Source organism: Myotis myotis, unplaced genomic scaffold (assembly GCF_014108235.1).
Source record: "Myotis myotis isolate mMyoMyo1 unplaced genomic scaffold, mMyoMyo1.p scaffold_m19_p_9, whole genome shotgun sequence".
Classification (NCBI taxonomy): domain Eukaryota; kingdom Metazoa; phylum Chordata; class Mammalia; order Chiroptera; family Vespertilionidae; genus Myotis; species Myotis myotis.
In genome coordinates this window covers 70,677,081-70,749,169 of record NW_023416401.1, presented here as the reverse complement: position 1 = coordinate 70,749,169, position 72,089 = coordinate 70,677,081, and the positions used below count along the sequence as shown (strand labels likewise).

General features: G+C 40.9%; 1 protein-coding gene across 1 annotated transcript; it reads right to left on the bottom strand.

The window, feature by feature from the left end:
- Positions 1–28,509: 28,509 nt before the first annotated feature.
- Positions 28,510–28,943, bottom strand: LOC118663684 (keratin, type I cytoskeletal 23-like). Its single transcript, XM_036323530.1, has 2 exons — positions 28,747–28,943; positions 28,510–28,662 (listed from the first exon to the last, which is right to left on the bottom strand). The coding sequence occupies exons 1-2, from the start codon at positions 28,903–28,905 to the stop codon at positions 28,525–28,527; spliced, it is 297 nt and encodes a 98-aa protein (XP_036179423.1). The 5' UTR covers positions 28,906–28,943; the 3' UTR covers positions 28,510–28,524.
- Positions 28,944–72,089: the final 43,146 nt, after the last annotated feature.

The window sequence follows — 72,089 nt, the reverse complement described above, 5'->3', positions numbered from 1 at the left end:
AGCCAAACTGGCTAGGGCAGGATATGACATTTCTTAGCCCTCCAGCAGCGGACTTTCATTTTTCTCGCCAGGAGTGTGGTGAAAAACCCTAGATCACCTTTTTGGATTCTTATTACACAAGTTACTAAGAATATTCCCAGTGGCATACAAGGAGCTTAGCCAATGAGGGGTCAGAAAAGGTGTTTCCTCTGTAGTTCACACCGATCACCTGCTCGGACCCCTGCCCAGGCCTGACGCCTCAGCCAGAGGCTTCGACGCCCATCACCCTCCAATTGCTGGCTCCGCCCCCGCCAAGGCCTGATGCCTCAGCCAGAGGCATCGACCCCCATCACCCTCCGATCACCCGATTGGCCCCTTGCCCAGGCCTGACACCTCTGGCCCAGGCGTCAGGCCTGGGCAGGGGACCCTCAGACCTTTCTGATTGCCATCTCCGCCCCCCGCCCAGGCCTGACACCTCTGGCCCAGGCATCAGGCCTGGGCAGGGGACCCCCATCTCCCCACGATTGCCGGCTCCACCCCCCCGCAGCTCTGATGGTCGGCTCCGCCCCTGCCCAGGAGCCCCTGGCTCAGGCCCTTCCTATGCTGCTCAGGGCCCACATGGGGCCTACCTTGGAGTGACCTGGGTGCTGATGATGTTCCTAGGACCCAGGCCGCTGGGCACCTATATATGCAAATTAACTACCATCTTTGTTGGGTTAATTTGCATACTCATCCGATTGGCTGGTGAGTGTAGCTGAGTGACACCAATTTGCATGTTTCTCTTTTATTAGTGTATATAGTTAACATTTATTTAATACTTCTGTTGTGTCAGGAGCTATTCTAAGCACATTACATGTATTGCATCATTTAATTGACATAATTTTATGAAGTTGGTACATTTATTTGCCACAATTTACAGACTTAAAAAGTCACAATAAATGCCAAAAGAGAATCACAGTGAGGCCAGGGTGTAAACAGAGTCAATCTCTTATCAGAGCCCAAGTTCTTAAGGACTAATTGTAATTTCACATATACATTAAAATATTAATACCAGTGACAATATTTTCCTTTTTTATGCCTGAATGTTTTAAAAACTATATAGTAAATGTTACTTTTATTCTCATAAAAATGTACAATTAAAAGGTGACTTCATCCTGGTGACTTCTTGAATGAATAATTCAGATTAGCCAACCAAATCTGTACCATTTGATTTCATCAGCTCTCTAGCCAAAATCAATGCTATCTTTTTTCCATAGTGACTACTAGAGAGGCTGTTGCTGTTGATTGTCACCATCATCATTATGTTTGAATTGCAAAAATGGTCCCTCTCTGGCAAATGCTTCACATAAATTATGTTAAGTACTTTTTAAATTATTCCCATTTTACAGAAAACGAACTGAAACTTGGAGTGATGATGATCTTGCCCAGGGTGAGGCAGCCCATACCTGAAATAGACAACATCATATCCAGGTTTTCTCTGTTCTACAGCCTCTACCCCTTCTATTCTGCAACACTATCTCATAGAAGTTTCTATTTAGGCCAAATGAAAGCCCCTGAGGATAAAACTAGTATTTTGATACCTCATTGGTGGTCATTAAATTTGGATGTACATGCAATTACTTTGTTCAAGTACATAAAAAAATTAAGGATGACTCACTTATGTGAAAATTCAGTCTCTAGTTGGAGAAGCCTACATTGAACTACCTGCCTCTGCACTGAACTGCCTGCCTGTATTGTTTTCCTGTCATCTGAGCCAGCCCTTATAAAGGAGTTTCTGGAGTCCTATTTCAGCCAATAGGATTCAAGATTTTCCAATTCAATTGAAGCTGTGCAGCTATATCCCTGTCAACATCTTCACTGATGATTAAGAGCAGCTCATTTTTGACCAATCACAACAGTGCCTTTACACCAATCAAACTTTGAAGTGTGGAGTCTTGATTTGCATGAGGATGGATCAATCAGGTACCAGGGGTGGGGAAAATTCTGTCTATATAATGCAGCTTCTCTCTGGCTCTGGCTCAGAGAACATACTTTTCCTTTCTACCAAAGACTGAAGACTGTGTTTTCCTGGCTGAACTGAAAATCCGAAGATATCTCACCAGAGCAGACCAATGAAGGCCAGAGCAGACTGGCACAGAACAGAGCAGATCAGTGAGGAGCAGAGCAGAGCGGTTTAGCCTGAGAGGGACCTGGCCGTAGGGTTGCCTCACAGATGTGCTGGACCACAATTGAGCTTTTTCGAACTGAGTGCAGTTTTCTTCTTCTCTGCACCCCAAATTGGGGATTCCTGTTGGTGTTGAAATGGTACCAATAACCATCTAGTTGACAATCTTAAAAGTCTTGATCAAATTGTTGTAGGAGGTAATTGAGAGGATGTGAGCACCCACTGACCCAGGCAATAGGAGCCTGATAACTCCCTGCCCTGTTCTTGGAATGTAGGTTCTGTTCACCATTTCCACAACGGGCGTGTTTTCAGTGACACAGCCTTGAGAGAGCAATGTGTTGTTGAGACAGTCTGGCTGGTATACTTTGACTGAACCCTGTATAAACTTTTAAGATTCTGGCATGAGGGTGTGGAAATCTACTCATCTTGCATCCATCCCAGACAAGCCTCCCTGGCTTATTAAACCTACCTACCACTTGTCAATCTGGAGAGGTCTGCCTCTTCAGTCTCTCCTTGACCTCTGTGTAAGGGGGCAAATTTTGTTAATCTTCCCCTGAGGATGTTTTTCCATTGCTTTCAAGAGAGAATGGAAGGGAGTGACACACACACACACACAGATGTGAGAGTGACACATTGATTGGTTGCCTACTGGTTGCCTCCCACATGTGTGTCAACTGGAGCAAGGAGTGAATCAGTACCTCAAGTATGTGCCCTTGACTGGGAATCTAACCCATGACTCCTCATTGCCCCAGTAGACATTCTAATTACTGACCAACACCAGCCTGGACAACAATACTTTAACCAATGAAACTTATTTAATATCTATCATGTGTTAGATATTGTGTGAGGCATGAGGAATACAATCATGCTACAAAAAGTAAAGTCTCTAACATCTATGGCTTAACACAAAGAGAAGACCATTGTGGACATTCTGCTTTGGATATTTCTCCTGTTTGTGACTCAGGTTCTTGACATCTTCAGTTCATGGCTTGTAAGATCTTTCTCTGTCCAATTCAGTTTAAGGAAAAAGTACAGAGCATTGCACTATAATTTTATATTGGTCTGCTCTTGAAATGGTCCATATTTATTTTGCCCACATTCCTTTGGCCAGAATTCAGTCATATGGCTACACACAACAAGCTCGGATATGTAGCCTAGCTATGTGCCCAAATAATTAATAAAACATACTTTCTTCCTGCTCATTTGGTCCTTGCAATATAGTTGGGGAGATGGACATTAATTAGGTAACATATCAAACCAATGGTCAGTTCCGACTGTGACAGTTCTATTTAAGGGGAGGAATATTCCTTACAGCTGATTGACCTAATTAGAGAGGCCAGGAAGTCTTCTCTGAAGGAGTGAGACTTGGGTCTCAAAAATGAGTCCGTAAAAGAAAGAAGGGAAGAGTGCAAAGATGCTGGGAAGGTGGGACAAGGAAACACAATGCTAGAGAAAAAGCAGTATGAGGCTGCAGGGGTCCTAACCTGTGGAGCCTGTAGACCACTTAGGATTCTAAATCCTACCCCATGGGCAATGCAAAACAATTGAAGAGTTTTGGGTAGTGAGCTATCTGATCAGATTTACATCTTGAAAATAAATAACTCTGGCTGCATTGTAAACATGGGTTGGGGTTGGGGGAAAATAAATGTGGGGAAACCTTTGGGAGACTGTGTAGGGAGACTTAGATGTGGCTGGTGGAGGTGGAGGTGGGAAGAAGTAGAAGTAGAGAGACATTTAGGAGGTGTATTCAACAGACTTTGTGATAAACTAGACTTCTTTATTTATCTGTCTAGCCTTTTTGCTGGATGGTTTGCATCTTATCTGCATAGCTTTTGTGTTTATTGATGAATTTTAAAACTGGGCAATGTTGCTGGGGAGCAGAACCTTTAGATAGCCTTGGAGCAGACTTAAGCAGAACTGACACAGAGCTATAATTGCTATTGACCCGGTATCCTTTCTTATCATCGTTCTCTGTCAAAACCATCATCTTCTCCCTTTGATTCCACTGGTTCCTCTTGATGTCAGTGGTAGAGAAAGAAGGTCTGTAAAGTTCATTTGTTCTATGATGTACTGTGTTTCCCTATGGGCATTTACATTTGAAAAGAAGTATTGAATACCCATTTAAAGAAAAATAAAGCAGTGGTGCTTTAATATTTGGGGGAAGGTGGTCTTCAAATCATTTAACACAGATACCATTTTCAGTTCTTTTAATAAGCCATTAATTCTGGTTCTACTTGTGATATCCTAACTCTGGTGGGAGAATTTCCTTCAGGCAGCCAAGACCTCGAGTTTCCCAGCATAACTAAGACCTGTTGTTTCTTCTGGGTGGAAATAAGATCTGTAGCTTCAGTCTTCTACAACTTGACACAACTGGGCAGAATTTGAAAGCCAGAGTGATATTCTATTTTTTGCTGAAAAGATACATATGCTAGAATTATAAAATATTTTTGTATGTACACAAAAATTAAGAAAACAAAAATATGCACTTTATTTGTGTGTATGTATACTTACAGAAGCCACAAACCACTCTCAAAAGCTTTATTTACCAATGGCTCTTCCACTGTGGTTAAGAATTCGCTGCTTTATTTGAAAGCAGATTATAGAAAACCATGCTCCTTTTCTCTTACTCTTCTCTCCTGCAGCTAAAAATATGGAAGCAGGACTGAGGTCCTGTGAGGTGACACTTGATTTATCCATACATGTCTCTGTGTGTGTGTATGTGTGTGGGTGGGTACCTATGTGAGTCAGTCTTTTCAATCAGCCATCACGCCAGATCAGCCCCCAAGACATACACACTTGCTTTTGAGCTGACATCAAGGTTCAAAAAATAAGGTCCCTCTAGCAGGAACAGGGATGCAAAACAAAATAAGGTCCCTCTAGCAGGAACAGGGATGCAAAACAAAATTTTGTTGCTTGCAAATGTATCCCAGTATCAGAAAAACTCCATGTGCACCTGTTTGAATGGATCTCAGGTAATTTTTAGTTTCCCAGCATTCGGCTGGCATAAAGAATGTAGTGTGATTCTTCATTTATTTTACAATTCAGTGAGCACCAAATTAACTTTAATAGCTGTGATCAACATACACATGCACACATACCTTTCCATCCCCAATTTAAAAAATAAAGATTTATCACATTTGGCTAATAATAAACACTTGATTTCAGCTCTTCTTTTTTTAACACCATGAAACTATTTTATGCCATTTAATTATTTAATCATAGGATTTGTAATTTTTTTTTTCAAGGAACGTTGTGATACTCCATCTGTAGCCTGTAAGTGTTGCTGATATTTGTATTTAGGAGATATGTAGAGTTGGGACAGGGATGGCGCAAATGCCACACATCCTGTGGTCCTCAACCTTGGCTGCACATTAGAATCACCTGGGAATCTTTTTAAAATCCTGATTTCTGGGCCTCATCCTCCGGAAATTCTGTTTCTTTGTTATGGGGTGGGGCCACAACATTAGTAACAAAGAAACAGAATTTCCGGAGGATGAGGCCCAGAAATCAGGATTTTAAAAAGATTCCCAGGTGATTCTAATGTGCAGCCAAGGTTGAGGACCATTTCGTGTAGAGTAAATTACAGCAGGACAGTAAGAGGTTGATGTTTGGATTCTTGTGATGTGTTTTAAGAGACTCTGGCCATACATTCTACCCCCCTGCCCCACCTGAATATTCTCAGAACCACCAACTATTGACAGCCACCTTTGAACCTTATGCTAAAGCTGGAACAAAGCTGATTTTAATTATGATTTTGACCATTGCTACCAGTATACTCAGTGAGTGATAGGAGTGAGTTCTCCCATCCAGCCCTTATGATCATAGCTGGAAAACATCTCCTCCATCCCAAGTCCCCTTTGACTCTGTGATATGTCTGAAAGAGGGTTTAGAACACTAGCACACAAATCATGGGGGAAAGAAGAAAGACCATTGGTTTGTGTTCTAATGGGAAGGACAGATGGAAAAATGAAATTTAGTTCCTTTATTTGAATATCCCAACCATTATTAAGTACAAAGTATTTAATGAAAATGTAGATTGACAGGTTAAGAGGTTTGTGGTGTGGAAGAGTGATACATCAGAATCAACTGGGTTAAAAAAAGTTTTCAAATTTTTTTTTTAATCAGTAGAACTTTCTTTTTTATCAGCATTATGCCAAGAATTTCATATATAGGTTGTATAAAAACAAAGTTCCACTGGTAGACCTGATGGTCTCAAGGCTCATATACTCAGCTTAATATCTTTATGGGACCTTAGTGCACTGTGGAACCCAATTTGAGAAACAACTCATTAACTTGAACCCTTTGCTTAAAAAGATACTAATGGCCAGGAAGCAGCAGAGGGCAGCAGAAATGCGGAAGTTGACGCAGAGAGGGCAGAGGAAGTGTGCCTACATGCAGTGTGGCCATTCACTGCTTCTATGGCAGGAGGTTGGTATACTTTCATGCTACATTGGGCTTATTTGTATATTTGGTCATTATCAGACAAAGGATATTTCTCAGGGCACAGGACCGTAGCTATTCATCACTGTTGACTATACAGAATGCTTGTTGGGCTGTGTGTATAGTGATAGTGGTGTATTTTGTGTGGGGGAGGGGGAGGTACTAATAGCTGATAGAAAACTCCTAGGGTAGAATCTAGAAAATTATAAGGAAACTATTACAATATGACATAGCTATTTTCACAATACTGGTTGGCCCATTTCACTATGTGTTTTATTTTTTATTATTTATTGATAATTTGAGAGAGAGAGAAAGAGAGAGAGAAAGATTTGGTCCACTTATTTTATGCATTCATTGGTTGATCTTGTATGTGCCCTGACTGAGGATCACACCCACAACCTTGGTGTCTCAGGATGATGCTCTAACCACGTGAGCACCCAGCCAGGGCTCACTAAGTATTCTAATTATCTATATACATGCCTGCCCTATACACCTATCTGGAAATTTTTCAGTAAATTCAATGTAGGAAGAGTATTGCCCCCATTCAAAGACTAGGAATAAGGCAAAGGTCTCCAACATAGAAAGTAGGCAGAGCCCTACCTGGTTTTGCTCAGTGGATAGAGCTTTGGCCTGTGGACCACGGGTCCCTGGTTCGATTTCGGTCAAGGCCATATGCCCAGGTTGCAGGCTCGATCCCCAGTAGGGGGGCATGCAGGAGGCAGCAATCAACGATCCTCTCTTATCATTGATGTTTCTATCTCTCTCTCTCCCTCTTCCTTTCTCTCTGAAATAAATAAAAATACACTTAAAAAAAAGTAGGCAGAGAGTCATTTCATATTTACTGAGCAAATATTTGCACATAGGCAATGTGCCACATTCTGTTCTGAGCACTGGGGATAGAATCTGAAGCAAGCAGAGAAATCCTGACAACCTCCAAAAAGGTGAAATGAAGGTCATGAAGATCATGTGCAAAGGGCAGGTGAAGAATGCTCATGGAAAACTTACTGTGTGAATTACTCTCTATTCATTCATAGAAATTACAGAGCATAAGGAATCTCATATAAGAGAAGAACAAATGACAGATAATAGGACCAAAGAAGGACCTAGTAAGTAAGCAGGTAGCACTCAAACCTGAAAACAAAAATAACACCATAGATTTCCATGAGTATTTCCAAAAGTGATAAGCAGAGTAGAGGCTTATCTTTTTTTTTTTTTTTAATATATTTTATTGATTTTTTACAGAGAGGAAGGGAGAGGGATAGAGAGTTAGAAACATCGATGAGAGAGAAACATCGATCAGCTGCCTCCTGCACACCTCCCACTGGGGATGTGCCTGCAACCAAGGTACATGCCCCTGACCGGAATCGAACCTGGGACCCTTCAGTCCGCAGGCTGACGCTCCATCCACTGAGCCAAACCGGTCAGGGCGAGGCTTATCTTTTATCTGCCTTCCACAGGCAGTGGAGGCTTGGGATTTCCACAGCCTGGGTGTGGACTGTCCTGGGGAAAGAGCCTTAATGGGGTTGTCACAGGTCCTGGTGAAAGAGTGAGACGTCCCCCACTTAGAGGCTAGAGGTGCACCCCTGGCTTCCCGAGGGCTGCGGAAGGGGCCCTGGCTGTCCATGTGTGTCCATTTGTGAGAATTCATGGAGCTGTGTGTTATGACTTTTGCACTTTTTACTTGGGAATTTTTAACTCAATAACAAGTTTACTAAAAACAATTGAGGTATATAGGTGATGATGAGAAGGGAATGAAATTCTTGAGAGAGAACAATGTGAAAAGTATATTTCAAGGCTGTGCTTGTGTGTGGTGGAGAGACAGACAGAGAAAGAAGGAGCAAGAGGCGAGGGGGAGGAAGAGGGAAATGCAGTTCTTTATTCTTAGAGCATCATGAATAAAATTCATAAGTTACACTTGCACCATAGAAAGGGATAGGCATAGCGCTTCAGAATTTTTTTTTAAGTTGCAGGAAATAGAATGACTATGACAAATGGGAGGTGTCAGGTTGAGTTTCTTCCATAATAAACAACTGGTTAAAACTAATGCAAACTTTCAGGTAACGAGAGGCTTCACCTCTCAAGGGAGCTGAGAAGAGGAAAGAAGAATATTTTGTATCTGGCATTGTCACGGAAAATACCCTAGATGCCTCATGGCAAACAATAATGAATCTCATTTATTAATTCATTTATCCCCGAAATATATACTTGTTGAGTCAGACCCTGTAGTAGATGGCAGACATACATCTGAGAAGATATTGGCAAGACAGAATTGAGAGTAATACAGAACTGATGGTAAGTAGAGGAAAAGGGATAAGACAACGAATCTAAATCTTATGAGTAAAGGCTTTCTGAACAACAAAAATAGAAATATCTATAAAAATGGTAAAGCCTGGCTAAAAGAAAAACATTTTTTTTAAAGGAGCTGGGACTAAGAGAATGACATTTTGAGAGTATCGCCTGTGTAACAAAATACTAAACTCAGCATTTCCTATTATTTTGGAGTGTGACGAAGTTGCTACACCATCTTCATAGGGCAAGCATGACAGCCAGGAGCTGCCCCTCTGGCCCTCACTCTTATCACTTCAGCATAAAAGTGCCAGACTTCACAACCCCCAGCACCTGCCTTTCTTGCCAATGGTTTTCTCTGGCTGCTGGTGCCTCCTCTGCCTGCACATACTCATAGCAAGCCGGAAGTGCCAGAGAATTGCGGAAGAGCATACATCTCCCCCCACCACGTGGGGGAGGTAAGGATGAAGTGAGAAGGCTGTGGAACACACCTTGGAAAACCTCACATGTGCCCATGGCATTTAAAGGTGGGGGACACAGAGGTTAATGTGCGACTCCTAGCTGGACAAGCAAGAAGTTCAGCATTTGAATGGAACTGAGGCTAAGTGGTAGCAAAGACATGGGTGGGTGTTTCCTGTGGACCAGCCCTACACCCACAGGAAGGACACAAGATTTAAGTAGTCAGGGTTACAAAGTGGCCATTATCCTTCCCTTTGTGTATCCACACCTTTGCAGTGTGCCTGCACAGCTTCTCCCATAGAGAATTAGAGTCTGTTTCCCCGTCCGCTCCATCCGGGCAGGCCTTGGGGCTCCCCTCATTCAATAGAATTCAGCGAGAGCGACACCTCACCAGTTCCAAGTCTGTGTCTTAAAGGACTTTGAACACTTTGACTCTCTCAAAAACCCTTCCCAATGGGTCACGTGCATAAGAATGAGTTAGCCTGATGGAAAATTGGAGACTGCATAGACCAGAGTTTAAGTCAGGCTTCTTGCCTCAGCCAAATGCCCAGATATGTGAGAACAGAGATGACCATCAGCTGATGATAGACAAATGAGGGAGCCCAGGGAGAGCAGCAGAACCACTTGACCCAGCCAAACCCAGCCCAAGTTGCTGACCCACAGAACTGTAGGCTAAATAATTAGCTGTTGTTGTAAGCTATTAATTTGGGGATGGTTTGTTACACAGCAAAAGCTTACTGATACAAAAACTGAACATACAATACTGATTATATTGGATTTTTTGTATCACTAAGGTAAGACTATTTTTAATATCTGAGAGTGAGCTGAAAAGAATGTGATTTGCTTAAGCTGGTGTCCAGGTTTGGGGGAAAAGGCACCTCAGAAGTAATCTTTCACCCCTTCATTTATATCCTTACCAGTTATATAAACTGTTATGCAATTTCTAGAATCTTTTTGAGTTACAGCACTTTTACTTGATTGCAAGTCTCTTGAGGCTGAGAATCATGGCTGATCTATCTTCCTGGTGAGATATTATTACAGTACTAGAGTCACAGTGCACAAAAATTTGTGCACTCAGGGGGGTCCCTCAGCCCGACCTGCACCCTCTCGCAGTCCGGGACCCCTCAGGGGATGTCCACCTGCTGGCTTAGGCCTGCTCTATCAGGAAACATGCCTAAGCTGGCAGTCATACATCCCTCTGGCAGCCCAGGATCCCTTGGGGGATGTCTGACTGAGGCTTAGGCCCGCTACCCACGGGGAGCAGGCCTAAGCCTCAGTCAGACATCCTTAGCGCTACTGAGAAGGTGGGAGAGGCTCCTGCCACCACCACTGCGCTCGCTCGCAGCCATCAGCCCAGCTTGTGGCTGAGCGGAACTCCCCCTGTGGGAGTGCACTGACCACCAGGGGGCAGCTCCTGCATTAAATGTCTGCCCCCTGGTAGTCAGTGTGCGTCATAGTGATGGGTTGTTCCCAGTTGTTCTGCTTTTAGGGTCAATTTGCATATTACCCTTTTTTTTATATAGGATTATGTATGTGTATGTGTGAGCAGGTGTGTGTGAAATACATTTCATCTTAGTGGTAAATTTTCCTCATATGCTAGATTTTAAAAAATGCTACTATAAGGAATGTGAAAAAGCTTTGAAGTATTAAAAGAAACAAGAGAACTGCCATGTACGGGTTAAAGAGTTACATGAGACATGCTCCAAGAATGTGAAAGTAAGGTATCAAAGTGAAAGTACGGAATCCACCCTCATTGAATTTGAGCTGGAATATACAAAGTCTCCTCCCAGACACACAATAGGCCCATCAAACTAAAATGACGCTTGATTGAAGGGAAATATGTCCATCAAGGTGGGGAGTTGGGCATGAAAAAGAAGGTCATTGATCAAAATGAGATATAGAAACAGTAGAGTAAAATGGTGAAATAGGGTAGGAATTACGAAAAGTTGGTGAGCTAAAGATATGTATTTTGCTAATTTATTCATTTTCCTCTGTAGCCATTGAGTTGCAAGTGGCATTTTTCATGATGATGTGAATCTCTTTTATATCATGGCTATTTCTTATGCCTAGTCTTTGTTCCATTTACCTTTGCCCTTTGCCTTTACCAGAATCATAAGATATTTTATCTACTTGATCAGTGTTTTCAGAGAAAGAGCTTTTGGAATAATTTGTCCTTTCTTCTAGTTTCCCCCCATTTAAAAATACTTTTAAATTTTCATTTCTTAACTGTGTTTAATTTTGCTTTTCATGAAAAACTGCCAGCTTCCTTTTTTAATAATGAAGGCAATTAAGGTTATAAATTTTCCTCTGAATATAGCTTTTGATGTGTTCTGTAGGTTTTGTTATGAAGTGTTCTTTTTCCTTGCTTTCTAGTCAGGTTTTAATTTTCTTCTTAATCAAAATTATCTAGAAATAAGCTACTTCATTGTCAAGTCATTAAGATATATTTTGTTACCATTTAATTATTTATTTCTAATTGCATTAGCTTCTAATCAGAGACTGTAACTTATAAAAGCTGTCAACTTATACATTTTTCTAGTTTCTTTTTTCTTGGCCACATATATGACCAACCTTTACAAATGTTCATGAGTATTTGAAAAAGTATCATCATCAAAGATAGATGATACATCAATTTGTTTATTAATTGTATTTTTCAGTTTGTGTCCTCTAGGTATTGAATTGGATTTTCAGTTCTGAGAGAAGTATATGGTGTTCCCACCATAATTATATATTTCTAGCAAGTTCTTGCTTTTAAAATAAATTTAAGCGTTGAGCTGCTATGGTGATTAGCTGATACCAGTTATGACTGCTGTCTCTCCTACAATTGTGCCTTTTATTATTACATGATGTCCCTTTTGATCTTATTTGGTTCTTTTACCTTTTAATTATATTTTGCTGATATTAATATTGCTACTTTGGGTTTCTTTCTATTTTTCAATTTTCCTGGTATTTCTTTGCTCACTCCATTTATCTTTATGTTATTTTAAAGTTATTTTAAAAATGTGCCTTATATATAACATCTGGCTGTGTTTTGTATTATAAAGTAACTAGAGGCCTGGTGCACAAAATTCATGCATGGGGGCGGGGTCCCTCAGCCCGGCCTGCACCCTCTCACAATCTAGAATTCCTGCGGGATTGGTCCTAAACCAGCAGTCGGACATCCCTCTCACAATCTGGGACCGCAGGCTCCTAACTGTTCCCCTGCCTGCCTGCCTGATCGCCCCTAAGTGCTCACCATCCTGCCTGATCATCCCTAACCACTCATCTGCCTGCCTGATTGCCCCTAACCACTCGACTGTCTGCCTGATCACCCTTAGCCGCTTGCCTGCCTGTCTGATTGCCCCTAACTGCCTCTGCCTTGCCCCTCCTGCCGCAACTTCATCTGGAAGGTTATCTGAAAGGACGTCCGGAATGATGTATGAAAGGTCGTTCGGCTGTCTGGTATAATTAGCATATTATGCTTTTATTATTATAGATATTTTGGCTCCTATTCTTTTACATTCTACACAGTGACTAATATCCCTGGTGTGTCACATTTATCTTAGTTTATGTTTACAAGTGGCTCTATCATTGTTTCTTCTTCTTTTTGTTTTACTTTTCCTGTTTATTTTCTTTCCCCATTTTCTAATTTGGAAAGTCTTCCTGTCATTTATGGTTAATTTTTATTCTCTTGATCTAACAGACCAGAAGGTGATGTCTACTAATCTGTAAAAAAAGATTCACCCTTCTTCTCAGGAAAACAAACAAAACAAAATACTGGTTTCTTCCTATAAATTCCAATAAATTAAGATTTTTAAAACCTTTCTCCTCCCCTCCTCTTTGTCTTTCCCTAAGGAGATGCTGAAGTCTTTTTGCTGCCTTCCTGGTAGCCACTTTTCCTGGGCTTGACAAATAGTGTAATATTTAAGAACTTTTTAACAATTTAACTTTTCCTCTGTATTTAGTGTCATTCATTTCTAGTATTACACATTGCTATATAACCTATCCTTATTCATTTTTTAATCTTGTTTATGTATCTATTTAGCTTAATAACTGTATATGAACTTGTATATATATCACATACACATATGTATGTATATTCAACATGCATATTATATATAACTAGAGGCCCGATGCATGACCCTCGGTCTGGCGTGCGGGATTGGGCCAAAACCAGCTCTCCAACATCCCCCAAGGGGTCCTGGATTTCAAGAGGGCACAGGCCAGGCCAAGGGACCCCACTGGTACATGAACAGGGCCAGGGAGTGACATGGGAGGTTGGCCAGCTGGAGAGGGACCCAGGAGGGCTCCAAGGTGTGTCTGGCCCCCCTCACTCAGTCCCAATTGGCCAGACCCCAGCAGCAAGCTAGCCTACTGGTTGGAGCATCTGCTCCCTGGTGGTCAGTGCACGTCATAGCGAGGAGTTGAGCGGCCTTAGCATATCATTAGCATATTATGCTTTGATTGATTTAACGGACAACCAGACCACTGGACATTTAGCATATTAGGCTTTTATTATATGGGATCATTTACCCTGCCCCCCAGCCCTGGATCAGAGAACCAACCGGGGCAGCCTTTGCCCGCCCCCAGCTGGTGATTGCAATTGGAAAGCCAGGCCGCAGGCAAGGCGGCACCCCGGGACCCAGGATCCGCCTTGCCTGTGGCCCCTGATCCTGCTCGCGAAAGTCAAGGCATGCCTAAGGATTTTTTGTACATGTCCCACAGTCTAGAATCAGAGTCAGAATCAAGAAGTGGAGTCTTACCTCAGCGCTGGGGTGTTTAAACGTATCTAAAAATAGCAGTTCCATTGTGGAGTGCACCACCACGTTTGCCCTGACGGGAGGCATGCTGAGGACTTCCAGGGCAGCCCTATAACCTCCAGGCGGCGACAGCAGCTCTGGAGAGGGAAAAACTGCAGCACTTCCTGTGTCCGAAGTGCTAGCACCACAAATCTTGGCCTATCTCCAGCACAGCAGAGAAAGGCCAGAGAGGAGAGGTGGGTACGGTGGCTCCAGTGGTCCATATCCTGTCATTGTCTGCATTACCTAGCCTCCGCGCTCTCCAGAGCAGCCTCAGTGCCAGTGCAGAGGAGGCTTTGGAAAGGGTGGTGGTGAGGAGAATGCCTCTGACTCTGGATACCCAGTGAAACTGCTGTCAGGAGCCTTTCTAGGGCTGGCAGGAAAACGCGGCAATGAGTGAAGAATAATGCCTCAAAATGAAGAGGTTTTTTGTGTTTTTTTTTTTTTTTTTTTCTCATCAGCAAAATGTGAATATTACCTAACCCACAGACTTTGCAAGAATTAATTGAAATAAAATTCCAGAAATCGTATAATGGCTGGGCTGAAGTAGATAGGTTGGTTGAGCCTGAGCATGGTCCTGTGCATGGAAAGGTTGCAGGTTCGATTCTAGGTCAGGGCACATACCTGGGTTTCAAGTTGGATCCCTGGTCGAGGCTCCTAAGGAAGGCAACTGCAGGGATGTTTCTTACATTGATGTTTCTCTCTCTCTATCCCTCTCCCTTCCACTCTCTCTAAAAATCAATGGAAAAATGAACTAATGCCATATCTACAAATGTGCATAATCTAAAAAAAATAAAAATAAAGTGGGGTGCCCTAACTGGTTTGGCTCAGTAGATAGATCATCAGCCTGCAGACTGAAGGGTTCCAGGTTCGATTCCGGTCAAGGGCATGTACCTTGGTTGCAGGCACATCCCCAGTTGGGGGTGTGCAGGAGGCAGCTGATTGATGTTTCTCTCTCATTGATGTTCCTAACTCTCTATCCCTCTCCCTTCCTTTCCATTAAAAAAATCGATATATTTAGAAAAAAAAAAAACGGGTAAAAGAGGTTGAATATGTACTGTATAATTTAAAGTATGTAAAAAAAAATATAACTTTTTTAGGGGCATATATGTTATCTATACTAAAAAAAGGGTAATATGCTAATTAGACCAGACATCTTTCGGACATCCATCCAGACATCCTTCTGGACAAAGCCACTGTGGTGGGGGCCAACGCAGAAGCTGTTACAGGTGATCAGGCTGGCAGGGGAGGGCACTTAGGGGCAACCAGGCCACCAGGGGAGGCCAGTTAGGGGTGACCAGGCTGGTAGGGGAGGGCAGTTAGGGGCAATCAGGCTGGCAGGCAGAGGCAGTTAGGTGTGATCAGGCAGGCAAGGGAGCAGTTAGGGGTGATCCAGCTGGCAGGGCAGCAGTTGGGGTGATCAGGCCGGCAGACAGAGAGATTAGGGGCGATCAGGCAGAGGTGGTTAGGGGTGATCAGGCAGGTAAGCAGGTGAGCTGTTAGCAGCCAGCAGTCCCAGATTGCGAGAGGGGTCCCGGATTGGAGATGGTGCAGGCCGGGCTGAGGGACCCCTCCCGTGCATGAATTTCATGCACCGGGCCTCTAGTCTGGTTATAAAGAAACATGAAGAACTCTGTCTCATATACACAGTTGCATGGAAATGAATGAAAAAGTCATAGGGTATTACTTGTTGCTATCAGGCATTTATTATCTCTCCTACACATGCATTTGGTATTTGAGGTCGGGAAAGCACTTGCTGTATTGAAGGAGGACACCCAGGAACACCTATAGGGAGTGAAGGAGGCACATGGGGGAAGGAGCTGAGGAAGGATGTGGTTACAGCTGGAATCTTGCCTCAGCCTGATCTCATAGGGAGCTCTGGAGTGAATAAAACCACAGATTTGAGGCAATGGGGCTGGCCTCTTGTACCCCATGTCAATTCATCATGGGTAATTCTCTCAGACCTTTTCAGGAGAGCAGGCAAATTCTCTGGAGAAGGGGACAGCCCTGAGTTCTTAGCAGCCAGCACTCCCAATAACCTGGAGGTGGGGGCACCTGCTGGTGAGGATGATCCAGCAACAGCTCCTACACCTCAGCTTGGTACATATTGTTGGTTGTACTGTGACTCAGTATTTATATCTGAGAAGTGCAACACAGCCCCACAGTGCATGTCACTTTAACACTGAATTATTTTGCAGATCAAGAAATTAAACCCTCTTTCTTTCTTTGCATACCTCAAAAAAAATGCCTTCTTCATGTACCAGCTACTGCTTGAGAAATCCCCTTTCTCTCAGAGCTCTGATTCTAGTGAAAATGCAAAGTCTCACAAAGAAATACGGCCCTAGACCCCTGTGAGTATACAGTACTTAGCAGAAGGGATATTTATTGATGAGCGGAGAGTTGAGAGCTTGGACTCCAGCTTAGCCTGCATGCATCTCCAGCGAGGTGACCTTGCACAGGGCTTTCACCTTGCTCAACTTCACCTTCTTCATTTATTAAATAAGTGTGTGGGGGGGGGGGGGGGAGGGGGGGCGGGGGGGGACGGTCAGGGTAAATGATTTCCGAGTTTTGAATTCTAAAAACTTGTCAGTGGCTGATTGGATTTCTCCTTTCCTGCAGGGAGGAGGCAGGGATAATTTCTTGTTTACAAGGGACACGTTCTCATCTTGCAGCCTTCACACAGGAGCCAGGGAAGGAGATGTAAAAGCGCCGGCTAACGGCAGCTTTGCTTTGTTTGGATTCAGGGTCTCTGATACGACATATTGGATGTGTCAATGGAATGTGATTTATTTTGCTTCATAACATTTGGGAACAGATATTTGGTATTTCATCCAAGGAAAGCAATTTGCAGAAACCTTTTAGAAGGTGACTGGAGCATCAGTAATTGTTGCCATTTCTTTACTCCAACATTTCCTTAAAGCTGCACAATCTTTCATTTTAATCATCCCTCTCAGCAGGCTCCTGCTAGGAGCAGGGCACTCACCCCTCAGAAATGAGGTTCTATTTTTAAAGTCCACCAGCCCACAAACTCCCTATTAATCCTGTGAAATCTGCTCAGATGGCTGCTCTTCTGGGTTCTCTGTGCACCCCCTGCTCTCAACGCCCCATCTGCACAGCCCTCCCGCGTGAGATATTTTTAGCTCTTAGCTACATCCTTGAGAATTACCAGGAGGATGCTACACTTTTCTCTCAAATAAACATGTTAGAGATTCATGTGTTACTCCTACTATTTGTGGAAAAGATTAAGGATTCTACTCCTAATTACAGGTGCCAAAGAATTAGTCTGGACCCTGAGCCTTTACCTACCTCGGAATCTCTCTTTCTTACTACTGGATACACACATACCCTATTTATTCAAAGGGACTTAGTCTTTTCCTCCTGTGAGTTAGCAGGGACTTTGACCCATTGTTCCCGACAATCTCTCTCCAAAGCAGCCTTGGGAATTATATTGCGTTTGGGGAAGGCTGGGATCTCCCACTGCATATGTTTTCCCTACGGACTCAAATCAGTAAACACAGATGTGTCTTTAAAACCACTGTGTTAGGACATAGCAATTAGGGCTTAAGAGCACAACATGGTACACAGGAAGCTACAATCATTATAATATTTTTAAAGCATCTGTGGGAATTTCAAGGAATAATGTATAATAATAAAAGGGTAATATGCTAATTAGACCGGACATCCTTCCTGACGAAGCCAGGGCTAGAGGGAAGCAGCCTGGGTCCCTGGTGCCTGGGGTTGGCCTGAGGGAAGCCAGCACGGAGGGAAGATGCCAGAGGGAAGCCAGTGCCAACAGCCAGGAGAAGGAAGGCCTACTCTTGCACGAATTTTCATGCATCGGGCCTCTAGTGTATATATAATAAAAAATATGAGAGAGAAACATCCATAGGCTGCCTCCTGTATGTGCTCTGACCCAGGGTCAACCTGAACAGGAATCAAACCTGAAACCTTTTTGGTGTATGGGACAATGTTCCGACCAACCGAGTCACCCAGCTGAGGCAACATAATAAAAATTTGACGTAGCAAGTAAGAATAGCAGTAGTTAACTGTCCACCCTCTACAAAAAGTCATATTGTTTAGCACATTATCACCTGTTTTGGTTGTATTCTTTTAGATGTTTTTGAGGAGGTTGTAAATGCACATGGAAAAATATTCTAGGGAAAGGGTAAATAGTAAAAACAATCTCCTTCCTACACCCCTTTCCCAATCTTCTTCCAAATATACATGTGTGTGTTTATATATATCATATTCCATATATTACATACACATATATGCATTCATATACATGCACATATATAAAAATGAATCTTCATTGTTTTGCTAAAAATATTTTGCATTACTGTTTTGCATCTTCACTTTTTTTCCATTAAACGTTTTATCTTGGAGAGCATTCATATCAAAACATATAATGTCTCCTTTTTCATAAATGGCTGTACATTGTTCTATTACCTGAGTGAACCAGAATATTTAGCCAATTCTGGGAATTGGCTTCTAATTAGCAAGGGAATGAGGGGTTTTTGTTTTGTGCCGAGCATCAGATTAATTACTCATTGGTACTTAAGGGATGATTTTTGAGTTCTGGGAATTCTATTTTTGGTTCCATCACAGCCTCTTCCCATTCCTTTGCCCTTTCCTTTCCCTTTTATCTACAAAACCTTCAGCAAATGCTGGTGATTTCAGCCTGGTAATTTGTAGGGAAAAAAAAGAAAACCCTCTGAAAGGGGAGTTCTGCATAAATAAATAAATTACTGCAAGTGAAAGAGCCCGAGTGTGTACTAGTAGTTAGCTAAGGTGTGCTTCTTTCTCTGGCTTACGTTTCCCGGGGTCTGTATTTGGCTGGTATGGACATCTTCCATTTGTTCTTGCTCAGAGCCTGTGGTGTGTTTTCTCTAGTCTGCACACTGCTTCGTGAACCACGGGAGAGAGGCATCCTCCTAGAAGCCTTGGCATTTGTCAAACAATGAGCAGCCTGAGGTGACAAAACTGGTCACCTCACAGGAATCCAGAAAGTGCAGGGTGGCAGCGGTTGGTTGGCCCTGATGACAAGGGGAGCTCGGGTATCTGTGCTGACTGCCTGTGCCGTCTCCTGTCTAGAGATAAAGTGAAAGGGCTCTTCAATGGAAAAGCATACGGCTGGCTCCAAGTGACATTTTCTAAAGCGCCATGGCATTCGACTGCATTCACCTGCCTCGGTTTCCTAGCTCATTTCCCTTGGCACATTGCAGGTCTTGAGTCTTATGTGAAGTGAAGCCTGCACCGACACATTTCAGGGAAGATCATCGCCAGCCCACCAACAGATGGCTGGCCCACCTGTTTCCCCGAGTCTTGGTTCAAAAAGCAAATCGGCCTTTCACTTGTTCAGGATTTCTGTCAGATTTTGTACCTCTCCTAGAGACTATGCTAAAAGATAAAACAAATGTCAGAAAGCATAAATTACTGTAATTTTTAAATGACATATTTATGTTAGTGTTTATGTTCATTTTAAATGACAACTATCTTAGGTTGGGTCCTTAAAAACAACCCGTGCTAGGGATTTTGGTACACAGGTTGGCTTGACAGAGGGACTCTCAGGAGGAACCTGATTATGAGTGAAGGAAGCAGGATGGACAGGGAAGAAGTCAGGCATGAATACAGGTGCCAATGGAATCTAGCTTTGGCTTGATCTCACTAGAAAGTTCTGGAACATAAAGGGTTTACATAGCTTCTCCCTTTGGGTATCTCAATGGATGACTGGATAAAGAAACTGTGATATATGCAGCAATATGTGAGGATTTTAATTTGTCCACATTCTTGCCAACATTTGCTATTACTTGTCTTTGAATTATAGTTTTCCTAGGTTATACAAAGCGGTACTTCATTGTGCTTTTGATTTGAATTTTATAATGACTAATGATGTGCATTTTTTCTTGGATTTCCTGTCTCAGAAATATTGCGGGTCAGTGTTGGTCCGCCAACGTTGGTCAATGAGCCAACTTAAGTGGTATGTTTTGTGCATGGTCACAGAAACTGTAGGACTGTTGTGAAGAGTACTTGTTTCATTGTCTTTATGTCTGTATTGTTCTTCTTGGATGTTTGTTAATGGAGATATAAAACGTGAGGTCATTTATCCACTTCACACCAGCTCAGTTCACCCTTAGCTGTATGAAATTCTTCTTTCTTTGACTAGAGTTCTCACCTCTTTTTCACAACCTTCTCAGATGCCTGTGAAGTCCTAGTCTTCTCCTCAGGTAGCAATTAGAAGCAGGTGTAGTGATTTCCCTGACAGGATCAGTGAGACTTAAGAGAAACTTCAGGGACATGGACCTCATCAGCTTGTCAACAGAAATTCCAGCATTTGGCCACATTTTAATTTTTGCAGCAATTCACACCTCGGGGAAAACAGGCCCCCCGGTAAGCTCAGTGAAGTGCTAGAAGATTCAAAACCACAGCAATATCCCTGGGGTTTTGACAGAAACTGAATATTGGCTTCTCAACCCACCATAGGACAATTACATTACATTTATACACACACACACACACACACACACACACACACACACACACACACACATACACACACATAAACAGAGTAAGCCCGTGATGTGCAAAGAAAAATGTCAAAAATTTCACACTTTAAAACTTATCTCATCAGGGAAAAAGGTTTTTATAGAAGAAAAATCTGCAACTTTTGGTTAAAAAAATAATCTCTCTCTGTACAAACTGCATCTGTTTAGGCATCTGTCTCCTCCTGTCAGATCTGCTTGAACTGAAGTTTCCAATGTGTCAAAGTCAAATCCAAATTCTTTCAAGGTCTGAGAGTGTGGAATGTACTGAACACCCAACTGCAGTGAATTGAAGTAGAAATGAAAGGAAGTCCATTTTGAAGATTTCCCCCCATTTTTCTCCCCACCCTTTGATGAAAAAAAAAAAAAAAAAGCTCAAATTCCAGGGGTGGTGATAATGAAATGTCTGTTCCAGGCTGATTCCTTATCATATAATCCAACTGTGTCTTAATCCCTTCTACTTTCTTTATGCCCTCTGATGTAAGCCTGCAGCCCTAACTACAGGGCTAACTATAAAGGAAGCCAGCATTAGAAAGGGAAAAGCAAAGCAAAATGTTTCACATCAAAATAAAAACAAAGGGACATAAATGGGAAGTGGGTTTAGAGTTGAAACTATATAAATCTTTTTTAATATACATCTTACTTCAACTATACTCTAAATATCTATCTCACAAATTTTTAGGGGAAAAGAAATAAGGTAAAAAAATAATAATTGTATAAAGTATTAAATATAATTATAAAATATTTGACTATAATATATAATATTTATGTTCAAATTACAAAACGTATTCACATTATAAACTAATACCTTGTCCTTTATATCAATCATATTATAATTGAATTATAAAATATGTTTAAATCTATGAAATTACATTAAATAAAATAACTAAAAGAAGTATTTAGAATCAGCCTCAGAATGATTTATGCTAAAGCTGAATCCTAAGAAATGATCCTGAGTTTATTATTTGAGACCTTTTTTTCACCTCTTCTTTCCCCCCAATTTATACTCCTGATATAATGACATAAGCTATAGTCTTTATGGAGAAAAATAGATGTTTTTAAAGTACAACTTGAAAGTTTAGTTTTAGTCCTTTCCTAAATATTAGCATTAACCAACATTTCTAAGGTTAACATTATCAAGGAAATTGAGGGGGTCAATTTAGAACAAAATAACTTGAAAGTTCTTTGAAAATTATAGAGCTTAAAGTAAACTCAGGCACTTATCATTAAGCATTTTACCACGGATAAAATTATGTGCAAGGCACTGAGAATGAAAGACATGTGATTCCTAGAGCTGCCCTCCAGGGAGCTTACAGTCTAGTTCACCAGAATTTATGATGCCAACTGAGTGGACGACTAATGTTAAAGTCAGTCAGTGGAAGGTGAGGTCCCTATCAACTGGAGTAGCCAAGGAACAGCTTTGTAGTAGACATGGAGTTTGAGAGTGTCAACATATGGCTTAAATGGGTTGAGAGAAAGCATTAGGGGTGGAATTCATGTACATAAGAGGAAAGGCAGAAAGTAATTTTGAAGATGTTAGAAAAGGAATAGGTCTAAATTAAAACTCATTTTGCTAGAGACCAGAATCCAACTCTTTCTTTAGAACCAGGAGGAAATGGAGATGCAAAAGGCCTCATCACCTGCAATTAGTGTCAGAACAGAAGTAGCCCTACTTATAATATAAACTTTGTATTTGAACGAGTTCCTCTACGTTTTAATTCTAACTTCTGTCTTTTGACTGCTTTGCAGCAGGAATGGCAAATAGGTTTTACATCAACCGTTTATTATGTTTGGCTGGTAATAGCAAGTGTCTGTTTAGATCACATCTTAAGAAGGATTCAGAGGCAGCATTTGAGCTTCAGAAAAGCCAGCATGAGATCTATGCTTGATTATCAATGTCTGTTGCGCGCACTGCATTTACTGTGTTGCTTGTGAAATCCTGAGCAAGACACTGATAGCACAGTGAGAATTATAGCTACTGACTGTAGTTCTGAGATATGAAAAAATAGGTCAGTACTTTATTGTCAGAATAGGAGAAAGCAGTGTGATTGGAGCTCTGGGGAAGTAGCCACTTCCTGTTTTCTTACCCATGCCTTGAAGGAGAAAGAGGATGGTATTACTAATAGCATATATGCACATCACTTGACAGTCTACAAAACATATTTATGTTCATTATTTCATTTGCTCCTTATAAGGGGCCAGTTATTAATGCCAGTACACCCATATTTAAAAAAAGGAAGTTTGGGTGTAGATAGACAAAATTATCCATTCACAGCACAGCTACAAAGAGGTCATAAAATAGAATGACTTCTTGAGGCTCTGATCTGCTTATTCATGTTCATTTCCTATTTTTTCATCAAAATGTAAGTGCATGGACTCTGGAGCTTGATTGCTCATCTTCAAATCTTCTTCCCCATTAAGAGACTGTGGTCTTAGGCAAGCTATGTAGTCCTGTGTCACTGTTTCCTCATCTGGAAAGTGGAGATGACAGTCGTTCCAACCACGTGAAAATGTGAGGGTTCCATTGGTCAGTGGCCTGGCATACAGCGAGTGCAACAATCGAGTTAGCTTTTGTTATTATCTTGTTAATTTTGTGTTTGTAGTGATCTATTGTGCTATTCAACAGATAACCTTTCCTTCATTTAAACAAATTTTCTGATTATCAAGAGAATATATATGTATTGGGGAAAGCCGACAAGATGTGGAAAACTGCAGAAAAGAGACTTTTTAAATTCCCTTAATTATCTCACACATACATTTTTACCTAAATGTATGAGGACATTTGGATGGGTTGGATACATACTGGATATCAGTTTTGGTGCAATATTGTGAGTTTTATAAGGAATATATTTTTGATCATCTGAATGAACTAATATACTTCTCATATATACTTGGTCTTCATCTACAATTCCTGGCTCAGGGATCTTAAAACTCTTAGAACTTTCTAAGTGTTGAGAATAAAAGCAATGTCCTCTATTATGTTAGTGAGGTAACTTTGGGGATATACTTCAGGAAGGGGCCAGGAGAACCAACTATGGGATTTAAGGATTGGAACTTTTAGTCCCACCTCTACAATCTCCAGGGTCTGGAGACCAATTATAATGGCCAGTGATTTAATCAGTACTGCCTATGTAATGAAGCCTCCAGAACACCCAAGAGGATGGAGTTCCGGGAGCTTCTGGGTTGGTGAACACATGAAGGTTGGGGAAAGTGGCACACCCAGAGAGGCTAGGAAGCTTTGAGGCTTTTCCCACATTCCTTGTCCTCTGCATCTCTTCCATCTGGCTGTTCCTGAGTTATATATATCCTTTGACAATAAACAAGTGATCTAGCAAGTAGTAAACTGTTTCTCTGAGTTCTGTGAGCTGTTCTAGAAAATTAATTGAACCCAAGGAGGGAGGTATGAGAACTTCTGACTTATAGCCAGTCAGTCAGAAGTATAGGTAACAACCTGGACTTATAATTGGCATTCTGGATTGGAGGGAGTCATTGGAACCTCCAATCTATAGCCAGTCGGTAAGAAGCACAGGTAAGAGCCTGGGCTGGTGACAGCCATCTGAAATGTGTGAGTGTGTGTGGTGGGTGGGGGAGGGGACACTCTTGTAGGACTGAGCACTTAACCTGTAGAATCTGATGCTACCTAGAGTGTCAGAATTAAGTTGAATTCTCAGACATCCTGCTGGTATCTGAGAATTGTTCGTTGGTATCGGGTGAGTCCCCATCTCCACATATTGAAATTGGATTTGGGAACGCTTTTCACCTGGTAACTAGGAAAAATATTTTCAAACAGAGTATATAAGGCATGAACCTGGAGGGTGAAGTTGGAAATGCCAGGTCTCACTCAGTTGATTCCTATGAAATTTCTTTTACTAGATCTATAAGCCTAGAGACTTATCATAATTTTATGCAGCTAAAGCTACTCTTATTTATTTATTTTTTGCAAATCCTCACCTGATGATATTTTTTTCCATTGATTTTTAGAGAGAATGGCAGGGAGGAAGTGGGGAGAGAGAGAAACATCAATGTGAGACAGACACATCGACTGGTGTCCAGACTGAAGTGGGGGATCAAACCTTCAGCCCAGATATGCCCCCTTGACCAGGAAGCAAACCTGTGACCCTTTATTGCATGGGCCTACACTCTAACCACTGAGCAACACCAGCTAGGGTGCTAAGGCTACTTTTTGATAGTAACTCAGTGACACTTATTTTACACAGTGCAGCTAATTTTAAATTTAAACTGATTATTAAAACAGCCAGAAAAGTTTTTTTCCTCCCTTTCACTCAAGTGTTTGATGATGATTTTGAAGAATACCTCTGATGCTTGCTAGCATGGTCATCCTACCCCATGCATATACTCCACCTGGCTGAACCGGGAATTTAATTTACTCAGTGTTCAAAAAGTGAAACCTACTAAATTACTGAGCAGTCATGTCAAAAGGCTTGCCTGTTACACGTTTAGTAATCATGTGCGTGTTACAGGCCAGTGTTTTATATGAGGAAACAACTACTTCTTCTTGTATATCATTGAGTCTAAGACAACATTGGTTGTAAGATTCACACTATTCTATAGGCCATTAGGAAAATGCTGCCAAATAATCTTAAGAGATGAATTTGAAGATACATCTCAATTTCAGAGATGTTAAAATATGAAAAATGAATATCTTAGAACTGATAAAATATGTTTCTCTCTTGTGAAGAAATTCTTTGGAGATAACATTGGATCATTTGAAACTTGTAGAGATCTTTCCTCAGCCTCACACTCTGTGGACAGGCTTTAGTTATGAATTATCTTATTTAAAATGGACACCTGAATGTGGGCACAAAAGAACCTTTATCATTATCCAATTCACAAGTTAGAATTACTGGGCATGATCTCCAAGGCAAAACAGCTAATTGTGCCCAGCATGTGAAAATAGAATTATGTTCTTACTCCCTTTTGTGATTTCAATCATTAGAAGTCACCTGGAGATAAACAAGATGCATGTCACACTCACTCCCCCCCACACAATACACAAAATGAACATAAAATAAACATTATTGAATATATCTAGAGGGATAATCTACTGAGAGTAATTTCTATCTTATAATGAGCTTAACTCCTCTCTCTACTCTCTAGGCCTGAGATGGTTTATGTGTCAACTTCATGGGCTAAGGATGCCCAGATAACTGGTAAAGGTTATTTCTCTGCCTGTGAAGGGGTTTCTGGAAGAGTGAATCCCTCACAATAAATCTCTTTCTATATGTCTCTATATATCTTATGGATGCTATCTCTCTGTAGAATCTGTAGAATTTTGACTAATTCCCTGCCCAATAGCAGACAAGACTTTGTACTGGAGTGAGAGACAGCATCTTTGAGTGTCAGTCAGGAGGTAACCTCTACCTGAAACTTTGTTGGGAAGATTAGGCTTATCCTGGAATTAAGTTAATGTTTCTGAGAGTAGGAGGGTAGTGGTATGTTGAAAAGCATAAACACAATTGTTTACATTTGTATCTATGCCCTTTGCAATATGACTCTGCATCTAATTTCCACCTCTTGAACCTGACCTGGCTGTGTGAGCTGCTTTGATTAATAAAACCTGTGCAGAAGTGATAGTTGGCTAGTGCTGAGCCTAGACCTCAGGAGATGTTACACAATGCCATTTGTTCTGTAGGTGTTCCTGTCACTGTCATAAATAAGCTTGGTATAACTTGTCGAAGGATGAGAGAACACATTTTACATGGAGAAGACATGAATGATTCCGCTTGTCACAGCTGAGAGATAAGATAGAGTTCATTAAACATCAGGAAAGCCTCCTACCTGACCTGCAGCTGACCTCAGACACACAAGGGCACTTCCAACAAGACCAGAATAACCAGAAGAACCACCCAGCTGGTCCCAGACCAACTTGCCAACCCATAGACTTCTATACTAAATGAATAGTTCTTGTTTTAAGACTTTGAAATTGTGTTTGTGTTCTGTTATGTAGCAGTAGCATGGTTGAAGAGAGGGGAAACCTGATGAAGAAAAGATGGTGTCCCTGCATTTGGAAGTAAGGGCAAATAGGAATTGTGGAGGTCTATGACCTGGCAGAATACTTTTTGTGGTGAAGTTCTGATGGGCTGGAAAGAGTATGGCTGGAGGCTATTCTCCACACACAAAAAAAGCATCCTTAGATGAAGCAATGATGCATCCTCATAGCTGACCTGATGGACAAGATGATCAATGGAAACACCTGGCAATTACAGTCTTCTTTATAGACCTACTCTTAGCAACTGGAGATGATTCGCCCAACAGTGGTTGGCAAACTGTGGCTCGGCAAACCACGGCTCGCCAGCCACATATGGCTCTTTGGCCCCTTCAGTGTGGCTCTTCCACAAAATACTGACTTCTGCGCATGGGCTACGAAGTTTCAATCGCACTGTATGTGCGTGCCCGCACGTGGTATTTTGTGGAAGAGCCATACTCAAGGTGCCAAAGAGCCACATGTGGCTCGAGAGCTGTGGTTTGCGGACCATGGGGCAAACTGAGAGGCAGAAGGCCCTGGGAGGCTATGTTCCTGTGCGGAGGAGGGGGGCGGGTTACCAGTAGCCAATGACTAGTAAGTGCGAAAGCCCGGCCCCCTTGTCTCAATGAGAGATAAACACTTGAAGCTCCCTCGCAGATCAGGCAGAGGTTGAGACCTGAAATCACCCTTTCATGGTTTTGTCCCCTTCCCTGCCCTTTCTCACATCTCTTACCAGTTTCTGTTGGACCATGTCCCTCCTAAAGAGCTTACACAGGTCTCGGGGTCTACTTCTGGAGAACTCAACCTAAAACAGGTAATTTGGGGAGAATAAGAGAGGCCAGTGTATAATTAATCTAAAATGCATGGGGCCCTATATACTGGCATCATATTATTCCAGTAAGCCATAAATAATATAATTGTACTTATTACCCAAGTCATGTATTAGCTGATAATAAGAGTAGGTAGGGAAAGCAACTTTATGTACAGTTGGAAAATCACTTCTGTTTATTTTCTAAGCCCATTTAAAACATATATATTTAAAACATAGCCTATACTTTTCACTATTTTTTCAGTTTCTAATTCACACTATTTTTAACTTATTCTCTACTCTAAACTTTACTTACTTTTTTTAAATGTCAAGAGGTATGGGAAGTTGTATAGGAAGATACCAATATCATGATATGAAGATTACAAATATTAGTAACAATATTAAAACTAAAAACATTATTAAACTCCCACAGCCCAAGGTAAAAAAAAAAATACAGAGCAGTAACAATGAACATAAAAATTAGACTGAAAAAGGAAATTGCATTAGTTTTTAGAAGTTGAGAAGAACTGTTACTTAGCAAAATGAGATAGGACCCAACTTCTGCTAGAACCATCCCAATGAACATCCCCATTTAAATACACCCAGCGGCAGAAGGTAGGGGGGTAAGAGATCAACTAAAGGACTTGTATGCATGCATATAAGCATAACCAGTGGACATAAGACATTGGGGGATAGGGGAGGCTAGGGGACTGTCTAGGGCGGGGGGATAAAATGGACACATATGTAATACCCTTTGTAATACTTTAAGCAATAAAAATTAAAAAAAAAAAAATAATGCGTGCTTGCTGAGTAGTTAGAATCCGCTGACCACTCTGCGAGGTGTCTTGGTGGCTGCTGGGAATGCAAAGAGGGGAAGCAGGCTGACTCATAGGTTGGGGACGTGGGCAGCCAGGAGTTGAGCAGTGTCTGGACTCTTGAAGCCCATTTTCTTGGCGTAAAACCTTTGTGTCGGGGGTTCTCTTGGCGGCTCTGCCGCACGTTCGTGGCATTTGTTGCACAAGGTGCCTGCCCTGATCTGTTCCTTACCTCCTTACGCTGACATGACCTGACTCAGGATGGTCCTAGCTCAGACTCACCCTGTTGCACTGCGCCTGCAGGTCAATCTCCAGGGCCTGGAAAGTGCGCTTCAGCTCATGGATGTTGCCCTGGTTGGTCTGCACAGCGGTTGGACCGGCGGTCTCCTGGGCAATGGCTGCTGACTGTGTCCGAGCAAAGAGCAGAGGCGTTGGCATTGGGCCACATGGACATGGAACCTTTGGGGAGTTTGGACACTTTTCTTTTACCTGCTCTTTATACCAAGCATCCAAGTCTCGATGCTTCTTCTTTATCATAAACTCGTATTCTTGCCTCATGTCCTCCAGGATCTTAATCAGATCTTCCCCTGGGGTGGTATTCAGCTTCACGTTGACCTTGAAGTCATTTGGCACAGGCTGTCCCTCCATTTCCTGTTTAATAACAGAGAAAGAAAATGAATGGGCTGTGGGCATCAGAAGGAAGTGTGTTGATTGGCAGCAGTGAATGGATCTTTTAAAAATTTCAGCTCACGTGGTTGCTACTCTTTCACTGGTTTGGTTTGGCATCTCAGTTATTAGTTATCGATGACAAAACATTATATGAATTTTTCCTCTTATACTTTTGTAAAATAAAGAATAGCACCAGACAGGTAAAAAAAATAAATAAATAAATAAATGTGCAAATGTACTTGAAAAAAAAAATGAAAAAAAAAATAAATACACCCAGCAACCTCTTAAGAACATTATACTATAAATAAGATGTTTAAATTAGAGCTCATGAAAAGCGAGACAATGAAGAATTCAAGAAGCAGATTTAATTGCAGCCTCCGTGCCTCTCCTACATTTCTCTTAGTACTTTGTATTTCAAGATATGAACAGGTAACAACAGGATTGAGGTCAAGAGTTTATTTCAGATTTTTAAAAAATTAGCTCCCATGTATGTGAAATCAAATTAAGATAAGGCTCGGCATTTACATGGTGTCACTGTCAAACACTGTCATTATCTTATACCGTTGCTCTTATGTGAGACACAATGCTTGGGTCATTGACTTATTTGGTGCTAGTTTCCTTTTGAGACGATAGAAATGTCATATCTGTCTGCTTCCTTCACTACTGAAAACATGAGGATAATTCCCACTTTATTCTGTGGAAATCTAAGGAATGAATTCAAATATTTCTAATATTATCTTTTGAGGTGGTAGATGAGGAATTCAGGGGAATGTGGCTCTCCCTAGAGTAAAGTCAGCCAGATCAAGTGTAAGAGTTACTGGTATCTGTTACAATACCTTCTGTTTAATTAGAAAACAAATTTGTATTCCTCAGGTCTTACCTTATATTTCAGTCTAGGTGAGATTCTGAAGGAGTACAATTAATAGATACCTGATGGTAGACTATCGGTAGTTTAACAACCGCCACAAAGGGGTAGGATACAGATGCCATCTTCTGTGCACACTTTGATTGGCAGCAGTGGCCTGAAGTGTTGTGTTAAGTAGGATCCAGAGGTGGTATAGGTTATTTCAGTTTGAGGTACACGACTGACTAGTAATATGTGCTGTGGACAGGGAGAAGTGGTGGCTGGTGTGCAAACTGGGGTTGGAAATGGCACTTCATCTGAGCCTTGAAGGATGTGTGGGGTTTAGATGGGAAAAGAAGAGCACTCCAAATAAAGACAGTAACAAGGAGAAAAATGAATTCCTATGTGTGTGGGACAGGAAAGGGACCAATGTGAGCAAAACAGAGTGAGTGAATGAATGAGACAAGTACTAGTTGTAAAGAGAGACTAGATGATGGGGTCTAAACTCAGAAAAAGTTTAGATTTGATACGGTAGGAACTACAGAGCCCTTGAAAACTTCACAAACTTTATACTTTAATACCAAAGTGTTGGAAGGTGTGCCTTGTGATAACATGAAGAATGAACACAAAGGGAAATAGAATAGATTTGGGGGCAGAAAGGACCACCTTGGAGCAATAACCAGGCTCAGGAGGCAAAGGGTGGGCCTGAGAGATTTTGATGGAGATGAGAAGAGACTTAGTAATGTCCTGCCCATAGAGAGTGGAAGAATTGGCTCTTAACAAATATCCAAGTAGCATACAAGAACCCTACATGTAATGAGAAAGCCAGATGTAAAAGCAATCTTCCAGACAGTGGATTGTTTTCTTTCCCTTCTGACAAGGCTCCTTATTCAAGTTTTTATATCGAGAGATGAAAAACAAACCGATGAATTTACCTCCGGATGTGCAGTAGTACAGCAGTTCTCAAATTGTGGTCCCTGGACCAGCAGCACCGGCATCATCTGGAAGTTGATGAGAAATGCAGATCCTCTGGCCCAGCCCCACGCACATGAATCACAAACTCCACAAACTCTGGGAGAGGAGCCTAATGATCGTTGTAACAAGGCTCCAGGTGATTCTGATGCATGCTCACGTTTGAGAACCACTGCTGTAGCAAGGAGTGTCTAAACTTCAGCGGGCATCAGAATCACCTGGAGGGCTGGCTAAGCACACCCTCCTGGGACCACTGCGGAGGTTCTGACTCTGGGGTTCACTGTAGAAATGCATGGCTCTCAAGTTCCCAGGTGATGCTACTGGGGCTGGTGGTCTAGGCTCCACGTTTGGAGGAGTGAGGCTGAAGAGGCCGTAGAAGCCTTCTAATGGCCCTGTAGAAGGAAATTTGCTGAATGACTTCCTTTTTCTGCAAAATAGTGACTTTATTATCTCTTTTGTCTAGGAGGTTCATACAGTAAATTTTGAACATTCGGTGGTGATGGTGACGTAGGGGTTGTGAAGGTAAGAAAAGAAAATAGTCTGCTCTGTATGTAAACCTGTTATCCTTTAGAAATGAGTGTTTTATGGGTAATTGAAGAAAAGGACATATCAAAGTAGGGAAAGCATCGATTGAGGAGATTTATATTCTCAAGGTTTGTCTTCCAAACTTGTAGAGGAAGGGAGCCAGCATGGTGGAGCAGGTGGGGGATATTTGTCAAGCTTTATAAAATGGGGAGATGGGAAGTTATTCTGGATGCCTTTTTTTTTTCCTTTTGCTTGTGGCCTGCAAATGCATCAGAAGGATAACTTTTAATAATATAAAAATTATTAAATTATTATTTATTGGGTATAAATGTGTACTGAATCTAGGGAAGGTGATTTTGCTTTTAACTCAGTTACTCCTTAAGCAGCCACATGGGTGAAGCGGGTACATCCTAATTTAATAGGTTAGGAATCAGCCTTAGAGAAATTTTGTGACTTGTCCAAATTCCAAAATCTAGTAAAGGTACACAGGTAAAGACTCTAGCTACCCCTGCAAAACACAGAACACTTGCTCTTTCTACGACATCACTCTACAGTACAAATGAGGGCCCATGCACGCCAGCCTGAACTCTTCTTAGTCTACTATGATCCTAAGAACATTACTATTTGCCTCATACTCAGAACCCAGGGATCAAAGTGAATTTTGCTAGAAAGTCTTTTTATTCTAGCTCTCACAGGGGTCAGAAGCACAGTGGAGTTACCAAGTTTCAAATACTCAGTGTGAAAAATTAGAGCTCATCTCAAACTCAGTTTCCTCAGCTGCAAAACAGGAAGAATAACAGCTTTCAGGATATTTCTGGGACACAAGAAAAATGTATTAATAGTTGATATTCTTACTTTTATGTTTATTTATTAAGGTATTGAATGGGCTGTTTAGTTGAAAGAACTAGACAGAATATAAGTTTACATATAAGCTTAAGAAATATTATTATATGGCAGTAGGAAAAAAAAAGAATTTGATGAATATAGTAGACTGAATGGCAGCCACCAAAAAGATGTGGCTACCTCCTAATCTCTGAAATTGTAAAGGTTTCCTTGTTTATAACAGGGGTCTTTGCAGATGTAATTATGTTAAGGATCTGGAGTTCATCCCAGATTATGTGGGTGAACCTTAAATCCAGCGTCAGGTGGATTTACCGACACCGAGGAAAAGGCCACTTGAATACAGAGGCAGGAATTAGAGCAATGTGGCCACAAGCCAAGGAAGCTAAGGATTGCCCGCAGCCACAAGAAGCTGGAAGAAATAAGGAAGGATTCTCCGGTGGGGTGCCTAGAGGGAGTGTGGCTTTGTCAACACTTTGATGTTTGAGGTCAAGCCTCTGGAACTATGAGAGAATAAATCTCTGTTGGTACAAGACATCCAGTTTGTGGTAATTTGTTATAGAAGCCACAGGAAACAAATACAGTGAGTGAAAGGAATTGAGAACATTTTGTTTCTTTCACAGAGAATTAGGAGCTGGCACCCAGACAAGTCCTTAAAGTAGGTGCAATTTGTCCTTGGCATATGTCCATCTTCATAGATATAGTGATGGTAATGTTGTTGAAGTTTCATTTCAACTCTCTCCATGCCTATTTTTTTTTCTAGCAGCATCTATATTCCAGACTTCTGTGAACTATACATACATACATACATACATAAATAAATCAGTCTGCCATGTCCCACTCTTTCAAGTAGAAGAAAAGTTCTGAACAGGTCAGCAATAATGTATGCCACACCCACACTCTGATTTGGTTGGTTCGATAGAAGCAAAGCCTGTGATGGGAATTATTGCCTAAGTGATATATTGAGAAAGGAGAGGGGGAAGTAGATAAAGCAGGAGAATATGATAAGCAAAAGATGTGGGTTTATGTGGTCTAACTTCAGAAATCCCATGCAGAACAAATGGCACCAGAGTTTTTGTTTTTTTAATTAATAGACTTTGTGTTTTAGGGTAGTTTCAGGATCACAGCAAAATTGAACAGCAAGTACAGAGTTCAAATATATATATACTAGAGGCCCAGTGCACGGATTCGTGCACCAGTGGGGTCCCTGTGCCTGGCCTGCACCCTTTCATGATCTGGGACTCCTCAGGGGATCATGAGTCAGAGAGTCAGTTTCAGCTCAATCCCCACAGGTCAGGCCGAGGGACCCCAGCGGTGCAGAAATCTGTGCACCAGGCCTCTAGTATGCATGTAAAATCTGTGGTTAATCTCTTCCCACCTTTCCCCCGACTCCTCTTCCCTCTGAGATTCATCAGTCTGTTTCATGTTTCCATACCTGTGGTTTCTGCTCCTGTGTTGAGTGTCTGCCCCCTAGTGGTCAGTGTTCATCATAGCTACCGGCTGGTCGGCTGCGGCCGGTCAGACGGTCAGACAGTTGCTTAGGCTTTTATATATATATATAGATATATTTGTTAATACTCATCCTAAGATCCCGCCCCCCATTGATTTTTAGAGAGAAGGGTAGTGGGGAGGGGGGAGAGGGAGAGAGAGAAAGAGAAACATCAATATGAGAGAGATGCATCTATTGGTTGCCTCCTGCATGTGCCCTGACTGGGACTAGGGATTGAGCCTGCAACCCAGATATATGCCCTTGCCCAGGAACAAATAGTTCCCATATAATCCCTAACCCTAAACACATACAACCTTTCCTACTATTGACATCCTGTATCACAGGGGTATTTTTGTTAAAATCTATGCACCTACATTGACACTTACTGTAACCCAGAGTCCATAGTTTACTTTCAGGTTCTCTCTTGGCGTTGCACATTCTATGGGTTTTGAGAAATGTATACTGACAGGTATCCACCATTGTACTATCATGCAGAATAGTTTCACTCTCTGAGAAATCATCTGTGCTATGCCTATTTATCTCCCATCCCCCCAACTGTTGGCAATCACTAACATTTTTACTATCTCCATACTTTGGCCTTTTCCAGAATGCCATGTAGTTGGAATCATTCACTATTTAGCCTTTCAGATGGACTTCTTTCACTTAGTAATATGCCTTTATGTTTCCTCCATATATTTTCTTGGCTTGATAGCTCTTTTTATTTTTTTTAGTGCTGAATAATATTCCATTGCCTATTTGTGCAGTTTATTTACCCATTCACCTACTGAAGGACATCTTAGTTGCTTTTAGGTTTTGGAAATTATGAATAAAGATGCTATAAACATCCATATGCAGGTTTTTCTGTAAACATAAGTTTTTAACTAATTTGGGTAAATACTAAGGACTGTGATTGCTGGATCATATGGTAAGAGTATGTTTAGATTCGTAAGAAACCACCTAACTGTCTTGCAAAGTGGCTATGCCATTTTCCATTCTCACTAGCAATGAATGAGAGTTTTTGTTGCTCTACATCCTCACCAGTATTTGGTGTATCGGTATTTTAGATCTTTGCCATTCTAACAGTTGTGTAGTCTCACTGTTGTTTTAATTTGCAATTCTCTAATGACATATGATGCTGAACATATTTCCTCCCTCCCTCTCTCCCTCCTTTCTCTCTCTCTCTCTTCTCTCCCTCTTTCCCTTCCTTCCTTCCTTCCTTCCTTCCTTCCTTCCTTCCTTCCTTCCTTCCTTCCTTCTTCCTTCCTTCCTTCCTTTCTTCCTTCCTTCCTTCCCTCCCCTCCCTCCCTCCCTCCCTCCCTCCCTCCCTCCCTCCCTCCTCCCTTCTTTCTTTCTTTCTTTCTTTCTTTCTTTCTTTCTTTCTTTCTTTCTTTCTTTCTTTCTTTCTTTCTTCCTTGTCAATTTGTACCCAAGTATATTTTTTACCAATGATTTTTCAAGAGAGTAGAAGGGAGGGGGAGAGACAAAGAGAGAGAAACATCAATGTGAGAGAGACATCAATTGGTTGCCTCCTGCATGGGTCCCAACCAGTACCAGGATGGTGCCTACAACAAAGATATATGGCCTTGACTAGAATCGAACCTCCGACCCTTCAGTCCATGGGCTGATGCTCTATCTACTGAGCCAAACTGGCTAGGTCTCAACATATTTTTATATGCTTATTTGATATTTGTATATTTTCTTTGGTGAAGTGAATGTTCAGGTCTTTTGCCCATTTTTAAAATCAGATTGTTTACTTTCTTATTATTGACTTTTAAGAGTTATTTGCATATTTTTAATTATAGTCCTTTATCAGATGTGTCATTTGAAAATATTTTTTCTCAGCCTCTGGCTTTTCTTCTCCTTCTCTTGACACTCTAGGGCAGTGGTTCTCAACCTTCCTAATGCCGCAACCCTTTAATATAGTTCCTCATGTTGTGGTGACCCCCAACCACAAAATTATTTTTGTTGCTACTTCATAACTGTAATTTTTGCTACTGTTATGAATTGTAATGCAAATATCTGATATGCAGAATGTATTTTCATTGTTACAAATTGAACATAATTAAATCATAGTGATTAATCACAAAAACAATATGTAATTATATATGTGTTTTCTGATGGTCTTAGGCAACCCCTGTGAAAGGGTCGTTCGACCCCCAAAGGGGTCTTGACCCACAGGTTGAGAACTGCTGATCTAGGATTTTTTGCACTCAGAACTGAGGGGGCTGTGCTGTTATACCAACACCTTTAGTGGGCTATAGGCCATCACTTCTAATAGATAAGGTCGATTCTCTGAAGAGGGGTGTACCTCAGCAGCAAATGCCAAAAGCATCTGGGGGTTGGTGTATGGCCTCCAAACAAATCTTCAAAGAGATCTGAGTGGGCCCCAGAAGCATTTACTGCCATGCTCTGCTGAGAGAAATAATTTCATGTTGTTTTAAGGTCACAGGAAGTCAATCTTATGCCCATATTCTGTACCTCATTCCTTGTTATTTATGGAGACCTCTTGGGAACAGTCCACAGGCTGGGTGATGGCCCGGGCAAAAATCTGTCTAAACATACTAAGTGTTGGCTACCTGGTTCAATTAGATTGTGTCTCAGCAATCAGTTAGCATCTAGAGAAGAACCAGTTAGATCCAAAGTGTCAGGTCTCAGCTGGCACCTGCCTTACATTAATGGATGCCTATGAGAATGCAGTCCCATTGCATATATATATATATATATATATATATATATATATATATATATAATTGATTTTTTTACAGAGAGGAAGGGAGAGGGAAAGAGAGTTAAAAACATCGATGAGAGAGAAACATCGACCAGCTGCCTCCTGCATACCCCCCACTGGGGATGTGCCCACAACCAAGGTACATGCCCTTGACCGGAATTGAACCTGGGACCCTTGAGTCCACAGGCCGACGCTCTATCCACTGAGCCAAACCGGTTAGGGCAGTCCCATTGCCCTTTGCCTCTGAAAGGCAAACACGGTGATCTCACCTCAAATATAGCCCTTTGCTTCTGGTTCCCATTAGGCCTAGTCCTTTTGTAATCTGGTTTGGGGGAAAGTCCTGCAAGTTCTACTTCCTCTGCTTCCATGTTATTCTTACAATCAATTCTCATTACTTGAGTTCACTTGGAAGGGTCTCTGCATCTTATACCTGAAGGGACTGATAACGTAAATTGGCTGGTAAGATAACTGGGAAAAGAAGCATTTGGATACAGTGTGAACCGATGGTGAAAATTAGAACTCCTCAAATAATCTATTTATTTAAATAAAAACACCGCCTGGCTGGCTGGCTCAGTGGTTGACTGTCAACCTATAAACCAGGAGTTCATGGTTCAATTCCCGGTCAGGGCACATGCCAGGGTTGGGGGCTCGATCCCCAGTGTGGAGTGTGCAGGAGGCAGCAATCAATGATTCATTCTCATCATTGATGTTTCTATCTCCCTCTCCTTTCTCCCTTCCTCTCTGAAATCAATAAAAATATATATCTTTAAAAAGCACAAAAATAAATACAAATATTAACATTTTTACTTCAAACACTGATTCATAGTTGAATCTTCAGATAACGCTGAGAGATTTATTTGGTAGTCAAATTCTAAAAATTATCCTTTCCAATGTGTCCATCAATTTATTTATGGCAAAAATGTTAATTGAGCAAATATTTTCCAGGCATTGCCACATACTTAGGTTTCAATAATCAGCAAACCTGGACATATTAGATACTCTCAGATATCCTCTAGTTTAGGTAGGGAGATAAACAATCAGATATTAATCCAACTGAGAGATTAATTACATGCTAAAACGAGAATTCTAAAGCAAAAGGAATTGGTTTGAAATTATGCTCTAAAAGATGGAATTAAGAGAAGCTGTCCCTTAGAAACTGAAACTTGAGTTGATATGAAGGGTAAGTAGGATATTCTAAATTTTGATTTGTATTATGAGAATACCATTCTGTGGTGTAGAGGACAGATGAGGAAGAGCAGAGAAGAGGAGGTTAGCTAGCAGAGTGTGAGATGGCTCTTGGTCTGTAGTGGTGGCATTCATCATTAAAAGAAAGAGAAAAATCTCCCGAGCTTGGTGATGGATTTAGCTTGCAGGACAAGAGGTAGGTGTTTATAATTCCTAGGTTTCTGGTTTGTTTGACAGGAAGGGTGGTGGCACCATTTCTTGGGATAGAAAACTCTGAAGGAAGACTAGCTTTGGTTGGTAGGCATTAGAAGTTAGCATGGAACATGTATCTTCGTCTTTGTCATATTGATTTTGAAGGATTTCTGAGTGAGATTACACATTAGAGAAGTGATCTTGGAGAGATTAAATGTTGTGACACATCTGTGTATATATGTCATTTGAAACTAGGGCCATGGATGGAATTGCATAGGGAGATAATAGTAAGGACAGTGTCTTTAGAAGTACCAATGGTTAAGGGTACTTCTGAGTACCCTTAGAATGAGACAGAAGTGGAAATAAGAGAGTAAGAAGAAGCCCAAGAAATCCTGGTATGGAGTTCAAAGGGATTGAGGTGTCATAAAGAAGGGAATGATTGAGTCCAATGCTGATGACAAGTGAAATAAGGTGAGCCCTTCACTGGATTTGGAGACCTGGAGGTTGACTGAGCGATGGTCAAAGGACACAAATTGAATTAGATTGAGGAATAGGCCAAGCAAATGTAAACGAATAGAGAATTCCTTTGGAACGTTTTAGTGTAAATGAGTTTCAGGTACCATTTAAGTTAATAGCAAATAATTTTGACCACTGGCCTCAATTAAGCATTGTGGAGGGCTTAAAGTATAAGGTAGTAAAATTGTCCTAAAAAAACACAATTTGGTTTTGGACATGAGACTTGTACCCCTGAGAAGGAGATAGAAAGAATTCATGAAGTAATGAAAGACAATATTTATTGTCTTTGCAACATTTCAGGTAATTAGCACATTTGTATGATAAAAGGGATACATATTTAACATAAATAATTTTAGAAAATCTGTGAAAGGAAACAAAGAGATATCACCTTTACAAAGATATAAACATATCCTGATGTATTTCTTTTTTAAATAATGTTCTCAGAGAATTTAAGTGGTTTTCACAGTGCCACTCACCTATAAGTTGAAAAGCCACCGTTTAAGCCTTATTCTGTCTAATTTTAAAATCTCTAACCATATGGCCTGATAGATGCATTCATAAATGTAAGAAAACCTGATAGACAAATTGTATAAATTAGATGTTTCTAAGAGAGAGAAGAATTTTGGATGAGGGGTGTTAAATATGTTTTACACAGCAACTGCCATTTGAGCTGGGTCTTAAAAGACAAATAATATGCAGCTGTAAAAAAAGAAGGATCTCTGACCCTTTGAGACAGCATGGATGGACCTGGAGAGTATTATGCTAAGCAAAATAAGCCAGTCAGAGAAAGACAAGTATCACATGATCTCACTCATATTTGGAAACTAATGAACATAATAAACTGATGAACAAAATAGATCTGGAGACATAGTAACATGGAACAGACTGTTGAATCTCAGAGAGAAGGTGTAGGTGGGTGGATGGATGGGAAGAGATCAACCGAAGAACTTGTATGAATATATGCATAATCCATTGACACAGACAATAAGGTGGTAAAGGCCTGGGGCAGAGGACAGGGGATGGGCTGGAAGTGGTCAATGGGAGAAAAAAAGGGACATCTGTAATACTTTCAGCAATAAAGATTTAAACAAACAAACAGATCCAGAAACGTGGAACAGACTGATGAATCTCAGAGGGGTTGGTGGGGAGAGATTAACCAAAGAATTTATATGCATATATACATAACCATAACCCATGGACACAGACAATAATACAGTGAAGGACTGGGGGTGGTTTGGAGGGGGTCAATGGGTGAAAAAAGGGGACATCTGTAATACTTTCAACAACAAAGTGAAAAAGAAAGACAAATAGGATTTAGATTGGGTCAGCAAACTACAGCCCTCAGGCTAAATCTAGCCCACTATCTATTCCTGTATGGTTTATGAGCTAATAATGGTTTTTACATTCTTAAATGTAAAATGTAATCAAATAAAATGTAAACAAGACTTATTAACCTTTCAGCAAGAATTGTTGCTGGATTTTGCCTCTTGGTTTACAATTGAATAAGTAAATATTGAAATAAAATATTTAGCATCTGGCCTTTTACAGAAAAAGCTTGCTGGCCTCTGGTTTAGAGAAATAATGTGAGGAATGGGCCCCAGGTAAAGACAATGTCATGAGCCCAAGTCTAGAGGAATGAAACGGGATATTCTGGAGAAAGAAGAGAAAGGCGGGCTGCATAGAGAAAGTGGGTCTGGGTCATCCATCCTGAGGGCTCTTATCTGGGGTCTCAGGGGAAGATCTCAATAGAATATTCATCAGCCTTCCATGTGTGTCTCCCCTGGGTTGTGGTCTCCTGATTGGTAGGCTCTAGGGGAGGGCGTCAGTTATTAGCCATTGCAGCAGGTCCAGGTGTCAGCCCTGGAGTCACTTCCTCTAGCTTTGCTGCCCCTCTGGCCCTGGAGATGAAACAGCTGAGGCCTCGATGCCATCTCCATGGGTTAATGCTTGAGAGTGTGGTTGTGTAAGGGCTTGTAGTTTTGCTCATTGCTAGGCAGCCGGGGCTCTCTGCCCTGGTGACCCTCTGCACCTGGCCCTTCATTCCTCCTCTGCTCATGCCTATCTAACTGCCTACCACAGTGGGAGGATGGAGGTGAGTGAACTTCTCCAGCAACTTCTTGTGACTGACGCGCACCTAAGAAATATTGACAAGAGAAAAGGGTGGCCGATTTGAGTGTGCAAGTGTGATCGTCTAGCTGCGTTATGCTATTTTAAAGAAGACTGCCCATGTTGGAAATAATGATGTTCAGCTCTCAATGAATTCTGTTTGAAGCCCAAAGTTGAGCCAGGAGACCCTGAGAGGGGACCGAGGTCATGATGGATGAGATGTCAGAGACTCCGAGACCCAGCCTGTGACGCATCCAGTCATCAGGGCCTGAGTGTTTGTCATAATGTCACAGCACCTGCTGCTGACTGATACCTGGGACACAGATAGGAGTGTGCCTGGGAGAGGATGTTTCCGACAAGGCCATCCTGTCCCCCGGTGCCCCACAAGTACTGAGAGGAAGGCAGTGGGCATCTGCCATCTGAAGACAAAACGGAGCCACGCAGGGGGAAGCAGTGTAGGGTGGAAGAAGATGGCACATTCCCAATGCAAGGAGGGAAGGACAGGTGCTCCGAGGAAGGCTGCCACTGCTCCTGGGGCTGGCAGCATGCCCCATTGCAGAGCCCAGCACAGGCCAGCCTCTTGGCAGCCGCGCAGCAACCACGGCGAAGCATTCTGTCCCCTCGCAGCTCTGCTCTTCCAATGACTGGAGGGCCCCCAGGAGGCCGAGATAAACCGACAGGCAGCACTGTTTTCCAGGAGAGGGGAATGCGTTTTTCCCCCACACGGAATGATTTTGGGGATCCGCGTCCTATCCTCGATCCTGCAGTCAGGGATTGACTTGCCAGCTAACTCCAGATTGCTTTCCCTCTTGGCACTTGCAAAGCATGGATTGTTCCATGTTCTCTCTCTCTCCTCTGCCAAATGTGCCCCCGCGGCTCTCTGGAAGGGGATTTGTAACGCTACAGTTCAGCTGGAGGAAGGAAAGAAGGAAGACAATTCTCCAAAGCCACCGTGTGTTTTGAAAAGTATTATTTTCTCATTCAAGCTAACGTGTCTCTAAACTCATTAAGTGTGTCGGAGGCTTAGTCACCCCAGAGGGCCTCTTGGAAACTGGCGAAGACAACTTCCTGAGGCAGGCTGTGCTGATGACCTTCCTTCTGCCCCTGCTCATATGCCCCATGCATTTCCCTTGGGAGGGGCCGTCAAGCAGGTCAGGGCTGATCAGAATGAAAGAGGGAGCGCTCCCATGGAAAATACCTTCCTTTTGGCTCGTCTCTTCTTGTAACAGCATGCCCCTCTCCATGCCTCCAAGCCCCACGTTGAATCTCCAGGTGTAGTCCAACTAGTATGAGATCTACCAGGAAGGACATCGAAGCCACTTAAACAAAGCTCAGCGTGGAGTTTCAGTCATGTCTCAGATCCCGGACTCCAGAAACTAGACACAGGGAGAGGGAAGGCATTGTTTTCACCCTCTTGCTTTTTGGAATTTGGAAGCTTTTTCTAGCTTCATACAGAGAGCTGGAAGAGTGGGGTGGTAGGTTTTCAAAGGCATGCTTCTTCCTGCTGGCCCCTCCCACGTGCCAGGGAATGGGGGGGGGGGGGAGGGAGGGGGCCACCAAAGAACCTGGGCAGAGTCTGTGGAGGCCTGTCCCTTAGGAAGCAAGGTCACCAGCTGGGCCTGCCAAGGATGTCAATCACCATCTAAACTCTCTTGTTTTTCTCTCAACGCTAATGTATTGAGATATCATTTATGTTCAATAAACACAGATTTCTAGGGATACTGATCAATGAGTTTTGACAAGTACCCACCACCCATCAAGATACAGAACAGGATACAGATGCACTCACAATCACCCACAGTACCTGCCACCCATCAAGATAGAGAACAAGATGCAGACTTTGTGGGGGCTGACAAAATATTAAAACTTTTCTTCCCACTTTTAAATTCTTCTAAGTAGACTAATAATCAAACCAACAGAGACAGATTAACAGGAGAAAATTAAATTTTAATACATGCATATGGGGAAGTCATAAAAGCATGAAAAGTCCAAAGACAGTGAGGCAACATTGGGAATATATAACATTTTGGACACATGAGAGAAGCCGGGGATGGGGTATTAGACTTTTGACGTGAAAATGGGCTAGTTACAGGTAGCTGAGGAAGAGTTCTTGCTAGGCAACTCAGAAACAATAGGACACAAGGGTATCTCGCTAATAGACACCTGCTTACCATAATTCATTCGAATTAGGTGAATGGGAATGTCCTAAGATTTCCTTCCTGAAGCAGATTTTTCTGTCTGAATTTCTTGGGCAGGAAAGGGGGAGAGGGGGGCGGCGCAAAGATTCTTTCTGAGTTTTATTCCTTAGTAAACAACTTAAAATCAATATCCCAAAAGGCAGCTCAGGGTGGCAAAACTTTGGCTCTCTTCCCCAACAAATTCCTGCATGACCTTCTGCACTGAACCCTGAGCCAGCAAGGGAGCCTACTGACCTCGCTTCTGCTACTGGGGTTTGTATGCTCTAGAGCAGGGTGGGGAACATTTTTTCTCCGAAGGGCCATTGGGTATTGATAACATCATTCAAAGGCCATACAAAATTATCAACTTAAAAATCACCCTGCTATATTTAGTCAAACATTTAATTAACTCGCCCCTAATGCCTGGGCAGGGCCAGACCCAGTGATCTTGCAGGCCTTCTATGGCCTGCTGGATGGATGTTTCCTGAAAGTTTAACATGTTGGTATGCAGGCAGGCTAAATAGCCATCTCAGATGGTGGGTAAAGAAAACTTGAATGTATTTAAGGAAAGGAAATGGGGACGGCATATCCAAAGGGAAGGGCTACACAGGGGACATAGGGTCAAAGATGGCAGCACCAGGAGCTGGAGTTTCATCCGTATAAGCAATCACTGGCAGGAAGTTCTTGTCGCCAGTGGGTCTGGGAGCTGAGCTTGGAATTCAGATGGAATGAAGATGTGCAATCAGGTGTCTTTAGGACAGTTTTGATTCCTTATAGGATCTGACTCCTGCTGTCCAGCAAGTTTTTCCTGGCCTTTGTCCTCCTGTGGGGGAAACTTACAAATGGCTGTTAAGGATTGTATTGCCCTATAGTTCTAACGTTCCCCCCCCCCCCCCATGTTCTAGAGCAGCCGTGGGCAAACTACAGCCCGCGGGCCGGATCCCACCGTTTGAAATGAATAAAACTAAAAAAAAAAAAAAAAAGACTGTACCCTTTTATGTAATGATGTTTACTTTGAATTTATATTAGTTCACACAAACACTCCATCCATGCTTTTGTTCCGGCCCTCCGGTCCAGTTTAAGAACCCATTGTGGCCCTCGAGTCAAAAAGTTTGCCCACCCCTGTTCTAGAGTGTCATATACAGTATATAGCCTTTTCTGTCTGGCTTCATTTTCCCAGAACAATGTGTTTGATATTCATCATGTATGTGGTAGCCAGTGTTGATAGCATATCAGTAGCTCGTTCCATTTTACTGAGCAGCCTTCCACTGTCTGGCTTTACCACAATTTGTTTATGCACGCATCTGTTTATGGACATTTGGGTTGTGTCCAATTTGTAGCTCTTATGAGTAAAGCTGCAATGAAAATTCTTATACGTTCCTTTGGATGGATATATGTTACTATTTCTCTTGGGTAAATGCCTCAGAGTGAAATTTCTGAATCTTAGGGTAGGTGAACTGAATTTACCACTATTAGGAACTGCCAAACAATTTTGCAAAGGAGTTATACCAGCAGTGTTTGAGGTTCCAGTTGCTCCACATCCTTTCCAGTCTGGTGTTCGCTAGTCCTGATGGTTTTTGCTGTTGCAGTGGGTAAGAAGAAGTATCTCCTTGTAGTTAAAACTTTTCCAAAGCGGTCATTTTCCTGGAAACTAGTGGTGAACTCTAGGAGAGTCTTAGGTAGGCAGTGAAAGCCAGGAATTGCGATAGGAGGAAGGTTCCTGTTTAGAGTCAGTCTGCATATTTCCATGTTAAAAAGAAAGCCTCCTGGCAGCTATTTGAGCTCGAAATTCTTCCCCAGAAGTCTAGTTTCCTTAGCAGCTGTTTATAAATATTTACCTTCACATTTTTAATGACAACAATGCATACAGCACAAACTCCAGGCACTTTACATTATAAATATTCATCACAGAGGTTGTTGTCTTTACGTGGGACACAGAGAGCTCTGCCTGTCTCCACCTACAGGTCGATGGGAACTTTTCTGGATGTGTACATGGTTGAGAACAGGTGCCCCGGAGAAAAGGTTTGAGTCTTTTCTCTCCGGGGGGTTGGGGGGGGGGAGTTCGGTGTTAGTGATTAAGGCAAGTTATTTTGCCTCTCTAATGGTCCATAATGTCCTCCTTCACACACTGCCCCACTAACAAATCTACCTCCTGGAGTTGTTATGAGTATTAAGTGACATAGTGTGTCTAAAACATGAAGCCCTCTGTCTGGCATATGGGAAATGTATAATAAACTCAACACATTCCAAAGAGCAAAATTTCAAAAAAGATTTACCTTTTCTCTTATGAATAAAGCTGCAGTGAAAACCCTTACACAACTCTTTGGATGGAGATGCGTTATTATTTCTCCATCTAACACAGCTACAGGGCTGGTTTGGGATCGTTAGGGCTGCTCAGAATTAGCATGCTGGGTCTGAGGGTCAGTGGCAGCCGGTACATGACAATCTCAGGCTTCTAAAGAGAATCCCTCTGAAGGACTAGATCTCTGGAGACTAGGACCTGGGGAGGATTTGTGATGCCTTTAGCACATCATGCAAAATAGTGCGAAGTTGTGTACAAAAAATGCATAGGAATATTTTTTTTTTTCTGGGATCTGCAGTTTGCAACAGAATTTCAAAGGGGGCTGAGATCTCCAAACCCTGTGGAGCTACAGGAAAAGAAGGGCTAGCCATCAGAGCTTATGAAACAGACTTTGAGAAAGAGAGGCCTAGGCTTGAGTTTCAGCTCTGACGCTTATGAACTAATTATTTATGATCAAGTCAATCACTCCAAGCTTCATCTTTAAAATGATAATTATATCTTGTAGCTTACAGGGTTACTGAGAGGAATAAAAGCATGACATGATTGGCACCTAGGCACTGGCACTCAGTAGGTGGCAAACAAATGTTAGTTACCTTTCACTCCTCTGATCTAGCTTCTTAATGACAGAAGTCCTTCTGATGCCCCTTGCCTTCTATTCAGTGCTGAGTGGGCTTAGCCTCTGTTAAATTGCAAATGACTTTGGGAATGAAAATATATCAAGCTTCATTAGCCATCCTCACCTTAGTGTGAATACATCTGATCGTTTCTTTAAAGCAGAATTTTTGCATCAGGGATCAACAGACCACAGAAGAGAAAATATAAGAAGGTGAAATTATTAGAAATTTTATTATTAGGCATTTTCCTTTAACTAACAATAGTATTAAAATAATGGATAAAGTCCAGGGCGCCTCTTTTACATCTGTATGTCTTCCTGCATCTCTAAAATCTCTACCCACACTATTGTAGTTCAAAGATTTTTCATCTTTAAAAATCAGAATCCCTTCTTCTTTTAACTCAGGGATCAGCAAATTATGGCCCATGGACCAAATCCAGTCTGTGGCCTGTTTTGTAAGCAAGGCTTTATTGGAACAAGACACATCCATTTGTTCACACGTTGTCTATAGCTGCTTTTGCACCACAATGCAGGGCTCAGTGATTGTGATAGAGGCCTCAGGGTTTGCAAAGCCTAACATTTTTACCAGGTGGACCTTTAAAGAAAATAACTGACTTCTTATTGAAATGTACATCTAGTCTTCCCTTGACACTTTGGGGATATGAGAGAAGGCAAGTTCATCCTCAAGCCATGGCAAAGAGGCTGGGCAGAGGTTGTGATACCCTATTTGAGCAGATCTGAGTCCAAGATTAATTATTTCACCATGACTGACCAATTGGGCAACCTCTGCTTATTTAGGACTTTAAGAACTTACCAAAATCTCTACCTTTTATAAAATGAAGAAGAGAAACTAGTTGGAAAAAGAACTCCAAAAAAAGGGGCTCTCAGAGAATTTATTTATTCTAATCTTTTATTTTCTTATATCTTATATAAATCTCTTGAAAGAGTTTAAGAACTATAAATGTGGACTGAATAGAAGGAAAAGAAGATGGCGGCATAGGTAAACACCAGAGAATGCTGCCTCGCACAACCACTTCAAAAATACAACTAAAAGACAGAACGGACATCACCCAGAACCACAGGAAAGCTGGCTGAGGGGAAATTCTACAACTAGAAGGAAAGAGAAAAGCATACCGAGACTCAGAGGAGGCGCAGTACGGAAGTAAAATACTAAGGTGCGGAGGTGCGTTTGGAGCTGGCTGGCGGCTGAGGGCGCGGTTGTCGTTTTCAATCGGGAGGAAGTCTCAGGCTCTGAGCTCCAGTTCCGGGCGAGTCTCTGGGGACCCAGACTCAAACAGGAGAAGCGGGACTGTCTGGCATCGGTCGGAACTCAAGGGCAGCTTTCTCTCCGAGGTACTTGCAGCGGTCGCTGGGACACTGAGAGGCACGGCCTCTGGGGACGGGACTGAGAGCAGCCATAACTGCTCGCTCAGCCCGCCCTGTTGATCCCCTGGGACCCGCCGTGCCCAAGCCCTTCACAGAGGCATTTGCTGGTTAGCCTCAGGCAAAGGCTAGATTAGCACCTCCCTAGAGGACAGAAGTTCTCCCACTGCAGACATAGCTGATTCTCAAAGCCAGTTGGCCTGGAAGTCAAATCCCCCCCAGTGTTACCTACAACAATCAAGGCTTAGCTACAACAAGACTGCCCACAAAGACCACTAGGGGGTGCACCAAGAAAGCATGAAAAATGCGGAGACAAAGAAACAGGACAGAAATGAAGGAAGGCAAAATGCTGGATATAGAGCTCAAAACCACACTTTTAAGGTCTCTCAAGAACTGTCTAGAAGCTGCCGATAAATTTAGTAAGGCCCTCGAAAAGACTGGTGAGACCGCCGATAAATATAGTGAGATCCTCAAGAAATCTAATGAGACCCTCGATGTTGTGATAAAGGACCAACTAGAAATTAAGCATACACTGACTAAAATAAAGAATATTATACAGACTCCCAACAGCAGACCAGGGGAGCGTAAGAATCAAGTTAAAGATTTGAAATGCAAAGAAGCAAAAAACAACCAACCGGAAAAGCAAAATGAAAAAAGAATCCGAAAATACGAAGGTAGTGTAAGAAGCCTCTGGGACAGCTTCAAGCGTACCAACATCCGAATTATAGGAGTGCCAGAAGAAGAGAGAGAGCAAGATATTGAAAACCTATTTGAAGAAATAATGACAGAAAACTTCCCCTACCTGGTGAAAGAAATAGACTTCCAAGGCCAGGAAGCGCAGAGAACCCCAAACAAAAGGAATCCAAAGAGGACCACACCAAGACACATCATAATTAAAATGCCAAGAGCAAAAGACAAAGAGAGAATCTTAAAAGCAGCAAGAGAAAGAAACTCAGTTACCTACAAGGGAGTACCCATACGACTGTCAGCTGATTTCTCAGCAGAAACTTTGCAGGCCAGAAGGGAGTGGCAAGAAATATTCAAAGTGGTGAATACCAAGAACCTACAACCAAGATTACTTTATCCAGCAAAGCTATCATTCAGAATTGAAGGTCAGATAAAGAGCTTCACAGATAAGGAAAAGCTAAAGGAGTTCATCACCACCAAACCAGTATTATATGAAATGCTGAAAGGTATCATTTAAGAAGAGGAAGAAGAAGAAAAAAGTAAAGATACAAATTATGAACAACAAATGTGCATCTATCAACAAGTGAATCTAAAAATCAAGTGAATAAATAATCTGATGAACAGAATGAACTGGTGATTATAATAGAATCAGGGACGTAGAAAGGGAATGGACTGACTATTCTTGGTGGGGGGAAGGGGTGTGGGGGATGTGGGAAGAGACTGGACAAAAATCGTGCACCTATGGCTGAGGACAGTGGGTAGGGAGTGAGGGCTGAGGGTGGGGTGGGAACTGGGAGGAGGGGAGTTATGGGTGGAAAAAAGAGGAACAAATGTAATAATCTGAACAATAAAGATTTAATTAAAAAAAAAAAGAAGAAGAAGAAAAAGATAAGCATGCCAACACTCAACATAAACTATATGGAAGGAAAGAATGGAATTTAAAGAGTGAAAAGTCTTAAGAAATGAAATATAGAGTACTTTGAGCTGAATATCTATCTATTAAGTGACTGTGATAACAATGATAATTAAACCATCAACAAAAAAGAAGGCGTTATTTTATGATGAAAAGAAATTATTTGTGGAGGAAGATAAATAAGCTTTAACTTTAGCAAACATACCTCAAAGAAATGTCCAGGTCTCTGATTCAAAAGGATATTTCTTCTTTCTCGAACACAGAGACATTTTGATTCAAATCCTTTGGGGGTTTTGTTTTCAAAACTGCTGAGAGAAAAAGCAGTCGCCATATCATTGCTGAATGTGGAAAAAGAAGGGACTTAGGACAATAAGCAGTGTAAGGAGGGAAGAAGACAGAGAGGCAATTACACTGAGGAGAGGTTAAGTCTGCCAATCACAGCTTAGCTGGTCTAGGGCAGGACACTACATAGAGAGATAGGGACTCAAAGAGCTGTCTTCTAAAACCACATGTAAGTATGATACATAGTAAAAAAATGGATGATTGCCAAGAAATCCCTGGGTTTCAAAAGTGACTTTTTCTTAAGACTTCTCTATAAGCTTTGAAATTCTCTGAAGGTAGTGGCCGAGAAGTCATCATCTCTTCATTTCCTTATTCTAACGTGGATGGGTGGAGGATACAGGCTGAAGTTTCTATTCCTCTTCTCCCTATGAGACAGGGGTCAGAGCAGATGCGAGTTAATTTAGCTAAGATGAAGCCAGGTTTGTCTAGCTCAAGCATGTCAAACTCAAAAGCTAACACAGGGCAAATAAACGAGGCATGCAGACCTCAGGCCATGATTTTGACATACTTGGACTCTAGCTGATTTAGGCTCTGTGAGAACTACTGCACAAGGAGAGAGAGAAAGGAACAGGTTAATACAAACATACAAAGACTCTCAGTTAGGGTTTACCTGCACCTTAGATGTCCTTGGGCTGAGGCTGGAGGGTGGAATTTCTATTTTATTTTATTTTTTAAAATATACCTTTTATTGCTTTCATAGAGGAAAGGAGAGGGAGACAGAAATAGAAACATCAATGATGAGGGAGAATCATTGATCAGCTGCCTCCCTCTCGGGATCGCGTCCACAATCAGGGCATGTGCCCTGACCAGGAATCAAATGGTGACCTCCTGGTTCATAGGTCAGTGCTCATCCACTGAGCCACACTGGCTGGGATGCAGGTGATTTATTGAGGGGGACTTTCAGTGGAGATGAGAGCAGGGGAATTGAAGGCAGCAAGTTAAGTCAGAGAGAAGGGTCACATAAGGACAGGCGTCTAGCTTTAAGCTTAATCTCACCGTGAGCTCTGAAACATGAAATACACCACAGAGTAATTTCCTCCTTGAGGCAAGGAACAGCCACTTTGTACCTGCCCTAATGTCATAGGCTGAGACCTTGGCTATAGGCCTTTCCCAGGGGGTGGGGGAATATCCAACCCACCTACTTATCTCACTTCCTACCTACATACAGGGGAAGAAATTTTAGTTGACTAAAGTCAATTACACTACAGGGCTGCTCTGAGCCATTAACAGCCAATACTCACAGTGGCTAGGGAAATGGGTAAAACAGCACATTAAAGGAGTTGGGGAGAGACACCCACCCTATATGCTAATATTTGACCCTTAAAGAAATGAGTAGGTCACCCAGTATTTGGTACAATGGAAGGGATCACTAGGCTTTAGCTGAGGGTTGGAAATGTCTTATAAGCATTTGACTCCTGGCTTGGGATGGAGTCGCAGAGCATTCTCTGCCATCTAACCCAACCTTCTCTTTTTCTAACTTACCTATAGAACCTGTATTACATCATTTATCTGGAGCAAAATGTTTGTTTGTTTTTTCAGATGACAAAATTGCTAGGCATTGAAAGCACAGTAGAGAGTATTACTAACATTACTATTTAGGGATAGGTCCTAGGAATATTTTTTTCTTTATAGATATAACTGTATTTTTTTTTTCTAAAAGAAGTTAAACCATGTGCCTTCACATGTTTCCTTTCGTTGAAAGAACTATTAACACCATTCTCATTTACTTCTGCTCATGTAGAAAATGAGCAGATCTTTTTGTCTATTTTATATCTAAGGGTAAAGTAGTATAATAAAACATTTTATTCAAATAAAAACTGCTTGCAGCTACATTCATATATTTCATCGATACTAAGATGCATGTTTTCCACATCCTAATATTGCCAAAATCATGATGCATCTTGTTTTTCGCGCACTCCCTGGGTCAGGGGAAAGCTGGACCCTGGCAGCATTGCCGGTGCCTAGGAAAACATGCTTACCCACTTTCTATATCCTGTTGGCACTGCATAATGTTTAATTGTCCTCAATGACTTGGTATTAAAACAAAATATTTTGAAGGCAGACACACACCAGAATAGAGCTCTATTAATAAAGCCAATACTTGATATTGGAGGAGTGAATACACTTCCATATTTTCTTGCAAAGCCATACCAACTGCTTTAAATGATTATAGAAAGGCAGAATCTCACAGGTAAAAGAGTAAAGTTATGTTACTGAGGTTCCAAGTGGCACACGCCAAGCTGCCATGATAAGAAATGAAAAGTCAATATGAAGATACAACATGGCCCACTGGGGCTCCTTTGAAAAATCTCCACCCCTTTCCTGGGAAGTTCCTGAATATTCCTCCACCTCATTGAATACTTTACCCCTGAAATTAAATGAACCTCAATAAAGGAAGCAAATTCTGCTAAAGGGGGGCTGCCCTCTGTGGAGTAGTCACTCTCCGTCTCCCTGCTTCACTGATAAACTCACTTTCACTTTAAACTCTATGTCGGCTCGAATTGGAATTCTTTCCTGTGTGAAGGCAAGAAACCACAGTGGGTCTCAGACCCTTAGTCCCTGGATGCCCAGAACACCTGCATCAGCAGCACCTTTTCTTTTTATCAGTACCTGTGCAGTTTATAATTAACATTCATGAAACATGCTGCCAGGCAATGGCGTAACTGTTCTTAGATATTATTTGGAAAAATAACCTGATGGGTGATGAGATCTGGATGATGAAACCATAGGCACATACTTAACGTAAATGAGGTTAGGTCTGTTTAGGTGCTGCAGCAATGGAGAATAAAGCCACAGAGCTTCTCAGTTAGGAGGCATAGAGCAGGGCTTCTGATAGGATTTGGACTTTGGATGAATCTAAGCAGGAATTAAAGAAGTGGAGGCTGGTTTTAGATGCTGTCAAGAAAGTAGAGTAAATTTTATCTAGGAGGCAGAAAGAGCAATGCGAGGCTAGGATTGTCATTGGTAAGGAACTAGTTAAGCATATTAGTCAAAAGGGAGGGGGTTTAGTCATTTCAGTGGTTACAGATGAGCCTCATCTGAGCATTACTTATATTCAGTTGGGACCATCATGTCCTAGTTGCCCAGGGAACTGTTGTAGTAAAGTGTGTGAAAAATTCCCTGGACGTGGAGTTGAACGCTTGGGTTAAAGGCCTCACATTTTGGGGGTGTAGGAATTTTGTTCAGTTTATATCACCTTTCTGAGCTTTGGTTTCCTTAACTATAAAATGGATCTACTAACAGGTACTTGAAATGGTGAGAGGATAAAATGGAAGTATGTACATAAACGATGATAGTAAGCAATCAAAAAATGTTGATTCCCCGTAAACCATTTTGAACCGAAGGCCCAAGATGTTGAAGGACCCCAGGTCTGGAGTGGAGGTGGAGCCCTTTGGGAGAATATAAACATTGGGCTGCTGGGAGATTTTCCTGCCGTAGAGGAGCAAATTCGGAAGCAGAATGGCCAGGAGGCTTGCAACAGCTGGAGAGTCAAGAGGCTGCCTAAAGCATCTGGCATCAAGTTCTCCCAGGAGCAGACTCTGAGCCAAACTTTCCTGGGCAAGTGATTTATGAAGGAAAGGCCCCTGGAGAGGCCAGTAAGCAATGATGGGAAGCAGGAAAGGGAGAAGGAGGATGTGTGGCCACAGCCACAGCTCGATCCTGCGAGGGTTTCTGGACCATAAAGTATACCTCCTATTTTTTTGAGCCTCAAGGCAAAGGAGATGGGTTTTTGCCCCTCTGTGCTAGTCAGCCATTAGTCATGGGCTCCTTTGTGGGTGAGGGTCTGGGCTGCAATGCTCTTGATGGCAGAAAGCAGCCATTAGTAGTGGAGGAGAAAACTAGGGGAATGAGCGCACAATGCCAATAAAAGTGGTATGAGGGGCTCAGCCAGTGTGGCTTGGTGGTTGAGTAGCTACCCATGAACCAAGAGGTCCCAGGTTCCATTCCTAGTCAGGGCATGTGCCTGGGTTGCAGGCTGCATCCCCAGTAGGGGACATGCAGGAGGCAGCCAATAGATGTCTTTGTCTCATTGATGTCTCCATCTTTCTATCCTTCTCCTTCTAAAATCATTAAAAACGTATTTTAAAAAGAAGGCACCTGGATGGGACACCAACATTTTTCATCTGGGCTGAGAAAACAACTTCAAAAGGACTTTTCTGCATATATTCATGGAAGGCGTTTATAACCAAGCCCCCCTCCCCCTGCTCCACAACCATCCTATTATCCTGCTCACCTGAAGAGGTAACTCTTCCTTCATAATCTGTCACTTCCTGGTGTACAGCACCAATGGAAAGGCTAGCATTTCAAGTGAAATATGTCAGAAAAATATTTAAAAGATGTCATTTGTGTCTGGCATGTCACTGGAGTGTGACAAGACTACGGGAGCCCTGTTAGGGGTAATGAGGCAAGATGAGCCCTAGCAGATTCGTTCTGCAGAGCACAGCTCAAGGACTGAGCTAATATTATTACTGACCATAAATGTTGTTAGGGAGATGTGGAGAGGATGTTAATGCCACTAAGCATTACAATCAAATCTCCATAATGACCAGTGAAGCAGGCTAATAAATTGTAGATTATGTGTGCCATGCATATTCATTTCTTCAGCCATCACAACTTTCTAGCTGCAAGACTTTCAAAGGCTTCTGATACAAGCATTGGGCTTAAAGCCACACAGGGAAACCATTTTAAAGCTGGCAATTCTGTTAGATAATTAGAGTCTACTGCTATTGTTTATCTCCTCCCCCCTCCCCTCCCTCCCTCCCTCCCTCCCTCCCTCCCTCTCTCCCTCCTTCCCACCAATGAAAATGGAAAAATAGTCAAGATGCAGAATTGCTGCTAGATAGGAAACTCCTAAGTGTTAATGCAACACATCCCTGTGGAATCAGGAAGCAGCTGGAAACCAGAACAGCTTCAGTTATCACTTGTAGCTCACTGTGTAACATCAGGCCTCTCAGTTCTGTTTCTCTGGCTTTGGAGCTTGCCAGACATACTTCGGAAAAAGCAAAAGCCCTTGTCATCAAGAAAGAGGATTCCATGTGTGTGCACTTGTTAAAAAAATAAATCTGCTCTCACCAAAAACCCATCCAGGAAAATCTAAGGGAAACCCTTCAGGAGAAATATTACCAAGGCACCACTGATTTTCGTGTTCTGGGGATCTCCTTGGACCTATAATTTCTTTAGAATGGGTGCATGGTTTCTTAAAATTTTATGTTTTTTTTTGTTTTTGTTTTAAAAAGTGCGTTTTGGTGGGACTGTTTCCTTACCTCAGGGTTTAAGAGCTGGAAAATGACAGTGTCCCCTATGTGCTGTGTATTCCTCATTGACCTCTCTTTACTCAGGAAGCTACTGCCCCCTGGAGTCAGGCAAAGGAATATACACGTACTCCTACCCTTCTTCCCAAATCAGGCCTCCCTGGTAAAATAAGTAAATGTACTGGAAAATAGTAACTCAGCAGGCACCCTTTTGCTCAATAATAGAGACTTCACATAATAATACTCTTACAAGTAATTTATTTGTTCCCACTCACCTTTTTATGGATGAGAAAACTCAAGTTGAGAAAGAGGACCTGAATGCCGTTAACCACTGCAAGTAGGCAGCATTGCTGGCAGCGTTATAACTTCCCATAACAAGAGCCTAAGGTTTAAGCCAGAAGATAGTGCTTCTAGGTTTGGCTCCTCCAAGCATGAGAAATACGGGTTTTGAAAAGAGTGGGTTTGGAGATTTCTTTTGTGCCACAGAAGCAGTTTTCTACCTGGTCTAACTTGTTAACACAAGAGAAGAGAACCCCATACTTAGAGACTGAGTATGGAAACATTTCCCTACAGCCTCTCTCGGATTGTCTCCGAAGTCAAAGCTAACTTTCTCGGACTCAAGTTTGGTCCTCTTTAGAGATGCCTCAACAGTCTGGGTTCATGTCCCAGAAGCTGAGTCAACTGGGCCCAGACCTCTGCCTTCTCAACCATATGTTTTCCTCTAAGAGCAGATAGAGCTCTGTGTCTCATTAGGCAATTATTGGTGGGGAGAGGGTCTTTATCCAATTATTCCAGGAGCCAGGGGCTGTTTATATTAAAATACAAGGAAAGGAAAGTCTCCCCTTCTGCCCTGTTTCTTATTTCTTCATCTTCAAAATTATTCGTTTAACATTGACACATAACTCAAATATTAAGATGAGTATTTCATGTCTGAGTATTTTAGTTTTGTGAGAATCTGCTCTCCTACTACTAAATATTGGATGAACGTTTTCGTGGAAATTAAGCATTTCCTCTTCCATCTTTCTTCTTTTTTCCTTCTTTTTCCTCCCACCCCCCTATCCCTTCCTCCTTTATTTCCTCCATCTTTCTTCCAGTAAAGGATCCTGTTGGGTTAACTAGAATTCTAACTCCGCCTTGGCCAGAGTAGATCAGTTGGCAACCAAGAGCTATGGGGGGGGGGGGGGGGGGATAACGTGGATACCATGCACTGAGTAGCCCTATCTCAACCCCCTGCTGACTGAGAGCAATCCATAATGTGGAAGGCACTGGAAAGGAGCAGGAGGGAAGCAGAGACTGTAAATTATTAGAGGCAAAATACCTACATCCCTTTATACCACTTTTTACAAATTGCATATCTGAGTATGCAATTTAAATTTGCTGTTTTAGACCTTTTTGAACATTCCTCACTAAAGATTAATTTTTAGGCAAGAAAATTGTGCCTTAAAAATTAATACATTCAATCATTCACTTTTCAGATATTTAATGGACTTTTGTTATTGATACTTAATTGTCACATGATAATTCCAAATGTTTGTTCGTTAGTAAGTCATCATCACATCCTTAGATGAAGGAAAACTAATAAGTATTAATCTCTAAATTATTTGGGATGGAAAGGAGAGCAAAACTTAAACTTAAAATTAAAATATTTTAGATAGAGTCAAAGGGGATCCCAAAGTTTCATTATGCCCCACTGAGCGGTGACTACTGATGACTTCTAAGGGCACGCTCTCAGGAGCAAAGAATGGGTAGTAAGGAAAGGATTGCTATTATCCAGGCCATACATTTACAAAGTTTGATTTTTTTAAAGGATGAACATAAATAAGGAAGCTTGAAAGAGACCGTGAGAAAATGGAAAGTAGACAGGTTCGAATAATTCCTTTCTCAATGTTCTTCAGTGAAAGACTTGTTAATCAATGTATTGATTATCATGCCATTTTAATTGTCATTTGGTTACTTTTATTGTATCAGACTAATATTGGATACTGGAAATACAGCAGTGACAATAACAGACATAGCCACCATCTTTATGAGGTATATCACCTTTTAAAATTTAGCACCTACTATTTACCCAAACCAATGCATATTTATTATAGTAACTATTTTGCATAAGGTCATGTGCCTGTACAGGTTTTACAAAGGTGAGCAAGATATAGAACTACTATCAAGCAGTTTAGAGTCTAAGTCAATTAAGTTGAACTCAATTCTTCAATTTATATAGAAGCTTCACTTATGGTATCTCAAAGAATCCTTACAATAATCTTGTGAAGACAAGATAAAGATAATCACCTCTTCATTATTATTATTTCTTAATAATTGAGGAATAAAACTGGGGCCCAGTAGATTTAAGTGATTTGCCCAAGTACACAACCAAAGAGTGGGAAGATTGCTGGGCTGGCTTCGACTCCCTGTGTTATTTAATTTATGCAGTCTCCCTTCAGCAAGAGTTCAAATACAAAATTAACAAACAATACTTTTTAGAAAGTCCTATGGCTATTAAAAAAATCACTTGGTTCAGAAAACAATCTCATTTGTTGTAAATGAGATAAGGATTCATGAAAAAGAAGGATGTACTTTAAGGTTGAGCAATTTGCATAGAAGCTGTTCCTAAGCATTTATGGAATTGATAGTTATAAGGGGGCAGTCCATGTATCTCAGGGTTTTGGAGTCAGACAATTTGAGTTTAAATCCTGATCTTGAACTTACTAGCTGAAGGACTTTACATGTATTATTCACTCTCTGTATTCCTATCATTCATTGCACAATTCATGGCGAAGATTTAAATGAGATGCTATATATACAGCACCTAACTATTACTAATCAACATCATATATAACCCTTATTTTGAAAAATTAATGCTTTTATGGAGGGAACATGAAAAGTTTTGGGGTTGCATTTTTTGGAAGGGTTATTTTTGCCCATTTGTATAAGATAGATGCACATAGACTAGTGTTGATTCAATAACTAGGGATTATAGAATAGCTAAACTGACATATGAAGCTGACCATCACAGTCTACCCCTTGTCAACTGGGTGCTCATGCACATCTCCTTAAACCATATTTAATATTCAGCTAAAGACATATTTTCATATAAAATAATGTAACTATTCTGTTCAACTGACAATGTTCTAACCTTTTTCCCAGAAGAGAATACAAAATACTTGGGTGATAATCACTCTTTTTTTATATTCTGTAAACTTAACTACTATTAGTATATTATGTTATATGATAAGATGATAAAAAAGGAAAGAAAAAAAATATTTGCTATACACACAAACATATACATGACAAAATAAGGTAGGTATATTCATAACTATTGAGGTGTTAATTTCTGTAGTCGATCACGTGGTTTTAGCCACATCACTAGTATTTATAAGTACCTTCTTCAACTTCCCATTCCATCTGTGCCCTCAACGTGTACCTCAGCTAGTCGTAGTTCTTTTCCTGGTGGCATGACCCAAACCTTCATTTCTAAAGAAGACGTAATCCCATTGACTTTAGTCACAGGGTGTAGTTACACTAAGAAACAACGTAAGTGATCTCCTTTATTTCAGACTTACTCTTTTTTAAATTTCCATTGTGTTATAGCAGTCCAATTGCTGCTTGGTAATCAAGTTCAATTACCCCAGTCAGTATAGTGACATATTTATTTGCCTGTTGATTCAGAGGCACTAGGAGTCCAAAGTGGCCAGGTGGCAGTCTTAACTTCTGCTTCAATAGAATTATTGTTGTATCTCTTTTTTAAAAAAAGATTTTAAAATTGACTTTTAGAGGGAGAGGAATGGGAAGGGAGAGAGAGAGAAACATCGATCAGCTTTCTCCCATATCCCCATTCCCTACATGGAGATTGAGCCTGTAACCCAGCATGTGCTCTGACCAGGAATCAAATTGGCAACCCTTTGCTGCACAGGATGACACTCCACCAACTGAGCCATACTGGCCAGGGCTACTGTTATATCTCTTGGTAGAAGAATTTCTCCCTTTGCATCTAAGACTTCTAAAGCAGCATAGCATAAAGTCATGGAGATAGAAAGCAATTTTTTTGCTGGTGGGTCACTGAGTGTAATAGTGAGGGATGCCACTCCCATTTCCACCTCTTGATCCCTGGACCTGTCTGCCAATCCAGGCTGTGAGAGAATCAGCACCATATATTGATGCTGATTTAGATATTGCCCCATCTCTGCAAAGTTTTTCCACCTAGCTGAGGTTGTTTCAAAAGGCCATTCCACTGTTCTTTCAAGTAGCTGCTTCGAAGGATGATGGGGAACACGGTGAATTTCATGAGCCTGGCCCAGTTGCTATACTTCATTTGCTGTGAAGTGAGTTCCTTGATCAGAAGCAATGCTGTATGGAATGCCGTGACAGTGAATAAGTCATTCTGTAAGTCCAAAGTTTAGGCAGAAGTATTGTGTGCAGGAAAAACAAACCCATATTGGCTTGTCTATTCTAGTAAGAATGTGCTAATTTTTGTCAGTGTTGTAGGGTCTTTCTTCAAGGGGACAGTGCCTCCTCTTCATCCAAGGAGTTCTGGGTCTGTAATTTGACTCAAATCTGGTAATTGATTGAGGAAACATGTCTATGTGTTTCAATGATTCGAGTTAGACTTCTATTGACTTGACCTAGGACCTTTCCACTTTTGATACACATCAAGTAAGAATTTAATAGATTTCATTTCTAGGGACACCATGATCAATTAGTCAACACCATAGGAAACTGGCAGTCAGACTATTCAGATTATTGCTGTCATTCTACTGTCCATTGTGGTAACCACACCCTCCTTGTTTTTGGCGATTAAGTTGTGCCACTGGGAACTTGCCACCCTGAGACCTACTTATTCCCATTGCATTTTGGGATTAGAGTTGGGGGTCAGTCAGCAGCTCCCACTGTAATTTCTGACCTACAGAGAAGAGGAATCACAGAGCTCTTTAAGATGCCCTTACACATATATTTCTCACAGTCCTAGTGTAAAAAGGGTTTCCTGAACTGCCCTAGGGTGGGTGAGCAGGTTTTAAATGATAAATCAAATCTATTCTAATATCACAATTTCCCTAAGACTTTGTATATCTTCCCCTACCATATACAAAGTCAATTCTGGAGATTCAACTTCATTTAGGCACCTTTTGGTCCATGTTTCTACAAATCAACCAAATAAACTGGTAGAGCATTTTCTTTCCTGAGCTGCAACATTAAGTGTAAGATCTCTGCTAAGAGGGCCCAAATCAATAATCCTGTCCTGGTCCCACTTTATATTCCTCACATCATGATCCTGCACCCTTAATACCCATCCCCACACATATTACCCAAACTTCTGTCTGTATCATGTGGAAAAATCATGGTGTTCATTTGGTGTGTAGTGTACTTTATTGCAGGTCACACTTTGAGCCTCATCCTCTGAGGCCTGCTGGGAATTGAGTTTATAGGTCTAGAAGCAAAGAGGAATGGTGGTGTAGATCCTGCAGGGAATCAAAAGTGTCTTTCAAGGCAACTACCTCAAGGAGAAGCCATTATGGCTTCTTCAGGCAAAGCAGGTTTAACCACCTCACAGGCAAAGAGGATGCGGCAGAATTTAGGGGCTCAGGGTGCTCTGCTTCACCAGGACCTTCCCAGATGTCTCCATTCCAGTTTCCAGGACTCTTTCCTTCTCAATCAATGACCTCACCTTAACAGGGGACATTCTTAGGCTGATAATTCAATCTGCATTCTAATTCAGCCACTCTCAGGACAAGAGTCACAGTTCGGTTTTTAGAAATCTCAGCCCTGCAGCTAGAGGAAATGAAGGTTTCTTTCAGGGCAGACATAGAAATTGTCAGGTCATTTATACAGAACTTGAGCTTGGAGCTCATCATTTCCTTTCACTGCTTTCTCCAGTGTAAGTAGGAGCAACCAGCTAACACCATTATATTGCTTAGTTTGACTAAAATGTTACATAGTATCTAATATATGGTTGCCAAGAACCTTGCCTTTTATAAGCATTTGATAAGGAGTATCCAATGGGATATCTTGCCTATCTATATTGCCATATCATACCATGGATTATCAGTGCCCTCTTTACTACTGGCAATATTCATTAGTGACTTTTAATCTAATCAAACTAGAGAACCCATTCCAGAAAACTCAGAATCAATTAAGAAAACATGTTCTTAAGATTCTGTCCCTCTCAAAACACTTCTAACATAAAAATCTGTAACAGTCAGAGTTCCAAAAGAGAAACAGAACCAGTAGGACACATGCATGTGCAGGACTGAACACACACACACACACACACACACACACACGGACATGCACACACACACACACTTTTATAAAAAGAGATTTATTGCAAGGAATTGGCCTAAGTAACTGTGGAGGCTGGCTAGGCAACTCTGAAATCCATATAGAAGGTCACTAAAAGGAAAAGGCTGGAAATTCTTGGGCACAAGCATAAGCTGCAGTTCACTGGCAGAACTTATTTTTTCCTCAGGGAAACATCAGTTATGCTCTTAAGGCCCTTCAACAGGTTGGGTGAAACCCCCCTGGATTTTTTAGGACAATTTTTGTTACAGTCTACTCATTGGAGAGGATAGTTACATCTATAATACACCTCCATAGCAAATCATTTAGTGGTTGATTGAATGACTAGGGAGTATACTAGCCAACTGACATCACACCATCTACTAAGGATGGTTTTAAAAAGTGGAATTCTGTTCATGATTTGCTTTAATTTTTGTTATCTGTTTCCAGTGTAGTTACTTTGTAAAATATGTATCAAGATAGATTTTTTAGTTGAGTTAACAGTATTGAATGATCCATGTGCCCCAATCAGTCATGGGTACCATATTGTGTGTGTCTTGTTTGACAGCATTAAAGTCTGTGTAGAATCTGGTTCATTGGAGCATTCGGCATGTCCTGGAAAAGAAAAATAGTTTCACAAAAGGTTAGCCAGAAGAGAATGGATAGTGAACAAATCTTGGATGTGAGTACAGTGGCCAGCTTAGCAAATGTGTATTTTATTATGTCAGGACTTTTTTTCAAGGTCATTTACTTCCCTTACATATAGAGCAGTGGTTTTCAACTTTGGCTGCACATTAGAATCACCTGGGAATCTTTTTAAAATCCTGATTTCTGGGCCTCATCCTCTGAAAATTCTGTTTCTTTGTTACTAATGTTGTGACCCCACCGCATAACAAAGAAACAGAATTTCCAGAGGATGAGGCCCAGAAATCAGGATTTTAAAAAGATTTCCAGGTGATTCTAATGTGCAGCCAAGATTGAGAACCACTGTGTTAGAGGGTTAACTGTCTTTTACTCAGGTGTTATCTCTTTATCCAACCCCTTGAACACCAAGAATGGGTCCTGCGTTCACAGTCTCCATGGGATAAATTTGCTTTCATCATGTCTTCTTCCTCCCATTATGGCAAACCTTTCTCCTTGCTCCTCACTTCCCCAAGGCAGTAGGGCCTAATGGATGTGGCATTCTCCACCTCATTTTCTCAGGTTTCTGTAGGTGTGGTCAGCCGGCACAGCCATGGCATACTCAGCCCCAGGGCTCCTTATGTGCCATGCTAGCTCAGCCTGGTTCAGTGACTCTGAGAGGGGGCAGTGAAGGATTAAGAAAAGACAGACAAGAGAATGAAAGCTGGGTCTCGGTGGGACACTGCTCCCTGATGGAGAGACAGCACCAGCGCCCACAAGCTGTGTCTTTATTTTATAGTGGATGCCACGAGGCAAAGTAGGGGCATGATCAAGATGTTTACAACATTCCTGTGGGTTTTTATCCTACTCAACTACATGCACCTGAACTCTATCAAGCCCACATCACTCAGGCACGTGGGGCCAGTATTTGGACCACAGGTTCAAGCTTACAACTACAGCTGTTGGCTATAATTGTGCTGGGAGGGCTCTGCCCTCCAAGCTGGGACTTGCACGTGGCCATGAGAGGACTGTGCCCTCTCCTCAGTCCCAGGCTTGAACCTGTCCAAACACTGTAGTCTCGCCCCACAGAAGGAATAGAAAATGCTGGAGGAACTCAATAAGCCACATCAATTCCGTCTTAGCAGTTGTTGCTAGAATGGTCTGGTATGCTTATTTCCATGCACACTTAAGCTAGACTTTGAAGCATAGACCTCATTAAGGACACATATAGAAAACATCTCAAAATAGTAATTTTTGAGATTTTACTTTTCAGCATTTCTTTTTTTATCATGACCTTTCCCCTTCTCAGTAAGAGGCATCTACATTGCCTTGAGGATAAATAAAGCATTAGAGAAGAAATGAAAAAAAAAAGAAACAGTTAATGTTCAATTTTCTGACTTCCAAAATAGTCTTTTGAGAATCAAAGGGGTGACTTTTGAGAGAGAGAGAGAGGGCAATGTTTAGGCCAGTGATGGCGAACCTATGACATGCATGTCAGAGGTGACACGTGAACTCATTTTTTTGGTTGATTTTTCTTTGTTAAATGGCATTTAAATATATAAAATGAATATCAAAAATATAAGTCTTTGTTTTACTATGGTTGCAAATATCAAAAAATTTCTGTATGTGACACGGCACCAGAGTTAAGTTAGGGTTTTTCAAAATGCTGACATGCGGAGCTCAAAAGGTTCGCCATCACTGGTTTAGGCCATAACCATAGAATTAGAAAGAGAATAGGGAGTGTTCAGGTCAAGATGATATCTTTATTCCAATCATATAGCAAGAGGGGAAAATATATGCATAGAGAAACATAGCTGGGCTCAAGAAAAGACAGCCATTTCCACAGTTAAGGAACAGAATAGAAAAACAAAATGGTTAGCAAAGCATAGGTAAGAATTTGTTACAGTTTGCATGATAAGTAGGTAGTAGTTGCAAGAGGTTTGGGTTACTTTCAAGTAAAGAGGACTAAAAGTGTTCCTGTAGGGCGGTGGTCGGCAAACTCATTAGTCAACAGAGCCAAATATCAACAGTACAACGATTGAAATTTCTTTTGAGAGCCAAATTTTTTAAACTTAAACTATATAGGTAGGTATATTGTTATTAACTTAATTAGGGTACTCCTAAGGCTTAGGAAGAGCCATACTCAAGGGGCCAAAGAGCCGCATGTGGCTCAAGAGCTGCAGTTTGCCTACCATGGCTGTAGGGAATTACAGATGCTTGGGTGGACACACCTCAGATGATAGGAAAGTTAAATTCTGCGAATCCTTTCTTAGAGACAGAGTTCCTAATGAGCTGAAGTCTGAGAAAGGTGGGAACATGGACAGAACCACGTGGTCAGGAGATGTGGCAACTGGGCCATTCATCTGAGCATGGATTAGCCACATTCCCAATTTGGCTGTTGGTAATAGAACCTAGTTCCAGATTAAGGCCCTGGAGGACCAGATGAGACAACTGTGAACCAAAAACAGACAAGCAAAAACAATTTATTGCAAAACAAATTAAGAAAGAAAGATAGAATATTTTACCAAATCAACAGAAGGCAGAGAAAGAGAATTACAGCAGAAAGAAAAAGCAAGGCTATCTCAAACCAAAAACAAGGTGATAGAAATTAACTCAACTATGTTGACAGATGGGCACTAGACTTACTCCACTGAACTCACAGAAAAGATAAATAGATTAAACTTTCCTATTAAAAATCAGTGTGTATAATTGAATTTGAAATAGGATGCTTCCATAAGACAAAAAACACACCTAAAACAACACCACATAGAAAGATAAAAAAGGGCATGAAAACAAAAAACAAAAAAATACTAAGTAAAATAAGCAGTGTAACCAAAATAATATCTGTTAAAACAAAATTTAAGACATGACTAGGATAAAGACACCATATCATTATGAAGAAAGAACAAGCCAATGAGAAGCTATTCTAATCATGAGCTTGCAGGCAATCAACACCATGAGCTTCAAGCTAATAAAAATAAAACTTGCAAAATTATAAAGAGAAACTAACAAACACACAGAAACGTTGAAGATTTTTAAAAAACTCTATCACAAATAGATAAATTAAGCTGATAAATATGAGAATCCGTGTAAATAATTTAAACAAAAAATTTATAACCTGGATTTGTTATATATAATTATTTACTCACTGATTGGTAATATGACTTTTTTAAAAAATATATATATTTTATTGATTTTTTACAGAGAGAAAGGGAGAGGGATAGAGTTAGAATCATCGATCAGCTGCCTCCTGCACACCCCCTACTGGGAATGTGCCCGCAACCAAAGTACATGCCCTTGACCAGAATCGAACCTGGGACCCTTCAGTCCGCAGTCTGACGCTCTATCCGCTGAGCCAAACCAGTTAGGGCGGTAATGTGACTTTTGAAATATATTTTCCTTGGTTTCATAGTCTACATATAATATTTATAGATAAATATGTATTAAAATGTTTAAAAACTTTAATGGCAATTATAAACACTGAATTTATTATCATATGCTGGAATTTGCATGGGAAAGATAACATTTAAGGTTTGAATAAACAAAAATTTAGGAAAAACCAAGCCAGAACATTGCCTGGGTTGGGAGGTGTGGTGTCAAAGTACTAACCCAAAGGAACTCCACTAAGAAGTACCTGGAATCGGCATTGTGAAAGAGCCATACCCAGCTAGTGTCCAGTACTGAGAGCTAAACCAAGCTGCCAGCTTGGTCTGTTTCCCAGAGAGAGGAGCTGTATTAGTTGTTCATCTCTCACTGTGAATATTGAACTCCCATTGACGATCATCCGCACAGCACCCATGGATGTCTCCTAGTAGTAGAATGCCACTGGTGCCCTTTGGACTTTGCCTAATCCTATTTGAACAGCCATTTGGGGCAATTCCTCATGCCAATATTCTGTGACACTTATATAAGTATAGACACACTACCCTGTGACCTCAGCAAATAATGGATTACTTAACCGGCAGAGAAACTGTAGTGGTGTGGAGGGGCAAAGCCCAGAACTGGTCACTTGGGTAGTGAACACTCTCCCATTACAAAAGGAGCTGGAGAGAATTTACTACGTTCAGGATGCTATTGTTTGGGATATAGTTTTCTTTCTAAGGCTGAAGTTACGCAGAACAGGCATAATAGGAAGAACTTCCTTTTTTCCAGAGAAGAAAGTAGCTTTCCTTGTCAACTATTTGAAGAGAATAGCCTATCTAAAGATGTATCATTTAAAATCTATTTCTTTGGGACACACAACCAATTTCTCTCATTCAATACAAGTTTATGTAAAAGAGAGGGATTTCCACTGGGGATTAGAGAAAAACATTCTCATCTTATCTTTCACCCCTTCAATCTCCATGTTTTCATGAACTCTTCCATCCATCTCTTTATCCACTCTTTATAGCCTTCAATAACTATTTACATACCATACTCAGATGTGAAGGAGGCCTCAAGCAGAACTCTTGGGGCCCCTCCTTAGATCCTGTGCCCAGCAGTCTACCTGGGGACTGAATGTTTGTGTGTCCCCAAAATATACATGATCAGCTGCCTCCTGCACATCCCCTATTGGAAATCAAGCCTGCAACCCTGGGCATGTGTCCTGACCTGAAATTGAACTCTTGACCTCTAGGTGCATGGGGTGATTCTCAAATCAATTGAGCCGCACTGGCCAGGGCCCTACGTCATTTCTTTACATTTAAGATTTTCACCAACCAGTATGTGTTTAGAATAGTATCTGTAATTATTGTTTCTGAGGTCAGGTCTTTATTTATATCTGGATATTTTTCATTATGCTTAATTTCATTTGATAGCAACTGTTTTTTGTGTACTTTTTTCTTTTCTTATTTTTAAGAAATATTGATTATTCACATCTTTACTCCCCATTTGCTTTTATAAAATTGCATTATATTATCTGCAATCATTTTTAGCTGTACTCCTTTCCCTCCATATTCTAGCAGAAATTGTTTAATGCAGGATTCTCCTCTTTATGAAATAGCTACAGTTCTGCCTCCAAGAATTACCGTCCCCACATAGAGCAATTGATCTCCAAACTCCCTTTCATACCTATTCTTTTTTAAAAAAATATACTTTTATTGGTTTCAAAGAGGTAGGGAGAAGGAGAGAGAAGTAGAAACATCAATGATGAGAGAGAATCATTGACCGGCTGCCCCCTGCAGGTCCCCTACTGGGATCGATACTGCAACCCAGGCACGTGCCCTTGACTGGAATTGAACCTGGGACCCTTCAGTTGGCAGGCCAATGTTCTATCCACTGAGCAAAACTGACTAAGGCCATATCTATTCTTCTCCTATCACCATTGTTGGTTGGACAATGAATGGACATTTGTCCCAAGATATGATCAATAGAGTTTTCTCTCTCTTGAGAATTTATAACTGGGCTCTAACAGCCTATATATAGTTTCTAACTTCTGCTTCTAGAGTCTAGACCCTTTTCAGACCTAACAGGTCACAGAGTCCACTTAGACCCTATATCTTACTCATAAAATTCTTTTTATGAATATATTTGCACAATGATATTTGTGTTACTTGCAGTCAAAATAGTTTGCTTAAGTCCCGGTATCAAGAGGAATTATTTAAATCTTCTTAAATGGGTGCTCACTCTAACTTACATGTAGAGGATTAGGAAATATTTAAAGAACTTAAAATTGATGAAAGCCATTTTTCTGCTTGAACAGCAGAAATTTGAATTCATTTGAAGCATAAAATGAATACTTACACATTGCAGGCTGGAAAAAGGAAGATAAAGGATTTAAAAGGCATGATGAGGCTGTCCTTTAGCTCTGCACAGCCTTTGATATTCAGGAAGCCTGTTCAATCCCTGTCATACAGACATAGCAGAGGAGGAGAGGTCTGTTGTTTCCTACAACATTGGCCATGTCTACTTGGTCCAGAGGACACTATTTTTTTTAAATCAAAAGTTCAGGCTTAAAATGAATGTTTTCCTTATGTGTGTGGAGACAGAACCAAAGGACATTTGGATGAAAGGGTACAATAATACCATAAAGTGAGATGGAATGGTTAAGATCAGTATTCTTAGTCCAGTAATCGGTAGCTGTGAAGTGTATCTACTGAAGTTCAGGTGATCACAGCTTAAATAGGGAGATGAAAACAGATAAATCATTGTTTGTGTGGCCAAAATATGAATCAGAGATTTCTTATTGAATTGAGATCCATCATTAGTTTTATATGGAAGTTAAAGTCTTAACACAAAAGCAAAGCACAATATAAAAAAAGCAGAACACGAGATAATCCCATTTTGGATATTCACATGTTTGCGTAGACAAAGAGAGGAAGCAAAGGACTTTATTTGTATTTAACAATTTATTAGGGTTAAATAATAATAATATTACTACTAATTAAAATTTGTGTGACACAGGTAATGCTTCTTAGAGAGGAAATAATAACCACAAAGTTTCATGCCAATAAAGAAGGATGAAAATTAATGAGCTAAGATTTCAATTTAAGAAAAAGCAAGAAAAAGCAAAAATAAAACTAATCTAAACAAAATAAACCTAAAGACAGAGAAAGAATAAAGAACAGGAATTATAGCCATGACCAGTGTTGATCAGTGTTTAGAGTGTTGGCCTGACAGGTTCACTTCCCAGTCAAGGGCATGTGTCTGGGTTGCTGATTCTATCCCTGGCCCTGGTTTTGGCAAGTGTGGGAGGCAACCAATCCATGTGTCTCTCTCATATCAATGTTTCTCAATCTCTCTCTTTCTCTCTTCTCCCTCCCTTATATTTTCTCTAAAAATAACCAATGGAAACAATATCCCCGGGTAAGAATTAACAAAACAAAACAAACAAACAAATGAACAAAAAGAGCAGAAATTATAAAAAGAAAACATGTTTCCTATAGATAACATCAGTAAGGACAATACATTTCTTTAAAATTATTATAAAAATTGACAAGTCTCTAACAGGATATGTGAAGAATAAGAACACAAACACATTTTTAATGATGTAGATAATAAAATGATAGTAGACATAGTTATAGAGAAATGTATGCCATTATATTAGAAACTTTAGTGAAATTGAAACATATTCCTAGAAATGTGAATAAATCCAGAAAATAGAACATTTAAGTTGCCTTATTCTTATCTTACATTTAAAGGAAATACCAAATATTCAAGGAATAGATCATTCTAAACTTAAGAAAATTCTTCCAGAGCGTGGAAAGAGAGGATACTTTGAAACTCATGTCCGAAAGCTAATAAAATCTTTTTTTAAAGCTAATAAAATCTTGATATCAAAATCAGGTAGGACAATAGGATAAATGAACATTATAATTCAATCACTCATGGGCATGAATGCTGCAAAAAAATCAGCAACAGCCCTGGTTTGGCTCAGTGGATAGAGCGTCGGCCTACGGACTGAAGGGTCCCCAGGTTCGATTCCAGTCAAGGGCATGTACCTTGGTTGCAGGAACCCTGGCCCTGATCAAGGGTGCATGCAGGAGGCAACCAATTGATGTCTCTCTCTTTTTCTCCCTCTCCCTTCCACTCTCTATAAAAATCAATGGAAAAATAACCTTGGGTGAGGATCAACAAACAAACAAACAAACAAATGAAATGTTCCTACAGAAAAATTATTAGATTTAATAAAAGTTGAGTGGCTTTTGGGGATATAAAATAAACAGGTAAAAATTCAATTGTGTTCCCATACACTATCCATAAACAATTCCAAAAATGTAATTTAAAAAATACCATATGTGCCCTAACTGGTTTGGCTCAGTGGATAGAGCGTCGGCCTGCGGACTGAAAGGTCCCAGGTTCGATTCCGGTCAAGGGCATGTACCTTGGTTGCGGGCACATCCCCAGTAGGGGGTGTGCAGGAGGCAGCTGATCGATGTTTCTCTCTCATCGATGTTTCTAACTCTCTATCCCTCTCCCTTCCTCTCTGTAAAAAATCAATAAAATATTTTAAAAAATAAAAATAAAAAATAAAAAATACCATATGCAATGGCAATAAATGTATTTGGTACATAGAACAAATATTTCACAAAAGGTAAAGAAAATTGTTATGTATATAACTACACAACTTCAATAGATGGCATTAAAGAATAACCATATATTGATTACTGTTTTAATGAATAAAAATACATACTGTTTTAATGAATAGAAAAACTCATCATTTTATAGATGCGATTAGTTTTCAAATTGATTTATAGATTCAATACAATAGAAATAATGTCAATTTAAAAGTAAAATGTGATAAGCTCATTCTAAAAGGTATCTGGAAGAGCAATGCCAAAAATAGTCATGAATACAATTATTAATATAGTTAGGATGCATCTAAAGCTGATATGGTTCAAAGTGGCTCAGCAGATTAATGGGGAGATGATTGACCACTCCTGTGAATCAATAAGGAAGACTCCCTTGAAAAAGCATTTCACAGGAGGAGAAATACAGATGGCACATGAACATGAAAAGATACTCATTGTCATTAATAATTCAGAAAACTGCAAATTAAAATCTACAGTAAATATCATTTCACAGTCAGTCTGGCAAAACTTTAAATGCTGCCAATACCACATTTTGGGAAGGATGTAAAGCAAATAAAACTGTCTTGATTGCTGGTCAAAGAATAAATTGAAAATATGTTGGAAAATAATTTGACATAATTATCCAGTAATATGTATATCATATAATGGTTCCATTCTGTTCTGTGTCTAGGTATGTGCCTTAAACTCCTGTACATGGGCTTCAGGGAACGGGTACAGAAGTGTTCAGAGCAGTATTGTCTCTAAATGCATAATTCTGCAAATAACTCACTTTGTTCCTACTCCTACCTAATAAATGACCATAGGTTACAAGACTTAAAACAATACCCATTTGTTATCTCCCAGTTTCTGTAGGTGGCTAGCCTAGCTGAATTCTCTCTTACGTTCATAAGGCTGGAGGCAAGGTGTTGGCAGTTGTCTGGAGGCCACTTTCAGTTCCAAGGTTGCCAGTGGTTACTTGCTATGTGGCTTCTCCTGCTTCAGATTTCTCTGACTTCTTTTATGCGATCATCTGAATAGATCCAGCGGTTCTCAACCTTCCTAATGCAGTTCGTCATGTTGTGGTGATCCCCAATCATAAAATTATTTTCGTTGCTACTTCATAACTGTAATTTTGCTACTGTTATGAATCATAATGTAAATATCTGATATGCTATATGTGTTTTCCGTTGGTCGAGACCCACAGGCTGAGAACCGCTGGATCAGACCCAGCCAAGAATCTATGCCTAATTTAAAGTCCACTGACTAGGGATTACATCTGCAAAGACCTTTCTAGATTAATGTTTAATAGAATAGATAGGAGAAAGGATGTGTATACCAGGGGTTGGAAATCTTTGGGATCATCCTGGAATTTTGCCTGTGACACAGTTTAAATGTTTCAACATTTTTAGAGATCATTAGATTTTTTCATAATAGTTATATTGACAGCATAACTTATATCAGTGAAAACAAATGAAGTTGAGTTACACACATGTACTTGGAAGAATGTCAAAAATACATTGATGGAAAATTTTAAATAATATCACAGTATGATTTCACTTATATAAATGAAAAAAAAATGTATATAATTACACACAATTTTGGTTTATACTAGAGATAGGTGGAGGAGCTCTAAACATAATGAAATTTATTAACATAAACTTAGAGAAGATATTTCTGGATTGGAGGAAGGAGGTATAATTAAGGAAGAGAACATGAGGATTTAAAATTATTATTAATGTTCCATTTCTTAAGCTGGATATTAAGTATATAAATTTTATTAAAACACTGAATATACATATTTCATACATATCCCATTACATATACATATTCACATTAAATTGTTTTAAAATAAAATTCAATATGTTGAAAGAAAAGATTCCATTTACAAAAGCAACAAAACTATAAGAAATGTGCAAAGTTAACACAAAAATCTGTTGAGCCCAGCCAGTGTGGCTCAGTGGTTGAACAATGACCATGAACCAAGAGGTCACTGGTTCAATTCCCAGTAAGGGCACATGCCTGGATTGCAGGTTCAATCCCCTGTGGGGGCTGTGCAGGGAGCAGCCAATCGATGATGTTTCTCTCTCATTGATGTTTCTATCTCTCTATCCATCTCCCTTCCTCTTTCTCTAAAAACAATCAATAAAAACCTATTTTATTTAATTTTTAATATATTTTTATTGTTGATAGTATTTTATATATATATATATATATTCACATATATCTCATTTCGCCCTCCTTACCTCCCCTTCTACAAGCCCCTACCACACCCCTAGGTCTTCAGTACCCTATTGTCTGTGTCCATGGGCTATGCATATACTAGAGGCCCGATGCACGAAATTTGTGCAAGAGTAGGCCTTCCTTCCCCTGGTTGCCGGCACCGGCTTCCCTCTGACACCTGGGACCCGGGCTTCCCTTGCAACCCCAGCTTTGTCCGTCCAGAAGGTCGTCAGTCTAATTAGCATATTATGCTTTTATTATTATAGATAATCTGTTGAATAGCATAAATATGTCTTTTTTAAAAGAGGACCCCATATTATAAAGATGTCAACGATATAGTGTAAAACACCAAATTTGTCAGTATTTTCTAATAAATGCATAAGTGTGACTTTCAGCCTAATAGAAACATTATTTTGATAAAATGCCTCCTTTCATTGAAAAATGAAACTGACTTTAGTAATTTTATATCATTTTATTTGCCGCCTGGAGCAAATGTGCACAGTGGTATTCTTCATGACACTGCCCTGTGCATCCATCCGTGGCAGCACATTCCACTGACCGGTGCATTTAAGAAGCATGAAGAGGAACTTGCCCCCTTCTTCTCCACTTCACTTTCCCAAATACTGTCTGTGAATGTAGTCTTCACAACCTGACTTCCTAATGAAGAAAGTAACACGTTTGAAAAGGGTTTTAAATGACAGCGTTTGTCAAGCTGTTTGTTTGGTAAACTCTCTGGCTGTGCTGTTACATAAGAACTGTCTTAATTAAGGTTAATTGGTAAATAATTAGAGCCATGGCTGACTTTAAAGATTCCACTGGTGGTAAAGTGATAAGAACCCTTAGTGCAGTGGTTCTCAACCTTGGCTGCACATTAGAATCACCTGGGAATCTTTTTAAAATCCTGATTTCCGGGCCTCATCCTCCGGAAATTCTGTTTCTTTGTTACCACTGTTGTGGCCCACCCCATAACACAAAAACAGAATTTCTGGAGGACGAGGCCC

Coding starts and splice junctions, on each gene's coding strand:
- LOC118663684 (XM_036323530.1), bottom strand. CDS start 28,905: ATGGAGGGACAGCCTGTGCCAAATGACTTCAAGGTCAACGTGAAGCTG. Junction 28,663..28,746: donor ATGCTTGGTATAAAGAGCAG/GTAAAAGAAAAG, acceptor GCTCGGACACAG/TCAGCAGCCATTGCCCAGGA.